This window comes from Sus scrofa, chromosome 15, assembly GCF_000003025.6.
Source record: "Sus scrofa isolate TJ Tabasco breed Duroc chromosome 15, Sscrofa11.1, whole genome shotgun sequence".
Lineage (NCBI taxonomy): Eukaryota > Metazoa > Chordata > Mammalia > Artiodactyla > Suidae > Sus > Sus scrofa.
In genome coordinates, this window is record NC_010457.5 from 1016846 (window position 1) to 1088934 (window position 72089).

Genomic DNA, 72089 nt, shown 5'->3' on the forward strand with positions numbered 1-72089 from the left:
TCAGTGGTGTTTGTCTTAACAAACTGCCTTGGATGGACTGGAATGATCCTATGTGTGAAGGATGCCTGCTGTTTGAGCTATTGTTGAAGACATCTCCATAATGCATATGGTTATAAGTTGATAAGGAGACCATATAATGAATAGGGGAGAAGCCTGGGTAAATCAATTTATATAGGAAAATAGGCAAATAATTTTGCACTAAAATTATGCATCCATTTTGAGCTTAAATCTAAAATGCATAGAAGACTGGTTTCTTAGTAATATTTGAAAACAGCTGTACCATTTCTGTTCTGCCTCTGGGGTCCTTTTATGACTGTCCCTGCAGGAAAACTTCAATAGTGAGGGAGAAAATGACAATATTTGCATTTTGAATTAAGTTTTGCCATCGGTTTCTGTCTCATTTCTTTACTCTTACTTAGACGCATTTTTTTGAAAACATTAAAGCCAGAATTGATTAGAACAAGCATTCTGTGGCCCACACAACGCAAGCTAAATGAACACTCTTGTCTAGAAGTTGGACATTTATCTTTCCAAGCCAGGCTCCCACCTAATTGTCTCCACATTGTGTGAAGTGTAAAGGCCATCATGACAATGGGGCAGAAAGTTTGGCCAATTCAATTTATTTAACACTTCATAACACTCTGCAGTTTTCTTCACTGCCCAGGCTTGTAAAATTTATTATGAACCATTAATCCCTCCTCCTGCTTTCCTTAAGAGTTTTAAAGTGAATGTAAAACAACAACAAACAGAGAGTATAAAAACATTTCCACGGCAGCAGTACGTGTAGCCTTGCACATGCTGTGACTATAGTTTTAAAAGTCTGTTCCAAATGTATTAGGCTTTTCAGGCATTCTTACAAGGACTTTGGTCTCTCATGTGAAAGATGTGAACAGTAAATCAACATTTGTATGGATTATATTTCTCATCTGTGTTTGTTTTTAAAGTATTTTTACTATAAAGATAATAGTCACACAATAAAAAATCAAACATTATTTGTACCATAAAGATAATGCATTCACATGGAAAAAATTTAAAACATTATAGAAAAGAATAAAATGAAAGGTAAAACTCTTCTGTTCATTATTTCTCCTTTTTTTCCTGGGTATTTTTTGGTCTTTCAGTGTGAGAAATGAGAATATTGACTAAGAGTGCCAGTTACTTCAAAAGATTAGCCTATATTTACAAGACCAAAGTAACTAGTCATCAGTAACCAGTTTCTGACAGCAGAACAATAGCTTAAAAAAAAAAAAAAAAAAACCCAAATCCAGGAAAATTCCTATAATGTCTCATTAGTAGATGTCATTTCCGAAGGCAAAAAATGGTGGCTTACTTCTCCTTTTATCCTAATAAAGAATTGACTGTACTTGTCATTGTTCCAAATGGGGAAAATCCTTGTTCTTGAATGACATTGGATCTTGCAAAGAGACAAAAAAAGCATAGACCAGAAGAGTCCTAGATAAACTGGGACACGTGGTCATTCTATATAGTACGTTCACTCTATTCAGCTTTAGAATCGACTGTGTGTTGCCTGGTACTGTTATTTTTAAATTTAAATTTTAATTTATTTTTATTGAAGTATAATGGATTTACAATGTTAGTTTCAGATGTACAGCAAAGTGATCTAGTTATATACATATATATACATATATATACTTTATTTTTCAGGTTCTTTTTCATTATAGGTTATTACAAGCTATTGAATGTAGCTGCCTGTGCTATATGGTAAATCCTTGTTGTTTATCTATTTTATATATAGTGGTGTATATCTGTTAATTCCGTACTCGTAATTTATCCTCCCCCTACGTTCCCCTTTGGTAACCGTAAGATTATTTTCTGTGTCTGAGTCTGCTTCTATTTTGAAAATAAGTTCATTTGCATTATTTTTTAGATTCCACATATAAGTGATATCATATGATATTTGTCTTTCTCTGTATTACATACTTCCCTTAGTGTGGTAATCTCTAGATCCGTTCATGTTGCTGCGAATTATTTCATGTCTTAGGTGAAGCCCTGATCCATGTTTTAACTCTCAGTTACTAGTTAGCAAGCACCTTGACTTATACTGTTTTTTTCTTTTCTTTATATTCCCAGGAACATCCAATAGACTGATTAGTAAGAATTGACATGTGTTAATAAGAATTAAATGATTAATAAGAGATGATAATAAGTATTCAATAAATATTTTTCTCTCTTGATTGATTAACAAAGACCTTTGACTTCCCCTGCCTCCTACCTATATTTCTGTGGGTTTTGGGGTTTCACAGCATATTTTTAAAGCCTTTGAAATTGCATTGGGACATACCCAGAAGGCCTCTCTGACTGATTCTGGGAGATCTGGACTGGCTACTAGTTCTGTGGCCCAGAATGCCCAGCAGCCTCTACCACTGAGCTAATCGGTGATCTTACCATATTTTAAAGTAGCTGGTTCTATTCCTGAGCTTCTAAAATATTTCTCTTGGGATATACTTAAAGTATCAAATGCTTGTTTGCTTGACATTTAGAAGACATTCAATCCCAAACAAATTAACAAAAAACATTTAGAAGGAGGCAGGATAAGAAGGAGCAATGAATGACTGTTGGAGAAAAAAATCTCGTTAAGAGCTTCCTTTCTGATAGCAGTGCTCTTTTTCACTGTAATTTCTTTATTTGCCTTATTAGGTTTGGAAATGACTCTGTACTCACTCTCCCATCCCCTTCAAAGATGTATAAGACAGAATCTCAGCCTGCTAGGAAGACAAATGCTTGAGCAACTGAATTACCATATAGTATTTTATAAGCAACAGTAGGCAGACTTATGATATTGCTGGAGAGTGTGACAGGCTCTGTTAGGGTGGGAGTAGTGAATGGGGTGTGATGGCAGGGTGGATCCTGAGTTGAGTTTTGAGAGATTAATAAACCCATTGTGAAGCATAGACATAAAAGGATCATGAAAGACTTGTATGAGTTAAAAAAAAAATCCCATAATTGAAGTGTTGGGTGATAGAAAGTACTGTTAAAATTGATTTGTGTAGCTAGTTAAGTTCTTTCACAGGAGTTATGAACCTGTGGGTGATCCCTTTATATACTACATGTTTGTATAAAAACGCAAATGGCATTTGAGTGATTTTATTGTCTTTTTTTTTTTTGTCTTTTCAGGGCCTCTCCTGAAGCATGTGGAGGTTCCCAGACTAGGGGTCGAATCAGAGCTATAGCTACCGGCCTACGCCACAGCTACAACAACATCAGATCTGAGCTGAGCTGCATCTGCAACCTAGGCCACAGCTCATGGCAAGGCCAGGGATTGAACCTGCAATGTCATGGTTCCTAGTCAGATTCGTTTCTGCTGCACCATGACGGGAACTCCTCTTATCTTAATAATTATAATACAGTTTAAGAAGACATATACATGTAATTAACATAATTAAAATACATGTATATAATTATACAAAGTACATATTTTTATAACCCACAATTAGATTCTTTCTCCTAGTCATCTGTTTTTTTTAAAGCTTCTGTTTCGATCTTTATACAAATGTCATATTTGCATGCTTAAATCTCCATAGAGGTGCCATATTTTGCAACAAGGAAAGGTCTTTGAGTTGCCCCAAATCCATAAACCTGTGTCTAGAGATTATAACTTCCTTTATGAACCATAAAACACATATGCTTAAGTAATTAAGGGTACTTATGGGGTTAAAACATGCTTGAAGTTCCCAAACAAATATGTAAGTACTTTTCCAGAGAACTACTTGGCCAAGGAAGGCTATGCCCTTTCTCAGCATAGCAGTGATTTGTACCACTGAACGTGGAGTACCAATGACTAGCTTTTCTCAACACATTGATTTGATTGTTTTTGTTTCTCTGTGCTGAGAATGTATTGTTGAACTTGTGACTTGTGAGTTAGTAAATGATGGAAATTTGAGTTTTAATTCTCTTAGGATTTATTTTTTTAATATATATATATATATTTATTTCCCCAATATGTTATTTTTTTTTCCTACTGTACAGCATGGTGACCCAGTTACACATACATGTATACATTCTTTTTTCTCACATTATCATGGTCCATCATAAGTGACTAGACATAGTTCCCAGTGCTACACAGCAGGATCTCATTGCTACACAGCAGGATCTCATTGCTAATCCATTCCGAAGGCAATAGTCTGTATCTATTCACCCCAAGCTCCCCATTGCTTGATGTTGCTATAACTAAATCTAGGGTATCTTCTCATAATGGTTTGATTTTGGTTTGTTCTCAATGATCTAGGTTCAGTGGTGATCTGCATGGATGATTGACAGGTATAGAAAAACCATTTTGCTTGATAGATATCATAGTTCTGGTTACATGGCAGGAAGTGACTCTGGTTACTTTGGACTAGCCCTTGGAGTAAAGGCTTATTCCCTTTGGTCAATTTTTCTAGCTTCACTGTTTATAATGACTTTTTCTCACAAGTCTACCAAGCCCTTTCCTTTCTTTAATCCTTTAGTTAAGGGAGAAGGAAGAGATGTAGTTTAGCACTACCCTGGGGGAATTGGTACTTGGAGGACAAATGTGAGAAAATTCTGGCGTTCAGGCTATAGCTATTGTTGTCAGCAATTAAGTCCTTTATCTCTGACCCAGGAATTTCATGTCTTCTGCCAGCACCTGAAACAAGTTAGGCTAAGAGCTGGGTAAAATCTGACTCTTCATAGCTCTTGATATTTCTGTTATAAGCCTTTCTATGGTTTACTTTCTTTGTCCATCCTTTAAACATGGATGTTTCTGCCTCTGGTTCACGGCTTTTTTTTTTTTCTTCCTTCATCCTTAGTCTCAATGTGTATAGTTCTAAATGATAGAGGATGCCTTCCAAATCTGCATTAGCCTCAATCTTTCCTCTGAGCTCGGGACTCATATATCCAACTCTGATGCACAGGGCACCTCAAAACTTAACATGTCCCATACTAACTACCTGTATCATAAACTCCTGCCTGGAGTTCCTGTCGTGGCACAGTGGTTAATGAATCCGACTAGGAACCATGAGGTTGCGGGTTCAATCCCTGCCCTTGCTCAGTGGGTTAAGGATCCAGCGTTGCCGTGAGCTGTGGTGTAGGTTGCAGACGCGGCTCGGATCCTGCGTTGCTGTGGCTCTGGCGTAGGCTGGCAGCTACAGCTCCGATTCGACCCCTAGCCTGGGAACCTCCATATGCCGCAGGAGCGGCCCAAGAAATAGCAGAAAAAATAAATAAAATAAAATAAAATTCTATCTTTAAAAAAATAAAAATAAAAAAAACATAAACTCCTGCCTGGACCCTCACCTCCACAGTCTCTGTCTCCATTGGTAGTGTAGTTGGTATCTGAATAGTGTCTGACATAGTGTTGCTCAATGAATGTTGACTGATAAGTCAATTGATTTTAAGTCCATAAAAACTCCACATTGGAGTGGGATGGGGGAAATAAAAGAAGAGAAAAAAATTTCAGTCCACCATGAAGTTTGAGATTCTTTTGGGAAAGTAACTTTAAACAACTTCTAAGAAAATTTAGAGCTAATTATTGAGTGATGACCATCTATAGGGTTAGAGGCTGGCAGTGACTTTCTTCATTGTTAGCATAAGACCATTTAGTTCTCTGCTGGACATCTCTGGAGGGTTTTGGTTTTAGTGCAATGATAAGCCTGAGAACGTAGGACAGGGATAAGTGACTGCTGTCACACTAACAGGTAAGATAAGCTGACACTTCAAAAGAATTATTATTAATCATTATTATTGTTATTTTTGAAAGATTTCAACTGCCAGAGAACACTATAATTAGGTTTTTTTTTTTTTTTTTTTGGAGGCTTGTACTTAATACACAGGCATTTTTGCTGCAAGGCGGTATTTAGTCTATACACCACATTCTGGGCACCTGAAACCATGGCAACCATGATTTCTGATCATTTGTAAGCAATTTAATTTGGCTTAAACATTTAGAAGCATTATTTTGCCAGTTATTTCTGGAAATGATTAAAAAAAAAACACTTCAACAGGCATACATTTTTATTTTATTTTACTGCTTTTTTCCTGAACTATTGTCTTACCTTTTTTTTTCAGGTTCCAAGGGTAGAAAGTGATTTACAGCCTTATGGGCTGTCAGTATACTCATGAACCATTTACTTAGGGTTTTTTGTTTTTGTTTTTGTTTTTTTGTCTTTTTAGGGCTGCACATGTGGCATATGGAAGTTCCTAGGCTAGGGGTTGAACCAGGGCTTCAGGTGCCAGCCTACATCACAGCCACAGCAGTGTGGGATACTTTAACTCACTCAGTGAGGCCAGGGATCGAACCTGCATCCTCATGGTACTAGTCAGGTCCGTTACACTGAACCATGACCGGAACTCCCCATTTACTTAGTTTTTGAAATAGGGCTCAAAGAATTTAGTGTAGGGCAGAGACAGGTATTATCCTTTAAAGAAAGTCATAATGTCCTTTTCTTATTTTTCTCTAAGTTAACCCTTAGAGGGAGTTCACGTAATTTTATTTATTGTTTTATTTCTTTATTTTTTGTCTTTAGGGGCGCACCAGTGGCATATGGAGTTTCCCAGGCTAGGGGTCAAATTGGAGCTGTAGCCACGAGCCTATGCCACAATCACAGCAACACCGGATCCGAGGCTTGTCTGCAACCTACACCACAGCTCACAGCAATGCCAGATCCTTAACCCACTGAACGAGGCTGGGGATCCAACCTGAGTCCTCATGGATGCTAGTCAAATTAGTTTCTGCTGAGCCATGATGGGAACCCAGGGTTCACGTAATTTAAATCCTAAAATGCAAACTGAGGTAAATAAAGATAATTATTGATGCTTTACTGTGTATGTCAGGAAGTAGGATGGTATGATTATTTTTTAGAGCTATTAATTATAGGAGGAAAATATATCTAATTCCTAACAAAAGTCTTTTTTATCCAGTCTCCCACTAGCTTTTCCATATACATTAGCTGAATCATCTGTAAATTATAAAGATTGTTACAACAAAATAGCAGGTTGAGTTTTAATCCTAAAAGCTGTATAACTCATGTTCTTCACAGGTCTCTCACAATTGAAATTTAGAAGCTTCCATTCAGAAGGACTCAAGATAAATTCCCCACATTTGTCAATATTTGTGGATATATATGGAAGTTTTTCTTCCATCCAATGGGAGGGAGACAGTTTTAGTTTTGCTCTTTCTCATAGTCAGAGGGTGGAGGAGTGCCAGAATTTCTTGTTGATAACATATTTATAGGGCAGTATTTTCAAAGTTATAATCATGATGGTAAACACATTTATACAAAATTAAATGAAGCCAAGTGAGAGTGTAGTTAAATATCTTAGAAATTTTGGCAAGTTACAGTGGAGAGAAAGATTCTAAGTCATTTAAAAATAGGATTCAGTAATTTGTTATCTTTCAGCCCTTTTGTAATTGTAATAAGGGAGCTGTACAAATAGTGCAAATATTAAGATTATTTTACGGAGATATTTGTTAGACTTGCTAGTATCTATACAGCTTCTTTTTCTTTGTTCAGATCACATAAAAGTGTTAATATTTGCATTTTGATACATAAACTGGGATTTATTAGTGGTAGAAATATTTTTATAAATAAATTAGAAGAAATTTAAAAATGTTTTATTTCTGTATGTAAGCATTTCTGGGCACAAAGAGCCCTATTTCCTCAGCAGTACTTTGGTACTAAGGTATTAAGGAATGATGTAGACAGTGCATGGAGTCTCAGTTAGGGTTCTCTTAGTCCTCCATGGGGTTGAGGCCCTTCTAAGCAAATTCTACTAAGAACTGAGAGTTTCCTTTCTCTGGTTTCCAGGTCATTCCCTACATTGTAGTAGATGCCCATTGACCTTAAATATAAAGTTGGCTGGTAGAAGTTGCTAAAAAAACTCACTTTTACTTTTGAAGCAAGATTATATGATCGACTTTTAATTGTGCATTTAAAATTTTTGCTTGGCCACTCTGGATTTTAAAAATGTAAAATTGGGCTGGCCACTCTTGATAAGTCAGACTAAACCCAGCTGCCGTGTTGCAAGGGTTGCCTGATGTTCTCTCTCTGAGCCACATCGGGCAGTAGGACACACAGCTGACCAATGCTGCTGCCTTGTTTGTACTGGGTCTGCTAATGGAGAGACTTCTTTTTAGCTGGACTAATGATAAAGAACCCAGTTTCTTGAGGTCTTATAGCTGCCAAACTGTACCTCCTTCCCAAGTCCGACTTTTCAGCCACTGTGATATCCTGCCTGGAGGGTTGTGAAAGATCTGTTCCCCCTTCCTTGGCTAGAGCTACTCCCTCTCTTTCTCACTGGATTTGAGAATCTGGGCAGAGGCATTAAACCCTGCTTGTCCTTCTTACCATGTTCAGTAAGTCCGCATTACTGTGTAAGGGTGTACTTCTCTGCTCTTGGCCTCACCTTGGACCTAGAAAATCAGTCTTGAGTCATGCTGATATCCTCTTCCCGATATGGTCATTGTGATCTCATTGTATTTATGATATAATTTTTTTTCTTAAAAATTTTTTTCATTACAGTTGATTGTAATGTCCTTTCAATTTCTACTGTACAGCAAAGTGACCCAATCATACATATACATACATTCTTTTTCTCACATTGTCTTCTATCATGTTCCATCACAAGTGACTAGATACAGTTCCCTGTGCTACGTGGCAGGATCTCATTGCTTATCATGATCCAGTTGCTCCATCCTCTTCATAATGGGTCAGCTCTCTTCTTTCTGATTTTTATGTATACATGACATCAGAAGTTATGTAAATGATTACAAATTAGGTGGGAAGAATCAAAATCCTTTATCTTTAATAGAACCTAATTCTTTTTTTAAGCCACTATTCTCACATGGCAGTGGAAAAAAGTCTTGTCACACTCATGTATTTTAGTCAACTACATTTTAAATCTTGCTTTAGTGTAAATATCCAGTCAAATTTACATGATACTATCTCTTCACATAGCCATTCATAGCTCCATCTCCCTGTCTTCTCTGACTCACAGTCCTGCTTCTGGTTCACTGGACTCAAGCTTTCATCACCTAGCAATGGAAGGAAGAGGGATTTGTTTATGGAGATGGTATATGGTGAGGCAATGTAAAGTCTGTCTGCTCCTTCATCTCATTTCTTAGATGCTAATGCTCTTGATGTCTGTAGTTGACTCTGAGGGTGTGGATCACATCCAGTACTGGCTCTTGTGTATGTTACATTCGATGATCTTTGGTGTCCTGTGGGTGGTCTTTAGAGCATATTTCAGGGGAACCTGTGGAAGCGACATTGCTTCCCCTCCCCTCCTTCTAAATTTTCTTCATCCTTCTGGCAGGTCTCATCTGGGGCTAGCAAGCTAAATCATCATGCCCGATACTTTCAAGTGCCTACTCTAAGTTCACAAGAAGCCTAGAAACCTCCACTCCACGAGACTTGCTTCCTAGGAGACCAAAGGAGATGCTGGACTAACCCAGCCTAACCGTCCTTCTCCTTCTCTGCTGCTGATGCCCTGCCAGGCATCCTCCTCTGTCTGTTGGTCACCAGGGAAGTAGTTTGCAATTATTTCTATCCAATTCTTTTACCCTCACACTTCTGGGGAGATTCTCTCTGGCACCCCCTCTTCCGTTGGGATTACAGTAGGAAGTAGGGAGGGGGTATCCCAAATATATTTTTTATTCTTTTTCTCCAGTGTTGTTTCCCCACTTGTTTTATATTTTGTCTTCTGAAAGAACACATTTTCATATCCCCTCCCAGACTGTTTTTATTTTATAGCTAGCTAGATGTACATTGAATAGTTTGTAACCTATGTCTTCGTGTGTGTGTATGTGTGTGTGTTGGGCGTTTTTCTTTTGGAAGTGAAGAGTTGTTGCAGGGAGAAGGGAAGACCTGACTTGTTTTCTCTTACCCATTTACTGCTTTCGGCATTCTGAATAATGTAGCAGAGTGGGTGAGTTCCGTATCAGAGAAGTCAGAACACTTCTGAAGTCCAAAGTTGGACAACTTTTTATTGTGAGTTTAAAATAGCAATATTTAACCAGTATAAAGCAGTGAAAGCTTCCAGATAGTTGTGGTTAGGTTTATGTATTCATTTGTTTTCCTAAACAAAAATGCAGACTTCTGGGTGTTTCCATTGTGGCTGAGTGCGTTATGAACCTGACTACTATCCACAAGGACACAGGTTCAATTCCTGGCCTTGCTCAGTGGGTTAAGGATCTGGTGTTGCTGTGAACTGTAATGTAGGTCATAGACACGGCTCAGATCTGGTGTTGCTGTGGTTGTGGTGGCCTAGGCCTGTAGCTACAGCTCTGATTTGGCCCCTAGCATGGGAACTTCCATATGCTGCAGTTGTGTCTCTAAGAAAAGAAAAAAAAAAAAAAAGCAGTCTTATCCTATAGTGACAGCTATAGGAAAGCAGTTGGAAAAGCAGACAAGGCATGGACTTCAGAGTATTAGACCAGAAGCATCTCTCTTTTGTAAGTTCTATTGTATCTTTTTTTTTTTTTGTCTTTTTGCCTTTCCTTGGGCCGCTCCCACAGCATATGGAGGTTCCCAGGCTAGGGGTCGAATTGGAGCTATAGCCACCAGCCTACGCCAAAGCCACAGCAACGCGGGATCCGAGCCGCGTCTGCGACCTACACCACAGCTCACGGCAACACCGGATCGTTAACCCACTGAGCAAGGTCAGGGATCGAACCTGCGACCTGATGGTTCCTAGTCAGATACGTTAACCACTGTGCCATGATGGGAACTCCTATTGTATGATTTTTATTAGATTCCATAAATTAGTGATCTCATATGATATTTATCTTTCTCTGTATGACTTTACTTAGTATGATAATTTCTAGGAACAGAAACAAAGATTTCAAAACAAAACTTAATATTTCTCAAAGGGGAAACACAGGGGTGCTGGTGGGAAGAATAAGGAGTTGGGATTGATGTATATATACACTGCTATATATATATAATAGATAATAAGAACCTACTGTATGGAATAGGGAAATTTACTTAGCACTGTAATAAACTATATGGGATAAGAATCTGAAAAGGAGTGGGGATATGTATACGTAAAACTGATTTTCTTTGCAGTGGACCTGAAAGTAACAAACTTCGTAAGTCAACTGTGTAAAAGACCAGTAGGGTGAAAGAACAAGATTGAGAGTGTTTTATTGAAAATTATGTTATTTCTAAGTCCAATAAGTTCTTATAACACCATTGACATTGAAGAGTATTTTTGCAACTCCCTGAGCTTGTAAATCACACAACAGTCTTTCCTATCTGAGATGAATATGATAAGCTATGTGAGTCTGTGCTTTTCTTTCCACGAGTGGAATTATACTCGTTTTACAACTGTATACAATTTAGCATAACTGGTTGTGCAGGTAACTGCTTTAAAATGCTGCTTTACAAAAATGTTTTCATTCTGATCGCAGGAAAAAGGGGTTAAGAAATCTCCTTCATGTGGAATAAACAGAGTCCTTAGTGGACTGTCTACATATATTAGGAGACAGAAATGGGTTTCTTTTAGTGAAGGGATATGTCAGGCCAACAGGGCTGGCACCAGAAGGTTAGGTAGACCCATCTGGGAAGGTCCAACAAAGAAGACTGCAGTGTTAGGAGATCTAGCAAGAAACAGAGCTGTGCAGGTGGAATGAAAGAAAATCTAGGCAGGAAGCCTGGTGGTCCTGGAGCTTGGAGACCAGAGGGGAGGGTGGATCAAAGGTAGAGGCTGCTATCAAAAGGGCCTGGCTGGCAGGACCACGTGTCCGGCAGGGCAGGCAAGCCTGGCACATCTCACAGGTGGAAACGAAATGTTGGCTAGAAGCCTAGAGAGGGGTGAGAAGTCAAGGACAAGAAGCTAGGCAAGAAATACAGTAACAGTTATGGCCATGAGAAGCAACAAATATCATGAACTCAAAACGTAGGATTCTGAGCTCAAAACTTACTGAGATAGAGACCAGACATGGTCTTAGTGTGATGGAGATAAATGGGTGCATCTGATTAACACAAGTAATGTGGGCAAGGTATTGCAAAACTCAGATCTCTAGAATGTTACATACACACACGGAGAGATAGGACTGCAAAATTACAGAGCAAAATATTTACAAAATCTCTTAGAAGTAGAAGGAGAATATGGGTGATTTCATTTTCTTTTTGCTTGTGTATGCTTTCATAATTGTTATAATGAACATGTATTATTAAAAAAATATAAAAATATTCTGTAAAAATAATCTACCCAAATGAACTCTAGTATATTTGCAGATAATTTGAGAATTTGGTATTTTACTCGTGACTGGGTGACTGATCCTACCTAAATGAGGCACAGGTCTAAGACCACATTATCACAGGACACAGATTCTCTTGGAATTGGGTAAATTTCCATGTGTAATCTGCTTGCCTTTTTTCTTCTGGTGGGAAGTTCTTGATTGACTGGTAGAACCGTCACTTTCTTCCAAAACAGTCATTTAGGCTGGGTCTATCTGGGACAAAATGAACTTAAAGTTGGAAATTGTCGAGCTGAGGTGATTAATTGGAAGAATTTGAACTGAATAAATTGCTTTTGGACCCCAATCCATGTACCCAGCTGGATACTTTTTATTGGCCGATTGAGCCCATAATGGGATAATGGAATAAGAAGAATGTTGGGCTTCATTTTTTAGTTCATTTTGCAAATGAGAAAAGCCTTAGGCAAAATTCCTTTTGTTCTTAATGCCAAAATATTTCACCATTAACCCAATACAAAATGTATTAGATAATAGTTTTTAAAAAACACTGGACCAGTCAACCTCATAAAATTTAAAAATGTTTCCTGTCCTAAGTATTTTCATTAACGCCAGTGATGTAAGTGGAGCCAAAGCTATCAATAATGATGAGATAAACAAGTTCTATTCTAAGTTAAAGCTTTTATTCATACCTCAGGAATTGAGCTATAAGAAAAGAAATGTTTGGTTACATGAATGAAATAAAATATTCAAATTTATTACACACACATACCTCTCTATTATAATTGGTTCATTGGGAAAGTGACTTTAAATAGCAGTCATGATTTTAACCTATTTTTGTTTGTGTTCATCCTCTGAATTTTGGAAAGCCACAGTGGCTTTAGGACAGAAACAGGATGGTTTGGCTGTAGACTGGATGCTAGATAACTCACATGCTGTGTCTTTAATTAATGCAAGACCAGTAATGTTTAGCAAGGGATATCAAACGGGCCATTGTCGAGTTCAGTAGGTTCATATCAGCCTTACCCATGGCTTGAGTGGATAAAGATCACAGAGGCACTCATAGGGAACCTAATGATGCTAAATGGACCCTAAATGTGCTTTTCCTTACATAAGCACCAACCGAGGTTGTAGTATGGAATTTAGCAGGACTCTGCTAATTACAAATTCTTTCTACTCTTTGCTAGAGTGGCATAATGGACCTCATTTAATATTGTCATTAACATGCTGTGAGCCCAGTGATTACAACCATACACAAGTAGTCTCAGTTACTAGAGACTCCTCGGTGGGCAGTGGACATACATGTTTTTTGATTCGACTGTTTGCTCTGTTATTAAGGCTTTGGATGAGATAATTTAGGCCGAATGGGATTTAAATGTTAGAGGACAAGTCTGGGACAATTAGGCCAAAGCAGCAGCTTTCAGTTTAATATTTCGCTATCCTTTATGCTCCACTTAACAGTATATATGTTATCTATTGATAACACCAGCCAAGGGGTACAGATGTGTCATTTTTTCTTAGTTGATCCTACCAATTGTCCTCTCCCACATATTTTCCCAGGCTTTCTTGCTTTCCACTGCTAGTGGGGAGACTGCCTTGGTCTCCCCTCTTTTATGAGTGTGCTTGGGGTTACTGAGGCCAGCCATCCCCTCTCCAGAGCAGTCTTGGCTACGCTGTTTCACCGTTACTGCACTGTTGGTACTGGCACGTTGCTTGGACCATGGTTTCTGTGCCTGGCAGAGAACTTGAAGTATTGGGATAGCTCCCCTAAACTTCCATTCAAAAGTGGGGTGTCCTTTTCTTTTCTTTTTCTTTGCAAGGAGTTAAGCTGCGCAGGCCTTAGGCTCCAGATTACATGGAATCGCACGAGGACCCTGGGCCTTTTCTGTGTCATTTAAAATTTTATGTTCTAAGCAGCTAATCAACTTGTTTCCATGCCTGCTCTATGCCCCGCCACATTGGTCCACTCAGGATCAGCTGTCAGAATCCTTGACCACCGAATGCAGAGTTGGAAAGAGATGCCCACAGCAGCTTCTTGTGAGCTGCTTTGAGCTGGTGCCAGCTAACCACAGTCTTGAGTGTCTCATGCTTTGTGTTTTGCTCCTAATTACAATCAGAAAATAAGTTAAAATTCAGTGAAGTCAACAGTATAGAGGTGTACCTTGCCTAATGCAGTAGAAATGGCCCTGAAGGTTGTACCTGAATAGAATATTTATTCATCATAAGGGAGATCATTATTTCAGTGAAAAGATAGTAAAGAGCTTAGTAAAGCAAAGATGCTGTTTTTGCAAAATAAGCTATGCCTCCTGATTTATCTGATTTAAACATTTGGGTTTTATATTTCAGATTTTCTTTATTATATGCCTATAAAACTAAAAAAACAAAAACAAACAAACAGAAAAAACCTTAACAGTTTTATGGGGGAAAGGGGCTGGAGTTTGAGCATACCTCTTTCATGATTTTCCCATTTTTTAGGTTTCCTCCTTCCCTTCAGATAGAAAAGTGACTGGTCTTTTTGCCGCTTTTGACAGGCCCTCAGGAGTCACCTGTAAGAACATATCTTCTGTGGGGGAATCTGCATATTTTAGACTTTGTATTTTTTTTCTCTGTTCCTTTGCACAGAGGCTTAAGGAGGTGGGAAAGCTAGATTTTGGTTCTGGTTCTACCTAGATGGCTGCATGATTTGAATAAATCAATTGGCCTCTTTGGGTCTCCTTTTTTCCAATCAGTAAAATGAGAAGAATAGGCTTAATGATTGCTAAATTTGCATCTGGCAGTCCAATTTAAAAAAACAAAAAAAAGTTTTAGAGTCCATCTTTGAAAACACCACCAAATCATGAATTTCTCTATTCACATTGAAATGCTAACTACCAAGGACATACGTGTTTTGCTTTTCTGAAGGCAAAAACTACACAGAACTTTTGAAAAACATATATTTAATAGAGCTAAATGGTTCATGTAGTGGCAAACCGCATTCTTGAATAATGGTGGAATGTATTTTCTCAGGTGAGAGCTTGAATTCAGTTCTACTGGGGCTTAATTAAGGAGTGCTGTCCAGAGTCATAGGCGATTCTGTGGAATGAAATCACTGAAGAAATAGAAATGCCCCAGAAAGCAACACCAGTTTTTGGCATTTGAGGCATAATCTGGTTTCGTTAGTTTGGGTTTTTAAATTTGAAGGAGATTCAAGGCTCTCTTGAATGGACTAAGGGGGAATCCCAGTGGCCTTGGCTTGTTTCAAAGAGCCAGGAAAGTTTATTTTCTGTCTGGGCTGTTTGGGTGAGTTCCCAAAACCAATTTTCTGCTGGAAACGGTGTGTATCCTTCTGGCAACAAGCTGCTTGAACAACAAACTCTCACATTTCAATGCAGAAGCCTTTTGTTTGGCACTGAGATAATTTTAGTTCTTATCCTATCAGGAATCTATTTAGAAATTCAGCATACATGCATTCAGAATACACTGTGTTCTTCACAGGGGAGCTAAGGCCCAGGGAAAAATCATAACTTGTACTTTTCCTACTTTCTCATCTTTCCCTCCTTTGGTGTGCCATGTTTTGATACAGAAAAGGAACACTGAGGGCAACCTTGAGAGGTGGTTCCCAAAGCACTGTCTGGGCGGAATGCAGGGAAATATGCATACAGCGGCATCCACTCCTCGCCTTACCAGTGGAGGTCAGAGAGCAATGTAGAAGCTGAAGCTGTCTGTCGGTAGGTAGCTGAGGTTCTGTTGGTACCTACTGGCTTTTGCACTAGATAAGTTTTATTACCCTTCTCAGCTTGAAACATCGACAGCACTGAGACAGCACTGGAAATACTGTGAAGAATGTGCTCAGATTCAGACTGCTCACAGGCCCCTGAGGGCAGACTGTCCAATCCTGTTTATCTCTAATTTTTATAGTATAAATTGTCCATTTATTCTTAAATGCTATTAGAGTGGTATTCAAGGAGATTTTCCTATTATCATTTTACGATGATTACTTAGGCAGGGAAAAACTGACATGAGGAAAAAAAAACCCGTTTTTAAGGTGGCTTAGGTGGGTGTCTTCTAATGAAGAGCTTTGTGTAAAATGGACCCTGAACAGAATCTTGTCTTCTTTCCTTTCCATGAAATTCCTGTTACTTGTTTTTATTTATGTACCAACAGAGACCAAACCGCAGCTTTCCCTGTATATTTCCTTGCTCTTTCAATAACCCCTCTGAATTCAACAGAGCATGTAATTATTGCACCATATAGAAACAGTTGGGGGAAACAAATGGCATAGTGCAAAAGGTGTAATTTATGGAGTTAAGTCATCCAGAAAAACGTGGAAAGAATGTCCAATTTATTTTAAATATCTTAATACCATGGCCTTTTCCCCCTTTCTATTGTGCACCTTAAATTCTTTGTGTGACACATGAAAAATTATTAACTCTATGCCTGTATAAAAATCTAACAGAAGTTGCTGTAAAAATTAAAATGTTCCAATTTAAATAACAATAGAAAACCAGCAGAGTTTAAGGCATTTATTTCATTGGTTGAGATGTGACTATAACTAGAGTCAGGACATTTTCATTTGTCAGCAGCTCAAATAACTGATGTTCTTCAATCTTAGAAAGCTGCAAAGGTGAGATTTCTGCCTCATAGAGCTCTAGTATGCAGTATGTGTATGTGCATGTGTGTGTATGGCGGTAGAATGGAAATACAACCGACATTTTGATGCTAATTTTACCTGAAAATCTGATGTCTAGACTATGGGAGTGTAGTGTAAAAATAATGCACTCACACAGGTATACGTTTGTGGCTATGTATGTGTACATATGTATACGTGCCTATCTTGTAAATTTATGAATAGTACACTAACATTTAATCTTGGAGTTAGGATTTTCAAAATAAGCAGAAGTAGGGTACAGGATATGGGGAAACACGTTTTGAAGTGTTTTGATCTTGGGTTTGCTGAGGGCTTTTCTGCTTCCTCATGACTGCTGTTAAAACTCAAAGCTACTGAGGACTTCCTGTTGTGGCTCAATGGGTTACAAACCCAACTAGTATACACGAGGATGTGGGTTTGATCCCTGGCCTTGCTCAGTGGGTTAAGTATCTGGCATTGCCATGAACTGTGGTGTAGGTCGCAGACGTGGCTTGGATCCCATGCTGCTGTGGCTGTGGTGTAGGCTGGCAGCTGCAGTTCCAATTAGACCCCTAGCCTGGGAACTTCCATATGCCCCAGCTGTGACCCTAAAAAACAACAAACAAACAAACACCCTCAAAGTGCTGAGATCTGCAAATCTATCACTTCAGACAAAAAGAACCAGGAAAGGTGAAACATTAGAAATGACTGAGAACAGATTGAAATGAGGTGGTTTGCAGAAGAGTATAAGCTGAGGTAGAGTCAGGAAATGAATCCAGGTCTTTTTTTCTTTTTTGGCCACACCTGCAGCATATGAAAGTTCCCAGGCCACCGATTGATTCCAGGCTGCAGCTGCGGCAATACCAGATCTTTAACTCACTGCTCTAGGCAGGGGATCGAATTTGCACCTCTGTAGACACCTGAGCTGCTGCAGTCTGATCCTTAACCTACTGCACCACAGTGGGAACTCTGAACCCAGATATTCTATACTGACATGGTTGTGAGTGAGGGCTCTAGAGTCAGCCTGCTGCTAGCTTGAGTGTGTTGGCTCCTGCATTAACTAGCTGGTTGCATGATAATGGGCACGCGGTTTATTTGTTGGCCTGGTAAATACTTTGGAACTCCTCAGTTCTTGAGCCAGTTATATTTGGGGAAGAAAAATATAGCACCAGTTGCAGTCTTATGTGACAGGTTTTAGTTACCCTCTTTTGGCCAAAGTTTTCATATCTATAAGATGGAGATAATGTTATTATGCCTACTTCATAGGTTGAATGGTTGAGAAGGTTAAATGATGTGAGAAAGGTAAAACCACTTGTGATAATATATCACACATAATATCTCCTCAAAACACAAGAACTATTATTGTTATACTACTATGTGATTTCACATCCTGCTCTCTTTCTACTGTACCATGCTACTTAGATTGTGTATATAAACTTCAATTTTAAGTTTTTTTTCTCATGCCTTGGAATATTTTACTTCTAGCAGCTGGACACTAAATCAGATTCCACACCTCGACACTTATCTGAATGATGGATTGTTCTTCCATTTTCTTTGGTAACAGTTCCTTGGATAGCTTAAGTTGCCTTTTCTTCTAAGCCAACTAGAAATGCAGAAGAACATTTTTTATTGCTTACTTTTCCTTATGTATTGGGAATAAAAAGAGGCTAAATGTAAATAGGATTACAATAAATTCGTATAAGTGCTTTGAAAATGCAGTTCTGGCTGTAATAATATCAACTGTTGTATAATGCTTACTATGTGCCAGGTATAATTTAAAATGTTTTACATAAAATGCTGAAAAAACCTTTTTGTTATTGAAAGTTCTAAGCACAAACAGGTATGCCTGTGTGTGTAGAGTATATAAACCACATACTCTTACTTTTTAACTGTTATTCCCTCATGGTCAATTTTGTTTTGTCTATAGCCCTCCAACCCCAGTATCTTAAATCTCATAAACATTTTTCTCTAAATAGTTCAGTATGCATCTCAAAAAGACAAAGACCTTAAAAAAAAAAAAAAAAGACTCTTGCAATAGGAGTTCCTGTTGTGGTGCAGCACAAGCAAATCAGGTTAGTATCCATGATAATGCAGGTTGGATCCCTGGCCTCACTTCGTGGATAAGGGATCTGGCATTGCTGTGAGCTGTGGTGTAGGCTGCAGACGCAGCTTGCATCTGGTGTTGCTGTGGCTGTGGCATAGGCCGGCAGCTGTAGCTCCGATTTGACCCCTAGCCTGGGAACTTCCATATGCCACAGGTGCAGCCCCAAAATGCAAACAACAACAACAACAACAACAAAAAACCAAAAAAAAAACAAAAAAACCCTCACAATACTGCTATCACATATAACTGTAACCCTTATAAAAACAACTTTGAATGTTGAGTAGTGTTATCTCTCTTTTACAGAAGAAGAAACCAAGACACAGACAAGTTAAGTAACCTTGCCCAAGGTCACACAGCTAGTAAGTGACAGAGATGGAATTTAAAACCAGGTGGTCTAGCTACATCGTCTGTATTCTTAACCATTTTGACATACCAGCTTGAAAAAGTGCTATTGGTGATGAAACCTTAATCAGTAGATCTAAGAAATGGAAAATTTTGTTCGATCCACATTGAGGATTATAACCTTGGAGCAGCATCTGAGAAAACTCCAACAACTGTTGTGCTTGTTAGAAGTAAGGCACAGTTATACAAGTTTTTTGAAACAGAGGGATCTACATTAAATGATGTGATATTGACAGTTTACACTGTCGAGATCTAAGTGTCTTCATGGCTCCTTACAAGATCAAGAAAGAAGGTTGTCTTTAAGGAGTTGTCTTGTTGATGCTAGGAAAATGTTGCTCTTTATGGTTGAGCAGATATTTCTGGGATGGGAGGTTGGTTGATACATAATGCAGATACACAGTGCACAGTGAAGGGAGAGAGGAGGCCAAAGCGCAGAGAAAGTTTTTTTATGTTTAAATTTTTCTTGTTTTGCCATAAAATGTGAATTTTATTTCACATTATAAACAATAATTTCTTCTCAATGCACATTAAGTTTCAGCTTTTAGTGCTCTTAATGTCCCAATTAGTTGGGTGTCCTGTTGAGCACCGAGAGTCAATGTTGCTGTCTGCAGTTGCATAAACTTAGGTTTCCTACAGACTTGAGTTTGAATCCTGGCTCCATCACTTATTAGCCATGTGACTTTGTGCCCATTGGTTATCCTCTAAAAACCACAGTTGCTTTGTTATATGAAATAACAATACCTACCTCATAGAAATCATTGTGAGTTGATAGATACAGAATGCTTTGTACCATACCTGGCGCATATTGGTACTTACACACTGTAATATGGGTACATGAATTAGGCAGCTCAGTGTTTCTAGGAAGACAGGTGTATATTTCCAAATGTTTGGGGCATTTAAGTAGTAGTTAAGTGCTAACATTCAGAAGTATAGTTTTTTTTTGTTTTTGTTTTTTTAATCTTTGAAAGGACACAGTGTACTTGATTAGATTGATTCTCATGACAGCAGCAGTTTCTTTGGTCAAGAAATGCCTTGCTGAAGGAGTTCCCGTCATGGCTCAGTGGTTAATGATTCTGACTAGGAACCATGAGGTTGTGGGTTTGATCCCTGGCCTTGCTCAGTGGGTTAGGATCCGGCATTGCCATGAGCTGTGGTGTAAGTTGCAGATGCAGCTCAGATCTGGCATTGCTGTGGCTTTGGCATAGGCCAGCAGCTTCAGCTCAGATTAGACCCCTAGCCTGGGAACCTCCATATGCCGCGGATGTGGCCCTAGAAGAAGACAAAAAAAAAAAAAAAAAAGAAATGCCTCGATGAAGAAAGACTTAGTGCAACTGATTTAGAAATGCCTCCTAAATTTACAGCTGGGAAGCTGCCAGCTTGTTAAATAGAAATAAATGTTATACTATATTAGCTTGTATGAGCAAAGGAGCAGTATTTTTAAGGAATGATGTCTCTCTCTTTGAGCTACTTTAACGTCGTTTGACAACACTCATTCTAAGAAGACAGTGAAATTCTCATGGAACACGTATGCATATCTTTTGTTGCCTGGCATCTTCCACTTCATCTGGAATGCAGACTGAACAATAGGATGGAATGTGAAGAATGTTAAGACCTAAGGAGTGTAAAGGAGTGTAAGAGTGTGTGTGTGTGTGTGTGTGTGTGTGTGTGTGTGTGACTGCCCTCTAAAATTAAATATAAATTGTTTCTTAATCACATACATTCCTATATGCTTAATTTGGATAATCAAGGGTTGATCACACATAGAATATTTTATGGTATTTTCCCTTTGTTCTGTAATATCTGATAGAAACTGTACACCATTCCAGATCTTTAATTTTGTTCCTCCTTCATTTTGGTTCTTCCCAGGATTTATCTTGAACAATTCAAAGCTTGTCAAAGAAGAATCATACTTTCTCAATATTACAGTTAATTGTGCGCCCCATTACTTCTAACCCATGTGATTTATATGCCTTGCACATTTTGTCAACAATGCCATTCCTTTTAATATCCCCACTAGGTAAGAACACCACTTTGCAGCCTTGTTCTTTCCCCTTTCTCTGCTTTGTTAGGTAAAAAGGAAAAGGTTATTTTGATTTACAAGGAGCAGCTGAGCTTGGCTCTCACCTTCAAGATATCCTTGCGCAATGACGAAACCAAATGTTATTTTACTAAATAAACATTATATTTGAGAATTTTCTTCACCTGTCTTTTAACTTCCTGCCCCTCTGTTTGGAATCTCTCCCTATATGTTTGCAAGGCATAAAAATCACATGGAAAGTGAGAACTGTAGAGGATGCTGATTCTTGGAAATTCTCATGTGAAACCAAGTGTCTTGCCTCCAGCAGTGTACATATAGGGAAAATTAGATTGCTTGCTTTTCCTATAGTTGTGTCAAGGTAATAATTCATACTGTCTGATTAAACACTTGGCAGGGCTTAGAAGACATGCCAGCTTGTTAGAGTTTTGCAGTAACGATTTCTGAATGAAATAAAAACTCCAAATTATATTCAGTTTAGGGAATTCAATCCTGGGTGTATTGTTGAAAATTTGGAATGGTTTATCACTGTCTATCTACCTATATCAGTCATCTATCTACCTACCTGTCTGTTTATAGATTTTTTTTTTACAATCACTTTTTTGAAGTATCCTTTTTAAAAAATAAAATATGTCAATTTTAAATAGAATTTGTTGACGAATGTATGTATTCAGGTAACTACTACCCTGAGTTATAGAACATTTCTGTCACCCCCGATCTTTCCTTATGCCCCGTCCAAGGTGATAAGAACACCCTTCAGAGACTGTCCTTCTTAGATGAAGACTCATCATCAAAACCTAGTTGTAACTCTGTGGCTAAGACTGGCTTTGCTTTAACAAAAGCAACATTCACTATAATTACTTTATTGTAAGTAGAAACTTGCAGGCACTGAAATAGTTCCTGCTCTTGACTGACAGCTCAGAGAAGAGGAGGGGAGGAATGGGTGGAGATGAGTGGATGCCAGGCAGCAGTTTGTACAACTACAGTCAGCTCAAGATACTGGCATTAGCCTTTGAAGGACCTGGCTTTCTGTGGCTTTAGCAGAAAGGATGAATGATGGTCAACACGTGCAATAAAGGCAGCAAGATGACCCAGACGGGGAAAATGTCAGATGTGGTCGAGCTCAGAGAGCCTTGCTGAATTGTCATTCAGAAAATGCAGGTTTGGTGATTGTCATTCAACAAATGTAGGTTTGGTGCAGAGACTAAAGGCAGCTGCCAGAGAATCAAAAGATGTTAGAGGTATGTATGTGTTCAAGAATAGAAAGTATACAGAACACACTGGTCAAGGTATTGTTCCTTTGTTAAATCAAACAGTTTCACCTGGTCAAGGCAAAGGTGGGACTTTACACTGGTTGATGTGGGTGAGACGGTGAGACAAAGGTGAGGAGTTTCCAGTTAAACAGGGTTTATTTTTTGAGGAGATAGATCTGAGTTCTCTCCCCACCGCATCTCTGTGGGCGTTTGATATTGTTCAGACAGCTCTATTATAGGATTTTGATGCCTTTAGTGGCTCAATCAATCATCTGCAGTAAGGTTTGGGTTGTTTTCATGCTGTAATGTGCTGATGAAGATGGCAGTTAGCTCTTTCATTATAAGAATGGCGGGACTGCAGCAGGGGAAACACTAAAGCTATTTCTGATTTAAATTGCCTGCACACAATTAGATCTGAAAAGAATAGTTTGAAAGATGGAATAATATAGAAGCCGCAGTTTTGCCCATATGCCAGGCATTATTTATTTCTTATTATTACATTTATGCAGCATTTAAATTGAAGTACATGCAACTTAGTCAAAAAGACATCTAACAAGTAATGACTTCTCTGGAGAGAGGATTCAGGGCAGTTAAAACAATCGCATACAGAAGCTGGGAGGAGAGTGCAGTGGTTACTCTGTTCAAATTTCATGTCCAGAAGGATTCTGGTGATGCCAGGACATTGGGCAAGGTCTCCAGCAGTAGTGGCACATGGAGTTTTCTGCCATCCTGACAAGGAAGAATGCCCAGGATTTAGTTGATCCTATGGGCTTTTCATGGGATGCCCAAATTTCCCTTTGAGATTGTATTTCACCAGAATTCAATCAGTAGATTTTTATGTTTTTATGGTGTTTCTCCAACCTTCTTAGAAATAGAGTGAGACGGACCTTACAATGCACTAAAATATTCCTTATCCATGCCACATGACTGCTTATTACTGTTTAAATAAATAATTCTTAAATAGTGTGCACTTTTTATATAGACACATGCATATTACCAACTATTTGTTGTTTTTTGTTAATTTGCAGCAAACCAGTGTGTTTGATGGTTATATTTCTCCTGTGAACAAGCCTGTTATTTCTCTTCTAGTATATGTTAATTCTCCTAAGACTAAAGTCTTCAATTCATTTCCTTGGACAGAGTAAGACAGGGTAAGAAAACCCCAAATATATCAGGATCAGAGTTATTGTAAAACTTGGGAAATTTTTGTTACAGTTTGTTTCTCCCACCAAAGGATATTTTGATTAGCCAAAAAAAAAAAAAAAAAAAAAAAAAAGTGCATGTAACCATGTAACCTTCCCCTCTAATTCTCCAAATCGCCTTTTAAATACAATCTCTCCCCCTTCCCCCAGCTATGGAGAAACTATCTTCTTCTTTCTCAGTTTTCTCTGTGTTTCAAATGTGGCTGGATAACAATGTCATTAACTTTCCATCGTACAGCTATTAAAGACCCTGACCTGTTGGTCCTAATAAAAGAGTTATGAACCATGCCCTGCTAAAATGACTCCTCTCCCCCTCTCCCCCTTCACCCCAATAAATTCCCTTGGTGGGTGATAAAATACTGGATTGAAGTGGACACATTTTGTCTCTGTTAAAGCTATTTATGGTGATTTTTCTGCTGCAAGCAGTATACTCAGGGCAACCAGATGCTCTTCTTTCAGGGTCCATCTCGTAACATATTCTCTTGGTATTCCGAGAACTCCTTTGAGACCAGCAAATTATCCCCTCTCTGCAAGTGCAGTTATATAATATAGTTCCATCCAGAGAAGCTGTGCACATGGGAGGAAAAATGGCATAGTAGAAAAGCCACCTTTAATTTTTTAAAAAATGCTTTCAGCCAAATATCATTTGCTTTTCCCTTTGTCCATATGCTTAGCTTCCTATAGTGAGGGACGTTAGGGACGGGCTGGAAGTTGCCTGAAGGCCATGAATTATTTTTGCTCTTTTTTTTTTTTTTTTTTTTGCTTTCGTTGCTGCATTCATGGCATATGGAGGTTCCTAGGCTAGGGGTCAAATCAGAGCTGCAGCAGACCTGTGCCACAGCCACAGCAATGTCGGATCTCAGCCAAGTCTGCAACCTACACCACAGCTCACGGTGGTGCCAGATCCTTAACCCGCTGAGAGAGGCCAGGGATTGAACCTGCATCCTCATGGATGCTAGTCAGATTCGTTTCCACTGAGTTACGATGGGAACTCCACTCTTTTGTTTCTGAAAGGATGCAAACTGGACAAGCCATTTTAAGCTTCAGGTAAACAGACATCCATGTCTTAGACTTTATTGTGAGACCTGGTATTCTTGGTTTTTCTAAAAAATTTGTTACACTTTTCTCCATCTTCTTTACAATTACTTTATCCATTGCAGAAACTTAAAATGCCCACGGCACCCCAGTCTTCTCCCTGGAACTTAGACCTTAATGCTGCTAGGGCTACATAAGTATCTGTTTGAAGAAGGTATTCTTGAAAATCTGTTTCTTTTATGTACATTTGTGGAAGATCCGGATGATTTGCTCTAGATTACAGTTTGTCAGATGGATGTTTGGTGTTGTGCCTTCTCCTGTAAGTTTCAGCACCATTCTTCAAGGCCTACTTTCTTTTTTTCTTTTTTTTGAGACCAACATTAACATAGCTCTAATATTTTCTTAAAACTGCAGTTTGCCTTACTTATTACAGCATAGATGAGTGCTTCTCTGTAAGCTCCCAGGAATGTGGAGCAGTTCATCTTTATTCCTCCAGGTGAGTTGCCTGGGAGCCCAGAAAAGACTGGAAGACTGTGGTAGACCAGAATCTTTTCCTCTTTGTCCTCGCCAGACACTGTTTTTTTCAGTTCTGTAAGCAAATTTCCAGGTTTAGAAAACAATCCCCACAAAGATGATCAGATTTCATGGAGCAAGGTGCTTTTCATCTACTGTTTCAAGAAAATAATTTCCTTTTAGGAGTGACAGGAAAACGGCTACCCAGAATTACATGGCAACTTTCTTCTCACAAGCTATGAAAAGTCTAGTCTGTGGAAACAGGTTTAAAAAACAATGTCTATTTCTTCAGGGGAGAAATCAGTGTGAAAAATGGATGATGCTATATCCTAAAGCCATTTGGAATCCCTAGCACAATGCTTGGCAAAAAGTAGGCATTCGGATATTTGCAGAATCAAGATTTATTTATTAGAAATATCCATGGGAGTTCCTGTCATGGCTCAGTGGAAATGAATCTGACTAGTATCCATGAGGACACAGGTTTGGTCCCTCGCCTCACTCAGTGGGTTAAGGATCCAGCATTGCCGTGAGCTGTGGTCTAGGTCACAGACACAGCTTGGATCCCGAGTTGCTGTGGCTGTGGTGTAGGCCATCAGCTACAGCTAGGATTTGACCCCTGGCCTAGGAACCTTGATATGGGTGCAGCCCTAAAAAGACCAAATGTATGTATATGAAAATAAAAAATAAAAATATCTATGAACTTGAAAAACAAAATAGCATTTTAAATATTAAGTTTCAATAGTGGTTTTTGTGGGAAGGAGACAAAATGATTAATGTGTATGCATGCATGTACATCCAGAATGTTTATGTACAGTTTGTGGTGATTTAACTTATATTCCTTTTATGCCATGATTGGATGAAATTCTCTTGTTATATATCTTGATCTTGACTGTTTCCATTGTTTACTTTGGAACGGGCTCTCAGGATCTAAATTTCCTGTATGTTAACATGCCATATTTAAAAATTGTTTTGGAAGCCCTGATGTAATCTTTTGAAATTGAATTTGCTGATGTAAAGACCGCTTTTGGCAAAAAAATCCTCCTTGGGAAGTAGGATTGTCTATGTGCAGTTGAAGCATAATTCAAACAAGGTTGTTATATTAGTTAAATTAAATTTGGAGAAATAGGCAACAGTCCGAACCTCTAATATGATTGAAAAATTATGAAGTTTGGTGAGATCTTGCTCTCAGAAAACTACATTCAGTTTGATTCAATTTTATTTAATTCAACATTTACTTTATGCCAGACATTCTGCTAAGTGCTAGAAATACAAAGATGATTTAGATATAGTTTGTACTCTCTAGGAGCTCACAGACTGGTGGAGAAGAGAAATGATTCCATTAGAATCTAACTTCCATGAGATCATAACTTTGTTTTGTTCACTTTTGCATCCCCAGTGTCTAGAGTAGTTTTTGGCACATAGTAGGTAGCTTAGTTTGCTCAGGCTGCTATAGCAAAATACTGCAGACTAGGCTTAAACCATAGAAATTGATTTCTCATAGTTTTGGAGGCTGGGAAGTACAAGATTAAGGTGCTTGTAGATTCATTGTCTGGTGAGGGCTCACTCCATAGTTTTCAGACACTTGCCTTCTCACTATGTTCTTACATGGCCTCTCCTTAGTGTGTGCTCATGGAGAGAGGTTGGGGGGGCTCTTATGTCTTTTCCTCTTCTTATTATGGCACTAATATCATCATGGAGGCTCTACCTTCATGACATAATTTAAGCCCAATTACCTCTCAAAGGCTCCACCTCCAAATACAGTCATATTTGGGGTTAGAGTTTCAACATATGAATTTGGGGGGGTACCTAAACATTCAATCCACAATAGTAGGTACTTAATTAGTAACTTCTGAATAAGAAGGAAACAGGTGGATTATTATGCTGGAGGAAGATTCTGATTATTGTGTACTTGCATGACAAATGGTCACTAGTAGGAAAATTGACTGTGCTCCCAACTAAGCCCTGTTATCATTTACAAAGGATATAAAAGTTGCCACACTTTTCAAATTCTAGATTAACCTGGTATATTTGGATGTGAACTTCACGTCACTCCCCATTATCTCAGGGCTGTCTTCCTGCATAGGACAAGCCATAACTTAATGATTTAATCCTGCAAGCATTGCACTCCCAGTTCTTTGTCTCACAAACAAGATGAAGATTCTACCTCATAGAAGCTGGCTGATATAGCACAAATTGTTTGGAAACTCTAGGTCAATGGCATCTTGACACAGGCAACAGAGGATCAAACCTGTTCCATCACTGCATCATCCAGAACCAGGTGGTTTCCTCGGCCAGGAGAGGGACCATGAAGAGCATTACAGTAGCTGACTTCCTATCTGTTGTGACTGGACCAAGGAGATGGTTTATTCATCAACAAAGTCAGCTAAAAGTGGAAAGTCATCACAATTTATTTAAATGTACTTTAAAACATGCACGTTGATTATTCAATATTTTGATATGGGTCAGGGTACTCGTTAAGTACCATTCTGCTGATTGGAATCCCTGCGTGTATCATATATATGTGTGTGTGTGTGTGTGTGTGTGTGTGTGTGTGTGTGTGTGTGTGTGTGTGTGTGTGTTCTGTATCTCCTTTATTCATCATTGGATGGGCACTTTGGTGGCTTCCATATCTTGGCTCTTGTCAATAAAGCTTCTGCGTACATACGGTTGCATATATCTTTTGGAATGTGAGATTTTCCTTCCTTCAGACAGATACCCCCACGTGTACTTCCTGCATCATATGGTCGTTGTGTATTGAAGTTTTTGAGCAACTTCCATGGTTGCCATAGTGGCTGTAACAAAGAACACTCCTGAAAAAATGCAGGAGGGTCCCTTTTGTCCACATCCTGGTCAGTATATTTCCTTTGTTGTCTCCGGACGATCGCCGTTCTTTCAGTGCAAGGTGATCATCTCCTGGTTTGGATGTACGTTTCCTTGATGACCAGTCTTACAGATCATCCTTTTACAGGCTGGTGGCCATCTGCATAAATGTTTTGGAAAAATTTTGGTATTCTGCCAATTTTTTCATTAGGTTTTTGGTTTTTCAGAGGGTTGGGTTATGTTAGTTCTTGGTCTATTTTGGATAAGAATCACTTACTAGAGATATCATTTCCAAATATTATCTCATGTTCAGTTGGGTGCCCTTTTTTCTTTTTTTGGCTTTTTAGGGCCCCACCTGCAGCATATGGAGGTTCCCAGGCTAGGGGTCAAATTAGAGCTACAGCGTCTGGCCTACACCACAGCCACAGCAACACAGGATCCGAGCCGCATCCATGACCTACACCACAGCTCATGGCAACCCTGGATACTTAGTCCACTGAGAGAGACCAGGGATTGAGCCCTTGTCCTCATGGATCCTAGTTGGGTTCGTTACTGTTGAGCCACAGCAGGAACAAAGTTGTTTTTAAGAAAATGTAAAATATAGCAGTTACCTGAGCTGGCATGACAGCGCAAGAGGAATTATTTATTTGTGCCCATAGAAACAGAATTGTTTAAAAAGTACTTGATTTGGAGCAGAAAACCCAGATCCAAGTCTTGACTCTAGTTCATCTACTCACTAGCTGAGCGAGGTTGGGCTTTACCTGAACCATCTTAATGTGTCCATCTGGGTGTCTCAGAATTGCACCCTGAATCAAGATTTGGAGTCAGCCCAAAGGGGTCCAAAATAATCACCATTATGAGAGGAGAGTTTTGAGAAGAGCATCAGTTTAGGAAATTTGTTGCCAAAGTCAGAACTCTCAATTGCAAATAATAGACATTGAATGGTTAAATAGAAAGAGTTTATCAAAAGAATACATTTATAGAATCCTTGGGAAGGCTTCAGTGCCAAGCCAGAGGCAAATCTGCCAGAATCAATATCCCAGACCTTGCAGCAGAACTGGTCTTCAGCTGCCAGCAAGACATAGATGCAAACATTTATACCACTTCTGTACCAGGAAATCGCTTTTACCACAACCAATGCGGATCTCATTGTTGTCAAGGACTCAACCTTGTAGCCACAGCATGTGTGTGTGTGTGTGTGTCAGGGAGGAGGGATGGAGGTGGGGAGTGGTGGATAGAGAGAGAGAACTCTCTGTTCTTTTCTGCTTGAATCCCTTGATTCTGAGCCCAAGTCCAGTTTGAGTGGATCTCTTTCTGATTGGTTACAAACTTGAGCCTAGTTACAGATAATGCTAAGAAAGCAAATATGTAGCATTCTTACCTTCAGATGGAAATGCATCCAACACAGAATTTAGGTTCTGAGCTGCTGAAATGAATGTCAGTTGTCTACCTAAGCACCAGACAGCTATATGAAAGCTACCATAAAGTACAGGAGTACAGGAAGCTATGCGCCTAAGTGAATGTAAAATGTTTAGAAAGAGAATCAGGAATCAAGAACACTGTCCTCATTTTGGAAGGAGGCAAGCCACTGAACCCTCCAGAGCTTGAAGGAATTCTTTCAAGGTGTCAAGTGGGAATTGCAGTTTTACATTTGTTCTCAAGGTAAAGAGAAGAATTGAGATGAGTGTCCAGGCATTAATTAGCACTTTTTAAGGGTGATAAATGAGTATTTCTTTCTGCCTGCTGGAATGGAAATAGGAATAGGACGTATCCCTAATGGGATAATGGAGCAGTGCTACAGTGCTTTAATTTCCCAATTTTAGTAGGATCTAGGCAGCTGTGATTAACCTGACAAATCAAGGAGGGGGTGGTTTAAAGGGATCCAAACAGCTGAGCCAACCTGGCACTCCTGCCTTCTGCATCCTTGAGGGTCTCATCACACAATGACTTGGCTCCACTCTCGGTGGGGATTCTCTGTTGGGCTTCCAAGGCAAGGTCCCAGGGATACTGAATGCTGAAGTCTGGGCCAAGATGCTCCTGGCTCTGTTTCTCTATGTGCCCCTAGAGGCTGTTTCTAATCCTGTTTTGGAATGGACTGCAGTAGGGAAGATCTATTCAGAGATAACCAGCCAGCAGTTATGGCACCCGAGGTGGCCTTTGGATTATCGCCCATTTATATATATAGCAAATATTTGTTGAACACCCATAGTGTTTACGATGCAGGGTTACTCCTGCAGGGGTTAGAGAGAAGAGGAACATACCACCCTGGCCTCAGGAAGTTGAAAGGAAAAAACTAACATATAGTCTGGAACTCTGGCAGGGATTCTTATATGTTAGTATAGCAGAAAATTATTTTGCATTTGGGGCTGTCCTGGACTGTAAAAATTGTCCCTCCTTAGGGAGCTGGTGCTGACTGAGTGAACTGATGAGTACTGGACCTGTTCGTCACCAGTTTTCAAGGGTAGACTAAACTCCCAAACCTCAGCTCCGCCTTCTGGAATTAGCTGCAGCCAACTCCCAAATCTTTGGGTGTAAATGCTGTATCCACATGGGACAGCCTGGTGGTGGTGGGGTTAGTTGCCAGTTTAAGTAATACTCTTTATGTTTTAACTACTGCTAGCCTTATTCCTTTTGTGACTTATTTTGCCTTGTTTGAGCACATGGAGAAATGAGCTCAGGTAGGTCAGAAGAATTTTCATGAAGTCACGTTTCTACTTGAGTTGCTTTGTATTTGAGACTCTCCCCTAAAGAGAGGAACTGTTTTCCCTGCGCCCTGCCACCTCTTTTATTATAAAAACAAGAAAGCTCATCTTCTGGTTTTCTACTCTGGAAAACAAAAGCCTTGATGCCATCGAGACTGATTCTAGACATGGGTCTTAGGAAGCGGTACAGATCCTTAAACAGGGAAAATTCTTGAGCAAAAATTTGGCCAGCTTTTATGAAAGATGTCCAGGCACAGCCTGAAGCAGAGCATGAGTACAGAGTGCTGTATATGACGAAAGTCTTAGCTTCTCCCACATGATGTTTATAAGTACCAGCTAATGCTCCTGTAGTGCTTCTCTGTCAAGCACAGTTCTAAGCGTATCCATACATTTGAAACCTGTGACAGAGTCTATGAGATCAATTCTGTTACCATCCCTCTTATATTCAGATGAAGAGACTAAGGTGCAGAGAGGTTAAGCACTTACTTGCTCAAGGTTCATGCAATTGAAGTGTACAAGCTAGGCATTTACCCCAGGACTTGTACCCTTAACCACTGTGCCAGACTGGGTGGGTTTGGAGGATAATTTTTCTTGGGAATAAAGGAGACAGCGATTAGACAGTGAATCTCTGCTGCTGTGAGCCAGGAGTGTGCGTCCATTGTGACTCAGGTGCATTGTATTTTGGTGCCTTTATACAGAGATCAGCTGCCCTATGTAGTGGGAGAAGAAATGGATGCAAAAGGAATAAGATCCAGTATGTCCTTCCCCTTCCTCCCTGCTCTGGTCATTCTCAAATGAGTCTCTAAGTTCCTTGAAGATAGGGATGATGTCTTACTTGGTTTTGCAACCCTTTATTATCCAGTACAATGCCTTGGCACACAGGGTGTCCTGGAATACTGAAATTCCCTCCCTGTGTTTCTGCCTACAGTGGGCTACTATAGAAATATTTGGTGGGCATACTTTTATTCATAGATATGTTTACAAATCTCTAGCACTTTGGACATCAGTGGTGACACTGGTATTTATGCCAATGATTTGGTGGAATTAAAAAGGGAAAAGAATACTTGCTTGCTTTCTTTATGAGTTGGTCTGGTGATTCTGTGCTTAAGTTGAAGATTCCCAGGACTGTTCTGACATCTTTTATGGTGGCCAGAGCTGAGGTCTGCGATAGCGATGCTATATTCAAGTGTAGCAGTGGAGCCTATATTGTAAATGAGCTCTCCCCTTCATATTTTCTAATGGAATGCCAATTTCATGGGGAAAGGGACAGTTACACATCCAGCTAAAATTATCACCTTTCTGAACAACTAGAGCTGGTCATTTTTCATAGCGCCAGCCAATGAAATTTAAATTGGGTTTTATGGTAGGCTTTTCAGTTTCTGATATAGATACTCTCCTTTTTTCCTTACTTTGTTATTCTTCTTGCCTGGAATAATGACATGAGGCTGAGGATGCAGCATCCATCTTTTTACAGTGAAGCAATAAGCAGGCAGACTAAATCCGACATGCAAGGGATGGGAGCAGGAAGCAAGAGTCTGGGTCATTGACAGCGTACTTGAAAAGCTGCAGCAGCCCTGGTTTGCTTCAATTCATATTTCTTATTATGTGAAAAAATAAACCCTGTGGTCAAGGCTCTTTTAAATCAAGGTTTTGTTTGTTTGTTTGTTTTTACTCTTAGATGAATGTAATCCTTACTGATCCAGGTGGCATTTTCAGACCTTGAAATTAGTAAACTGTTGAAGGTTGAAGTAGAAGCTAACAATAATCAGGGCTCAGTATGTGGAATTAACTGCCCCAAGCAGCACATTTAAGGGGTCTGTTGTAAACATGCTTTTAAAATGAGAGAATAGCATGTTTCCAAATGATTTCATTAGGAAGGCTTTAACATAAAGCACGAGTAGCATATATTAAGTTTTTGACAATTATAACATGGGCTATAGCTGTCCCATAGTTGACTGATAAAGAATTCTTAATCTAGAGAGTAAAAAAATTTGTGAATTGACCTTTGTTCCAGAGAGGATGAACTTTAGTTCTAAATACCAACACTGATTATCCAAATATATCCGTCAGTGGACAAGGGTGATTCACCCAGTACTCTTGACTGTGGACCTGGGGCTAGTGTCAGCATCACCTGGAAAGTTGTAAAAACGCAAATTCCTGGGTCCTATTACAGACCCACTGATTGGGAAATGCTACGGGTGGCGGTGAGGGGTGGGGGGAGATGCTCAGCAAATTGTGTGAAATAAGCCCTCTAGGTGTTTCTGATACAAGCTAAAGATTGAGCAATTTTCCTACTTTAATTTCTAAACATTAGTCTAACTAGGAATGTTCCCTGCCCTCCACCACATGCCCAGTTCTAGGGTCATTAACATCATTCTGATTTGTGACTTGGGTTTCCTGGTGACCATCTCCAGAGGGAATATCTTGTGATGGTAAATTAAGAAGTTGGCGTCCTGCTTTCTAAATCAATGTCATGTACAATGTAGTCCCTCTCTCCCAGGAGCCCTAAGTGAAACCTCTAATATCGTGTTTCTAAACCTGAGTTAATCTATCTTACTGAGAGGAGACTCAATCTGAAGCAGCTGACCTCCTTTTATTCATCTTTACCATGACAGGAGCACTCGAAGTCATACTGAAGTTTATTTTCTTTTAATCTAAAAGAACTTTTCAAGATGAAAAAAGGAATTTGCCACTAATAATCCACAAAGTGAACAGTTAGCTAATTGACTATTGGCTCTAAGTAAATAAGAGGAAAAGCATAGCAAATAGGTCTTTCTGGCTGGCTAAGATGATTTGCTGGCTTAAACACTTTACAAAAGGTTAACTCTTCAATTAAATTCAACACACATTCAAAAGGCAAATAATATATGTGGAGATTTGTTTGTATATTGACTTATACTAGAAGCTATCAAAATTAATGACCTATTTCTTCCTTCATAAAAAGTCCGTAAAATAAAATGTCCTTTAAAATAAGTCTGATTTGATTTATTCTGGAAGGGAATGTCTTAAATCTTTCCTTCTTCATGATGTTATAATTCTTTGTACCAAAAGATGAAAGCAGGTACATGTAAAAGAGGAATTTAATGCTAGTACAGCTTCTGTTCGAAAAGAATAAGTGCCTGAGTGAGACAGATGGTCTGTGGGAGCTGGTCAACCTTTTGACTAAGATATTTGACTTTTAGTAATAAAATTAATTTCTGGTTTTATCATGGGAAATTTTTGGGTATATATTTCTGGTATTTGTAGGTGTGGTGAGGTATGTGGGAATAATATGACTCAGCTAAAAATGGAGAATAGTGAATACTAATGAATATATATTGAATTCTTAATTATAACAATCTTCTATAACTATGTATTTAAAAAAGCATAAATCCACTTGGATCTCTAACTGTGGCATAGCTACAAATATATGAGTAAACTTTCATTTTACCCTAATTTCCTAGAATCTGTAATACTATTATGTTACTGAGGATTCAAAGTGTTTATGTCAAAGACTGCAGTAGTTTGTGTCATAAATGATAGTTTGGTATTCAGTAGGGCCATCGGCCCCCATACTGTTCCCATCATTAAATATTTTAACCATCACTCTTGAGAAAGCACAACTCTGAATAGTGTATAGCAGGGGAAGCAGGGTTAAGAAAAGCGAGTGAGGGTGATTGCTTCAGTTTGCCGCAGATCTGGAAATATTTTCACTACTGGACATGCCTTGTTAGGTCACAACATTTTGAAACTATGCTGGAAGTCCAGAATATGGAAAATGGTGTTTGGAGTAGAAAGAAAAGGAAACCATTAAATGGGGAAAAATGAGTGGAGGTTAAAAATTTAATTTAAAAAATACTAGAGAAGAGTGAAAGGCAGCAAGAATGTTCAGGGTATCAAGATAATCCCAGATGAGCATCTCCAGTTCAGATTTTACCCATGTGCTGGGCCAGATGTACCACCTGTACGTATGCCTGTTCCCAGGTGTCTCCCTTCATTGCTCTGCCTCCTCTTTTATAGAGACTTTCTGTTGGTTGGTGATATAAGGTTTTAATTCTAATAATCAAACTACCCAGCTATAAAAGAGTTTATGCTACAGGACCTGGTTCCAGTCAGGTTGACTTTGATGTTTAGGCATAAAGATACTTCTGAATTTACCTTCTTCTGACCTTAAGAAAATAACTACACAGAGAGGAAAAGCCTGAGGTGGTGATTTACTTGACCTCTGTGGACTTGTGCACAGAACGAAGACATATTAATTGGCTTTCTGACTAAGGCAGCTCTGCTAGACATCAATCCAGAACTGCTCTCTGAGCTTGGCTGAACTCTGCTGGTAGTTCTTCCTCTGCCCCCTCTCATGACTTAGAAGCCAAAGTCGAACTTCTTATTTACCAGTGTTCAATGAAAATACCACAGTTTCCTTTTTATCTTGTGTAGAGTAGGATCATTTTTCTTAGCGGAAAATTCAGATTCACAACACCAAATATATTATCCAATAGTTTTCAAACTCTGATGTGTAGGGCTTCTCTTACTGCAGCAGCTAGTGAGGTGGCTCCAGTTTGGGGACAAGGTTTGCCACTCTTTCCTTGGAGCAGTTCTGTCTTTTCTGGCTTTAAAATTTTGTTTCTAATATAATTTTGTTTGGGGACAATATTCCAGTGTTAAAAATAATGTGTGAAAATCTCTATGCAATGATTATTTGTTTTACAAAAATGCCTATAAAGTGACTTCAACAAAGGCTTCTGTGGTACTTGGAACCACTACTTTTCCCAGGTGCTTGGATTCGTCTGTGAAATCTGTTTTTGGTGATCGGGTGTTTCCTCTCATTCCCCTCCATTATTTTTTTCCTCAAGGGCTCTCCTCCATAGAGAGCCACATAATTGGACCAGCTTGAGTCCTCTTTCCAAAGTGGGCACGTGCTATGAATTTGGACCTCCAAGTGTGGCACATGCTCCATGTTCTTTACAGGAGGTTTGTGGGCTCCACACACATTAAGGGATGCGACCAGATGGAAGGTGGCGGGGGTGGCATCTAATTTCTCAAGTTGGATGTCCTTAGGCCTTAGCTCCAACTCTTCTGGGACGCACACATATGCATGTGCACCCAAACCTACTCCTGCCCCTCCCCCCACATAATCATTAGCTCCTTTGAATCGTCAAAATCTCCTCTCCGCATTATGTTTATCTCTCTTCAGCTCCCACTTTTCGACTTGTATGCGTGGTATTAGGATGGTGGTTGTTAGTACTATGTATAGATTTAGCTAAAGAGATTGATAAGCTTCTTTTTCACATAGCTCTTATGCAAAGACTTTTAAACTACTCCACCTATAGTTGATAATAGATCAACTTAGATATAAGTTGATTTACAATATCAGCTTGTAAAGCTTAGATATCCTAAACTTTCTTTTTTTTTTTTTTTCCTTTTGGCTTTTGAGGGCCACACCCATGGCACTTGGAAGTTCCCAGCTAGGGGTTGAATCGCAGCTACAGCTGGTGGTCTATGTCACAGCTACAGCAACGCAGGATCAGAGCCGTGTCTTTGGCCTACACCACAGGTCATGGGAATGCCGGCCCCTCAACCCACGGATTGAGGCCAAAGATCAAACCCATAACCTCATGATTCCTAGTTGGATTCATTTCCACCATGCCACAAGGGGAACGCCTAAGCTTTCTATTCTTATTTCGATCCATATTAATCTCCAAGCCTTTCCTTAGAAAAAAGGAAAAACTGGCTGGCTGCTACCCTTGTGCCTTTGTAGTGAGAAGCCTGTGGTGTGGTTCTTTAAATGCTGCCTCTCTTTCCACAGTCTCAGGTTGTCCACTTAAGCCAGTGTCCCCTATTGTCCTTTCTCCACATCAGAGTTCCATGTGCTAGAAAGCACAACTTCTGCTCTCTAGGACTTTGTCTTTGATTGTTACCTTATGATTGTGCCTCCCAATCCTGGCATTATGGGCAACTGTCTAGAGAGCTTTTAAAAAATATCCAGGCCTAGTTTCCCACCTCTGGGAATTCTGGTTGAACCAGTAGGGTGGGCCTAGGCATCAAAAATTTTAAGAAGCTCCCCATGTGATGCTAATATGCATCCAGAACTGAGAATCACTACTTATGGTTAGTAGAGCTTCCAGGTAATAATCACTAAAATAATGTCAGCTGAAGCTTCCTATAGTCTCTAGCACTAGAGAGAATTGTTCTCAAAGTGTGGTCCCCATTCCAGGAGCATCAGCATCATCGTGGAACTTGGTAGAAATATACATTTCTGGGCCCATCCCAAACCGACTGAATGAGAACCTCTGGGTATAGGGCACAGGGATCTGATTTAATAATTCCTCCAGGTGATTCTGGTGCAATTTACAGTTTGAGAGCCACCGCTTTAACCTGCCATTTCCCTGGCTTGATCATGTGATCATGTGGTTATGATTGATTATTGATTACATTGAGTCCCTTAGGTGCCACCAGTTCTCTGGGCCTTTCTTTGTTCACACTGAGCCCTCTGCTTCCAGGCTCCAGGTCCTTATGCTGGCTCTTTTGTTGCAACATGTTGACTTAGATGGAAATCTAAACACTTGTAAGATTCCACTTACACAAAAAGTGGAACATTGTAGACCTTACTGAAGAGAAGTAGAAAAGTGGTAAGGAGGTATTTCTACTGCATACCCCACAAGAAAAAAGTTAACAATGGCCTATTAGAAATATCTGTACTCTTTTTTCAACTGTGCTGTCCTAGGGGCAGTTCTTCTGACCCTTGCATCCTACAGTGCTCTGCTTCGTCTCTTCTCATTCACTCCTTTGGATCTTCAAAATACCATCCTTCTGTTGTGTTGATTTCTCATCAACTCCCTCTTGCCAGCTTGCGTTCACAAACCCATGAAGGCATTGGTAGAACAGAAACACTGCTCTTTAATTGGATTTACCCTGTCAGACAGCAATTATAAATCACACCTCTTTTTTCCCTGTTATTTTTTCTGTTATGTAACCTGAAGCAAGTGGACTGTCTGAGGCAGCTTCTGTTCTCACTGCCATAGAGAGCATTAAACATCATATTGGGTGGCTCTGCTCACTGTTTTGACTTGTCACTTGATCCCATGCACTAACTGGATCAAGATAGTGCCAGATAAGTGACTGAAAAAATGAAAATTCCAATCAGCTTGTTGCTTTCTCTAACTAATATCAAGCTACTAATTTGACTATTTTTCTTTTTTATATTTTTCCTTTTCTTATGCAACTGAGTTTTGGGGGTGAGGGATAGTATTATTCTTTGTCACTCTTTAAAATGATGAGCCTGGTCTACTTCATTTCCAAGTGGGTGATAAGAGGAACACAGTACTTCAAAATGAGAAAAATAAGAAAAATTCTTTAAGGGAGTAGAGCCTCCAAAGGCCAAAGGACAGCTTGAAATTTGTATTAGAGTTCTCCAGAAATAAGAACTGCTAATGAATAAATCAGCTTGGTAGTGATTCTGAATATGTCCAAGATGAGGAAGTTTTTACTTTACTTGACAGGGAAATAAAGACAGTGAATAGATTATTCAATGGACTGCTGATGTGCCTTCACACCCATTCTGGCAGGTGCACTGTGCTCAAATATACATGATAATAGTTTAAATGTAAATAAGGTTAATGAATTTTAATATTCCTCCGAATCGTGTATTCATACTTCCATTTGCATAGTGACTTATTTCTCAAGTCCTTTTGTAAATATTGTAATGAAATAAACATAAGAGGAGAGCACAAAGGGGTGCATACAATTAGCTCAGCAGACAGCCCTCCATGAAGGCAAACTGGAATCATATCACAGGATCACAGACATCAGGGATGGATGAGTCGCATAAGTAAACCAGCTGATCCTTCTTTTCTAGTGGGGAATTAATTCTGTTTGGGTGGTTTTCCGAAAAGTCACTTGGTTTAACTTTCTGTGCCTTGGGTGACAAGGTTTCTGAATGTGGCTTCAATAGAATATTTACTGTGCTTTCCTCTGAAGTGATTGTGGTCTTGGGCATGTGGTATGAGGGATGAAGGATAACAAAAGTGCCTACCTGAGCCACCTTGGGCATAAACATTGTCAGAGGGGCCAGGCAGCCTCTTGTCCCCGGGCACACTCAGGTCCCAGAGTTAATCTGGGAAGCACTGCAGCACAGAGCAAGACTCATTGTCCTTAGCACAGCTTTCACTTTTTCTATTACCAATTTTGAAAGATAATTAAAGATTACCATCCGTCTTAACCACTTGTTGTCCTTGCAAAGATGAGCCACACTGATCTTAACCTTTTTAAAAAAAATTTTTTTAAAAGTATATTGATTCACAATATTGTACCAATTTTTATCTTAACTTGCTGATTAAGAATGCTATTTAAATTTAAGGCATTAATAATGACTTCATCTTTTAGCCTTTTCTTTACCTCCAGTTATATACAATGACAACACTTAAAATTTCAGCTCTATGTTGAACTCACTGTGTTCTTTCACACCTGAGTATCTGTACCTATGTTACTGCAGGAGAGCAGCAGGGATGCTGGGACCATGGTGACAGCCCAGATGCTGGAATCAAGATACCCACATTCAACTCCTGTGTGAAGCAGTTACATTAATAGTAGCTACATCATAGATTTATTGAGTGAGTGAAATGAGTTACTACATATAAAATGCTTGGAAGCATGCCTGGCATTGCTAAGTGCTTAGAAGCTTTAGCTTTCTGTAGTTTCTCTGAAATGTCCTTTCTCCTCATCTACAAAATTTTTTTGCACATGGGGTCAAAGGTGGCTACCCTACTTCCCCAGCTTTAAAATTCAACATAGAGTTAGTTGCTTGTTCCTTTTGTTTCCTTGACACATTTCACATATTTTTTCATTGCGTGGTATTTGTCTAGGTATATTAAATTTAGTGCCCAAATATTTCTTGTGTTTCCAAGCTATACATTCCTTGATGGCTGGGTTATATTTTACTCATCTGTTTATCATCTCTTAGCACCCAGAAAAAGCCCTAGATATAGCAGGTGCTTGATATTTACTTGTTGGACTGAACATAAGCAATGCATAACCATTCGTTTTGGGGGGGATAAGTCTAGCTAAACACTTGCTGCATACCGGTAGTGCTTTGGATGTTCATGTGCATAAAGAGAATTTTTATTTCTCTCTATTCACTGTAAGAACGAGTCATTTGGGAGTGTAATTGTGCTTCAATAAAGGGGCCAAGACCGGGGTGGGGTTGGGGAGGGAGGAATGGAGTCAGAGAGTCCTGGAATTTTGCTTTTCATTTAGCAACTTAAGTCCACATTCGTGAGATCTTTGGCTGCTCATTTATTTTCGAATAGCCTTTGTGAATTTGGGGAAATGCCACATTATGAGTCTTGATGTCCTTTGCACTTAGAATCAGTATGAGATACTGAGTTTCCAATGAGACATGCTTATATATGAGGCTTCAACTTGAAAGAGCAGGAGGAAGCCAAGCAGTGCTGACTTCTGTTCTCTGGTTTGCATGGTTGTCAGGTATCTGGCTTTCAGGTACCTGGCTTTCAGGCGTGGCCTAGGTAGTCAGAAGTAGTATTTGTGCTGGAGTTGGTAGCAGGGACAGTAAAGTCATGTCCTCCTTAGACAAGTTCTGTGTCACCATTTGGGGTGTTTTTTCTGGAAACTGAGCCTCTAGTCTTTCTATGATTTTGTAATCATATCCTTTAGTAAATCTCCCTTCTGCTTACATTTGCCAGAGGGTTTTCTGTTGTTTTCCTAACAGAGCTGCTATTGAACCAATTCCTCTTATCCAGAATTTTCACAGGGTAGTGATGATAACAAATGATGTGATTTTGTTTGGAGCTGTTGACCTAAAATCAGAGCAAGAAGTCAGTAGTTTACTCCAAATGTCATATGACAATTGTTAATTATTGAAGGAAGGTTCAAATCATACAGTACAAGTTATTTTTAGTGGAGTATTTTAGAAAAATCAGTTTCTTATTTATAAAGGGCTGAAAAATGCTATCCGTGTTTGACCAAGTAACATATTCTCTTCTACCATGGTTGGAGGTTACAGAGTAGATGTGGGGGTTTAGTGCTTTGCTTTGATGGCTGCCTAGACCTTTGAAAACAAATTGGTTACAATTAGCAGAGGGAGCTAGAATCAGGAAACTAGAAGGCTTAAATGAAGTGAAGCGAGTATTTCCAGGAGGAAAATTACCCAACATAAAAGAAGGTCAGGAAGAGTTCAGTTAGGATTTTCTGAAGGAGAAAAAGATTGGGAGAAAGCAAAGAGATCAGAAAATTTTTACAAGAGTAATAATAACATTAAAAATAGGGAGGAATGAAAAGATATGATTAACAGCTGTCACTACTTCAGTTGACAAAGCTGGTTAATTGCCCGTGTAATCCTAGTATATAATTTCCCACCTAGTATACTTCACTCCTGAGAATCACAAATAAATTGCATATGTTACTTTTGTTAGGTGGCCGAGGACAGGAACACAAGCAATGGTTTTGACTTAGAAGGAGAAACAGTGATAAAAACTGGACTTGTATGTGCCTATGAGAGAGTCTCCTGTTTACAGGATGACGGCCTTTTAGAATTGGAATTGACGACAGGGATGGTCTCTTTCTCATCATCACATGGATGCAAAGCTAAGGCCCAGGTGGCTGAGCTAACGGGCCCAAGACAGGCTTCCTTGGGTGGTGTGTGTTGTGACATAAACATCAGGAAACTCAGTATGAGACTCCTTTATAGCAACTAACAACTATCATGCAGAAGTCCCACATCTAAAAAAATTCCTCCTCATTAAGTTCACGTTCACAGCCCCTCTTGCCCTTTAGTCACTAAGTTCTTGACCACTTGGAAGAAGACCGTGATCTTCAAGCATTTTCTGGTCCATGAGAAACAGAGGCAAAGCCTAAGCATATTGTAGGGATGTATTCTTATCTCCCTCTTTTGCTTTTGTCCTTCAGTCCTCGATACCTGACAGATGTCAAATGCAAAGAATGGCAGGGTGAATGTGAAAGGTTTTCTCGTTCTTTTAAAACTTGGGTGTTCTTAGATATTTTTTCAAAATGTTCTAGTTTGTAAATACTGGCAAACAAAAGCTTCTCTTCCCTTGCATTTCAAACATACAGATTTTTTTTCAAGGTCCACTAGAGTATTTTTTCCCCCTGTGACTTTGGATTTTTAAAGATTTAATATAGTCAACTTTGTCAGGCATTTGGCTGAGTCTTTGAGCCAGTGAGGAGAGCCTGTCTAATATCACCAGTTAGCAGTTTCTGTATTGTTGCGATCTATAGGACTGGAATTTCGTTTCTTATATTCTTGGTGCTAGCATTACTGTATTGTAATCCTATCACTGTCATTCGCCCACCATTTCCTTCTGTGGTTTACTTGGATAATGCTAGTGAGCCTTTGGAAATCTTAAAGGAATAGAAAGAATTATTTTAAAAAAGAAAGGCATTTGCCTTCATCATTGCTCAAGCTTTTTCCTGGCTTAAACTCTGATTTTGGCTGTGGAAATCAAAGCTTATTTATTAGCATAATATATTGTTAATCGTTGTCACATTTCTGTGCTTTTCTATTTGGGTTTCTTTTATGACCTTTAAAAAAATGAAATATGTTTTCTTGGGTTCTGTAGCAGCAGAATGCTCTTAAAAGCATTTAAGATATCATTATTTAGAAAAATATTTACTTAAGGAAATAAATCTGCTCTAAATGTGGGTAGAGTAAAAGAGATGCTTGTTCTTATGTACTAGAAGTATACTAATATGGGCGTTCCTTGGTGGCTCAGCAGGTTAAGGATCCGGTGTTGTTACTGCTGTGGTGAGGGTTTGATCCCTGGCCTGAGAAGTTCCTCATGGCTGTGGGCATGGCCAAAAAAGAAAGAAGTGTACTAATATGAAATATACCACTTATCTCCAGTGATTCCTTGAAAGTACAACCTGTACGAGAAAGAGTCGATTTGATTTAGACCCTCTAAGTTTTATTTAGTTCATCCTCTATACTTGTACCAGACATTTTTTACAGTGACCCTTTTGGAAATTCTGCAGTGTTGTTTTCTGAAAGTTAAATCTTTCTCTTCCATTTTAAGTCATCAGAGTCCTTGAATATCTTTTTAAACCCTCCCAAGAATATTTATAAACTACACTGTGAGCTTTGCATCATCATCAGATAGTCAATAGCAGTTGATCTTTGTCCTTCAAGGATTTGACATGTGCAGTTTTTAGTGATTTCTCTTGGATCTCAGGGTCCCTGATGTATTTTTTTTTGGGGGGGGGCCACTCCCATGGCATATATAGGTTCCCAGGCTAGGGGTCGAATCGGAGCTGTAGTCGCCAGCATACGCCAGAGCCACAGCAACGCGGGATCCAAGCCGCGTCTGCAACCTACGCCACAGCTCACGGCAACGCTGGATCGTTAACCCACTGAGCAAGACCAGGGATCGAACCCGCAACCTCATGGTTCCTAGTCGGATTCGTTAACCACTGCGCCACGACGGGAACTCCTCTGATGTATATTTTACTGTAATTTTTAAAAGATGTGAATTGAGATTGGGTAAAGGACAGCACAACATTTGCTATCCAGTGAGCCTAGACAGCTGCCTATATTTTAATATAATTATAAAGCCTTGTTGTTCTCTACTGATTTTCATACACAATAGTTGTGTGTATGTGAAAATGGTCATTGAGTGAGAGGGTAAAACTTGAGTGATGTGAAGATCTACCTAAAAATGTGTGGCTTTTGATGAAACATGACTTGGGAGAGAACCAGAAGGCATCAGAAACAATTCTGATTAAAAATTTGGGAATTTATGAATATCTGGGAACATGTCCTTGTGAGTGTCAAAGGGCTACTTTACGTGCATTTTAAATAAATCTAGGAATTTTTCCAAAAAAGAGTAAAGAATGTTACTTCCCTGCCAACATAGTACTCTGTGACTTACCCGAAACACCTCCCAGCTTCATTTTGAGTTATTTATTTGTATTTATGGGCTTGTTCATTTGTTTATGTAGGCTGTAACAGATATTGTAAAAGTCAAAGTATTATTAATAGCATTTTCCTTGAAACATAACCTTCATATCACACCATGCTTTATTTATAAAGAAATTTCAACTTGGGTATACAAATAGAAATTGCCAAGTCACTTTATTCAGAAGGATGAATAATATTTTTTCATAATTTTACATTTCACTTTTGAGAAATCATGAGATTCATACACACTAGTCAGGTTATGATACACATGCTGTACTTTACAGATTGTTGGCTAAGTAGTTTAATTACCCTGAAGGGAGGGACCCCTCTAAAAATAGCTGCTTATCAGGTCTGGCTGCAAAAGAATGAGAAATGTCATGAGCCTTTCCTGTCCCTCTCTGGTCTAAGGCATCTTGCTGGCCTGACTCAATTCCAGGACAAGCGTGAATCTAAATCCTGAGAGAGGAGAGGAATTGACACTATAGAGTGCTGACTGAGTTGGCCTGGCAGAAGAATCTACTACACCACAAATAATTTCTTCTACAACATAGAGGTGGAAAATCCCTAACTGTGAAATTCAATCCTTAGCACACTGGCTTCACAGGATAACAGCTCATCAGAAGCAGGGGTTGTGGTCAGCTTAGTACCTTGGTGGCTTGATCTTAAATTAACTACATATATAGGTCAGCCGAAAGCTGGCTGGCTGGCTCACAAGCACGTGTAGGATGTTTACTATTGGGAGGATGTGATGATGAAAGAGAGAAGAAAGCAATTTTTGTAGGTATGTTTTAAGAAAGGAAGCTTAAGCAAAAGTCCTGAAAGATTTTTTTTTTTTTTGGTTTGTCCTGTAATGTTTATTTGATTCAGTTACTCAGTTTAATATTATCTTGGGCCATTTGTTCATGAAAAAAATGAACATTTTATTATTTGTTGCTAAGTCAAGAAGCTGGAGAATGGGCCTCATCACCGAGTTGAAAAACCTTTAAGTGTTATGCATTTTTTGGTTTCCTTAGCCAAATCAAAAGCTCTAAGGTGCCACAGACTACATCTGACTCTTTGAATCCTCACATCATCTATTAAAGAATTCTAAAGAGATTTACACTTTAAAAATTTGTATACTTTTCTTTAATGTTCTTGCTAAGATATGAAGTTGTATTTACACTATTAGTATGGTGATGTTACAAGGTCAACACAAATGCGTAGGAGAAAATAATTTAAGAAAACACCAAAATACTAAATTGAATATATTAGGATGTAAGGGTTATGGGATTAGGATTGGGACTTTTTCTTTTGTCTTTTTCAATTTTATTATAATTTTTCATACCATCTGGTAGTGGAAAAATCAATCTATTGAAAATAAAATATGCTTTTGTTTCTGGCTATAGTGGGAAAGTTGTATCAGATCACTAAGAAGAAAATAAACACACACACACACACACACACACACACACACACACACACGCACAAATAGCTGTTGAAATCATTAGGAAACAGCCATGGCACCCAGGACTTGAAGGGCCAAGGCAAAGAAAAGGGAAACACATTGAGGTGACCCTGAAATTCTCTGCCATTTCCCCTTTCTAGGTTTTTGCTGATTTGTAAGCAGGGATGAGAGGTTGGGTAGAAAAGTCGAAACCCTAGGTTTTTGGCTTTCTCTTGGAGCCAAGGAGACCAAAAGCCCCCCCCAAACCCTTCTTCGGACTGCCAACCAAACCAACCAACTACCAGATTTCAGAAACCACCAAGAAGGAGGAGCCATGCGAAATGCCCGAGTTGAGACTGTTGAAAGACTGGACTTCAGGATAAACCAGAAGTAGACCAGCCCTCTCAAAGGCTGAAACCTAGTCTCATAGCATTTCAGAACCTAACTGGATCTGCCTTTGGTCTAATAGATTTTGGGAAGAAAACTAAATCGTTTTTGGAAGAAGCTAGGATATCTTTTTTAATTTTTCAAACACAATATATGGCAATTGAGAGTTAACCAGGATGCCAGGAGACAGGACCACATGACTAAACCAAAGGAAAAACAGATAGATCCATAGATGACCCTGATATTAGAGCTAGAAGATGCATACTCTAAAGTGGCACGATTACTATGCTTAAGAACAGGGATGACAACATAGAAAACTTCTGTAAAAAAGAATCATATAAAAAACCGAAAAAAAATGTTTTAGAGTGGACATTTCTAAGGCTCTTTGACGTCCTAAAAAGCATATTTTGCTATGGATGTTTTTTCTCTTTCCCTGCCTTCTTTTTTGTTTTCCTGGTGGTGGCCTCATGCCTTTGTAATTTTCTGCTGCTTCTTTCCGGTGAGTCATCCATATGCAGAGGCATACCTCACCTGTGAAAATTCTGGTTGTATTGAAGAAGATATTCCAGAAATTCCCCTTTCTTTCTTCCCAAGTCATTTTCTGTTCTGAGGTCTGGAACTTGGAAGGGATATGTAACACAAGTTCCATTTTATGGCTTACAAACTTGCTTCTTCATCTGTGAGGATGTCCGTTTTCAACAGAACAGACTCTGGACTTTTGAACTCTGGTTTTGGTCTCTCTGAATGATCTCGGCCAGACATGACCAAGACACCAAGTCATGTTTTCCCACTGAGCCCAGATGTAGCTTTAGAGGCTCAGCATCGCATTCAAGGCAGCTAATGCTAAACGATTGGGGTTGCCTTGAGACAGTTATTTCTAGAAATTCTTCTGGCTCTAGAATTTCACAGTTATATCCAGTAGTTGGTTTTCAGTTGCTGTTCAGTAACTCTGTGGGTAAGGAGCATGAGGGATGGGTGAACAGCAAGAAGGGCTGAACCAATTATAATTATTGATGTATTGGTTTAACCTAAAATTAGAGTCAGGACATTTTCATTTGTCAGCAGCTCAAATAATTGATGTTCTTCAATCTTAGAACGTGCAAAGGTGATATTTCTGCCTCATAGAGCTCTAGTATGAAGTGTGTGTATGTGCCTGTATGTGTATGGTGGTAGGATGGAAATACAACTGACATTTTGATGTTAATTTTACCTGAAAATCTAATGCCTAGAATATAGGGGTGCAGTAGTGTAAAAATAATGCGCTCACACAGTTATACGTTTGTGGCTATGTATGTGTACATATGTATACGTACCTATCTTGTAAATTTATGAATAGTACACTAACATGTTGATTTACATGGGGTCCTTGGAGCAATTCATCTGAGTACTGGAAGTGTCAAGGCATGGCTACCTGTATATCCAGACTCCAAAGAACAGGAGGAGAAAGGTTTTGTTCCACCAGATAGATAAAAGCCTTTTTTTTTTTTTTTTTTTTTTACTTGAAAAAACTGTAGTAAAATATATGCAACATAAAGTTTCTCATCTTAGCCATTTTAAAGTGTACAATTCAGAAAAGTATATTCACATTGTTAGGCAGCCAATATCCAGACCTCTTTTTATCTTTTAACACTAAAACTCTATACCCACTAGACAGCAAACCCAGCCTCTGGCAATTACATTCTACTTTCTCAATAAATTTGACATATAAGTGGAATCATACAGGCTGTTGATGACAATAATGATGATGAAAGGATGATGATTGTGACTGGCTTAGTTCACTTAGCATACTGTCCTCAAGATTCATTCACGCTGTAGTGTGTGTTGGAATTTCCTTCCTTTTTAAGGCTAACACTCCATTGCATGTATGTACTGCATTTTGTTTATCCATTCATCTGTCGGTGAACACTTAGGTTGCTTCCACTTTTTGGCTATTATGAATAATGCTGCTATGAACGTGAGTGTGCAAGTATCTCTTAGAGATTATTAATTGTTCTTTCAATTCTTTTGGGCATATACTACATGATCCAGCAATTATAGGATGATTCTATTCTTAATTTTTTTAAAATGACTTTGATTTTTTTCCCTTATAGCTGATTTACAGTGTTCTATCAGTTTTCTACTGTAGAGGAAGGTGACCCAGTCTCACACACACACACACACACACGCATTCATTTTCTCACATTATCATGCTCCATCATAAGTGACTAGATATAGTTCCCAGTGCTATACAGCAGGACCTCATTGCTTATCCACTCCAAATGCCATAGTTTGCATCTATTAACCACAAACTCCCAATCCATCCCACTCCCTCCCCCTCTCCCTTGGCAACCACAAATCTGTTCTCCAAGTCTATGAGTTTCTTTTCTGTGGAAACGTTCATTTGTGCCATATATTGCATTCCAGATATAAGTGGTATCATATGGTATTTGTCTTCCTTTTTCTGACATACTTCACTTAGTATGAGAGTCTCTAGTTTTATCCATATTACTGCAAATGGCATTATTTTGTTCTTGTTTATGGCCTAGTAGTATTCCATTGTGTATATGTACCATATTTTCTTAATCCATTTATCTGTCAGTGGACATTTGGGTTGTTTCCATGTCTTGGCTATTGTGAATAGAGCTGCAATGAACATACGGGTGCATGTGTGTTTTTTAAGGAAAGTTTTGTTCGGATATATGCCCAAGAGTGGGATTGCTGGGTCATATAGTAATTCTATATTTAGTTTTCTGAACTACCTCCATACTGTTTTCCATAGTGGATGTACCAGTTTACATTCTCACCAGCAGTGTAAGACAGTTCCCTTTCTTCCACACCCTCTCCAGCATTTGTTATTTGTGGACTTTATTAATGATGGCCATTCTGACTGGTCTAAGGTGGTATCTCATAGTAGTTTTGATTTGCATTTCTCTAATAATCAGGGATGTTGAGCATTTTTTCATGTGCTTGTTGGACATCTGTATATCATCTCTGGAGAAATGTCTGTTCAGGTCTTTGGCCCATTTTTCCATTGGGTTGTTGGTTTTTTTGCTGTTGAGTTGTATAAGTTGCTTGTATATTCTAGAGATTAAGCCCTTGTCTGTTGCATCATTTGAAACTATTTTCTCCCATTCTGTAAGTTGTCTTTTTGTTTTTTTTTATGGTTTCTGTTCTTTATTTTTTTTGAAGAACCATCATACTGTTTTCCAAAGTGGTTGCATCACTTTATACTCTTACCAACAATGCAGAATTGTTCCAATTTCTCCACATTGTCACCAACACTTGTTATTTTCTGTTTCTTTCTTTCTTTTTTTTTTTTTTGTAGTAGTCATCCTAATGGGTGTTAGGTGGGTGACAAAAAACCTTTTTATTGAAATAGTGTCTTCTCACATTTTAAAATTATTTTTCTGCTGTTGTTTGTAACAAATATGTAACGTAGACAACAGATGTAGCCAAACTCAATGCACTGTTGCCAGTTACCAGTCTTTAAAACCTCTGCTTTAAATAGTTTCTTTTTTAAAATTTCTTATCAGTTATCTGCTAGGTAATAATTGGCCAAGCCATGGGGGCTTAAATAAACCTAAGGACGATATTGTGTTTTTACTTAAGTTAGGGCTTCAGTGAATCGGTGAACTGTGGTGGGCAAATGGATTAGAGATCAGAGTAAAATCATTAAACTCTAATATCTACTCCAAATTCAATTGGTCATATTCAGGGAGGTGAGAGCTGTAGTATATTCTTCCAGGCTGTTTCAGAAGATATGTCTTTCTCTAACTATGAGGATAGAACTTGTCTCCACACTTGAAAAACATTCCATATGCTGAATAAACTAAAAAAGCACATCAAGAAGGTTGAATAATCGTCACACTGTAAGACATAATTTCTTGTATAAAATTATATGTCTTTTGAATTTTAGGGATTGTAGACATCTAAAAAGGGATATAAAAATGCAGCACTGACTTTTATTTGTTCAGGACTATTTTAGCACTCAAAAAAGTTTTTTTTCGATCCAAAACTCCATCATTATTTGTAAAGGATTTTAGCTATTCCTGGAGTCGTAGATTGGCTGTATTTTAGAAAGATGAGTCAGGAGGAGGGAGAAAAGGCTTTGCCACAGCTGGGCCTGTAATCAGGCCCTTTGTCCCCTTCTAGGCAGCAGGGGAGGTTGGTGCAGGTGTGCACAATGTGCCTTTACCTGCTTTCACCCCTGCTGGGAGGGGCATCGTTTCACTGTCTCCAAAAGCTGTGGTCTGTATCCTTCTTTCCCAATGTGGTGTTCTACACCGTTTGGTCTCATACCTATATAGCTTCACGACCTCAGTCAAGATAAGAAAGCTGTTAAAGTTTACCTGGGGGAATTCTGACTTCTAGTAGCTGTGTTTCTGAGCCAACTTTCAGAGGAAAGCTCAGAGTTTTAAAAATGTGAACATGGAAAAAGAGATCAAGTATCAAATGGTGTACAGGCTACTATGAAAATTGATAAGCTTCTTTTTATTCATCTCTCAGTTCAGTTTGAAAAGAAACTTCACTGTAGGTTTTTTTTTTAATTGCTGTTTAGCTCATTTATAATATTATATACTTCTCAGGTATACAACATAGTGATTCACAATTTTTATTTATTTTTTTCTTTTTAGGGCCAAATCTGTGGCATATGGAAGTTCCCAGGCTAGGGGTGGAATCAGAGCTGCAGCTACTGGCCTATGCTACAGCCACAGCAATGCCAGATCACAGCCATGTCTGCAACCTACACCCCAGCTCACAGCAATGCTAGATCAGAGCCTTGTCTGCAACCTACACCCCAGCTCACAGCAATGCTAGATCAGAGCCTTGTCTGCAACCTACGCCCCAGCTCACAGCAATGCTGGATCCTTAACCCACTGAGCAAGGCCAGGGATCGAATCCACATCCTCATGGATACTAGTCAGATTCTTAGCCCACTCAGCCACAATGGGAACTCCATAGTGATTCACAATTTTTAAAGGTTAAACTCCAATTGTAGTTATTATAAAATATTGGCTATACAATATATCATGTAGCTTTTTATTTTAGACATAGTTGTTTGTATCTCTTAATCTTCAATAAGGTTTTCTTTGTATATAGGACATTTCAAACCTGTACAATGTAAACAGTATAATGGACTTCCATATAACTACCACCCAGCTTCAACAACTGTCACCATCTGCCACTCTTGTTTCATCTATACTTCCTCCCACTTCCTGCCGCCACACAATAATTTTGACAAATGGGCAAAGTGGACATCAGTTTTTTGAAAACTTTTGGTTAGTGAAACATTGACAATTGCCATTATAGTTTGAGAAGTTTGATCTACTTTTATCTTGGCACTGTCATCTAAAACCATATGAAGGCAAACTGTTTCATATGTCATAGGTTGATATTTAAAGTAAAATAGTTAGGAGTTCCATTTGTGGCTCAGTGGTTAACGAATGAGGATGTGGGTTTAATCCCTGGCCTTGCTCAGTGGGTTGAGGATCGGGCGTTGCCGCGAGCTGTGGTATAAGTCGCAGATGTGGTTCAGATCCCGAGTTGCTGTGGTTGTGGCATGGGCCAGCAGCTATAGCTCCAATCTGACCCCTGTTTTGTTCTAAAAAAAAAAGTAAATCAATTAACCTCATAGTCCTCCATTTACTTATTTCTCTTTTTAAAAATTTATTTTTATTTTATTATTTTTTTAATAATTTTTTTTTTTTTTTTTTTTTTTTGCTTTTTAGGGCAGCATCTGCGGCATATGGAGGTTCCCAGGCTAGGGGTCCCATTGAGCTACACCTGACGGCCTATGCCACAGCCGCAACAACATCAGATCCGAGCTGGGTCTGTGACCTAACCACAGCTCACGGCAATGCCAGATCCTTAACCCACTGAATGAGGCCAGGGATTGAACCCGCAACCTCATAATTCCTAGTCAGGTTCATTTCTGCTGCACCACAATGGAAACTCCCTATTTTTATTTTTTATTATAGTTGATTTACAATGTTCTGTCAATTTCTGCTGTACAGCAAACGGCCCAGTTACACACACACACACACACACACACACACACACACATTCTTTTTCTCACATTATCCTCCATCATGTTTCATCACAAGTGACTTGATATAGTTCCCTGTGCTATACAGCAGGATCTTTTTGCTTATCCATTCCAAATGGAGTAGTTTGCATCTACTAACCTCAGACTACTAGTCCATTCCACTCCCTCCCTCTCCCCCTTGGCAACCAGAAGTCTGTTCTCCAAGTCCATGAGTATGTTTTTTTTTCATTTATTTGTTCTATAAACATTCAGTGAGAGCCTATTATGTTCCAAGGAATTTTCCAGGCACTGGGAAGACAACAGTGACAACTGCCAGCAACTCTTGCCCTGATGGGGCTTATATCCAAATGGGTGTGTGCATATGCGTGTGTTTGAGGTTGCAGTATTAAGTAGGGGTCTCAGAGAGGGTCTGTAGGGAAGATGTCACCTGAGCAGAGGGTGAGGAGCAAGCCCATGAAGAAGTAAGACTGTTACCATTTTATCAGAGGGACTATCAAGCATAGGGGCCCAGTGATGGACAGGGGCCTGGTTTGTTCTAAGAAGAGCAAGGAGATGGGATCAGAGAGGGGTTACTGTATGGGTGAATGAGGGAGAGGGAACTGGAAGGTGAGAGCTAAAAGGCAAGAAGGGGGCTGGCAAATGATTTAGGGACGTGGAGAAGACTTAGCACTTTCCAGGAGCAGCTGAGCCTGAGCAGGGGGTATAGTTGGCCAACAGAATAAGACTGAGGTGCAGAGCACTGGTCTGATCAAAACAAATGAGACCAAAGACCGTATAGTTTCCATGTAAGTTGAATTTCCTATGATAATTTGTATAGTACCAAAATTTTGTTTCCCAAATCTACAAGGAATGCTGATATTCTGGGCATGTTTATTTTTCCTATTCAAGTCTTCTTATCCAGCTGGATTGTTTGAGGTATCCCCCTTTCTTTGCAAGGTCAGCCTGATAGAACCAGGTTTCTTTAGACAAACCTAATTCCCAACTCTGCTTCTCATTAATGGGTAATATTTGCTCAGGATCTTCAGTAGGGCCTTGATGACTGAGTTATTGAGCCTGTCAGTTTTCTCACGGAGCCCTGAAAATGATCTCCTACTCTGAATGACTATGTAAGTTACCTGAATGCATTAGCTGTACTATATTTACATGGGGCCACACTGATTGCATCACCACTCTCGTACAGGAAAAATTGCTTTGGGAGGTTTCAGACATACTTTAAATGACTATATAATAGTCTTTGTTTTACCACTACATTTTCCAAAAAAAAAAAAAAAAAATCAGATTTGAAAAGCAGTTGCCTTGCTTCAAGTCAAATATCAGTGTAAAGTGATTATTGATTTCTTTAGCTGTGTCCGTTGTGGTTCGATATTGTCTGGGGGCTGACGCATTTCCTTTTGGGGCGGTAGGGTGCATTTATTACACTGCGGTTGTACAAAGAAGGGTGCAGGAGGAAGGGCTCATTATGATTCATAATTTTCAATCATTCACATCCGCTTTCAAATTCAATTCAAGCTGCTATAAGTGGGAAGTCATGGTATACGATTACATTTAAAAGAGGGGGAAAGACTGGATAGATTTCTATGAAAGGCAAAGGAATGTGATGAAAGACAAACTTATTCTTAGGTAGCTTGCATAAAACTTGCTTAGCAGGTTTTATATGTTTGCTCATAATATCAAATTTTGGAGTGTTTATTTACCTAAAATTTTGATTGACTGCCTGTTATGAACCCTTGCCTGTAGTGTGTGCTGGAAGAGACAAAAGACTTTAAACCATGGTTCTTGCCTGTGAAATGATTTTAGAACAATAGAAGACAGCTTTCATTGACTCACTATTTCTTTTTTGAGCACTCTGTGTTGTCAGGTAGTATCTGAAGAGGTAATGAAACATTCCTTTATAGGGAATATCTCTTAGTTCTTCTTTTGTATCAAATGTCTCCATGCTCAGGGAGGTGACCAAATGATAAGCACTAACTTCCGACATTCTAGTGACTGAATTACAGAATAATGCTTTTTAATAAATATGGATAAGGGCTGTCTGGGTCAGTAGGACAAAAAAGTAAACAAAAAACCAGAGACAACATCAACCTGATACCTATACCCTGGTTTTACAATTAGCATTTTTATGCAGATGAAATGACCCCAAATCAAAGGAAATTAATTATAGTCTGATATGGTCTGAGAGAGGCTATATTCTGACAGCATAGCTTGGACTTTTCAAAAGGTATGAGGAAAGGAGGATGAGTAGAATAAAAAGGGCTATGACTTCCACTTGCCACAATTAAGCTTCTCTGTTAAAAAAAATTTTAGCCAGACTTATCCCCCACCTCTTAGTATGTTCAGCCTTTAAAAATAGTCACTGACTTTGATGTTCAGATTGTGGTTAAGCTGACCTTCTTTCACTAGAAAAAGATAAAATTGAGTTTTTCTTTCATCTATTCATCCACACATCCTTTCTTAATCATTATTCAAAGAAACTGCTCATGTCACTCTCAGCTCTTGACTGACCCACAAGCCTTGCAGGTGCTAGTTGAAGATGAGCAGCCCTCCCACCACTGGTCGAGGGTTTATAAGGATGGCCTTTTAGCCCGCAGCACAGATGTGATAGAGACATGCACAGCTGAAGGTTTAGTATTCATGAGGGGAGGAAAAAGGAAAATGCATGTCACTGTGGATTTGCTGATAAACTGAGGAACACGGACAGCCTCCTCGTTTAATCCCCTCTGCCAGCTGAGTTTTGCATGCTAGCCTGCACTGAATGATGACGAGCCTCACACAGAGAGCTGTGGCAGGCCCCTCATTAGAAGTGGGAAAACCCAATGGCTGGATCAACATTGCAGTACTATATTTAGCTAGTGAGAGAAAAAATAATCACTTTCTCTTTTTACTGCCTTCTTTAGGCTTTATCCTTATTTAACTTTTTGTAGAGGATATTCTGGTTGATATAAAAATAAAATTATCAGATTTTTATTGCAAAAATTGGTATATCTTTTTCATAGATAATTAAATAAATACAGAAAAGTAGAAGGTGTTGTCCCACCACTGAAAGAAAAACTACTGTGCAATATTTTACTTTTTGCTTAGGCAGTGTTTAAGCCTGTTTGACATAGTTTGATCACATTGCATTTTCACTCAACATAAACATCCCTCCCCCCTTTTGGGCAAGAATATTTTACCTTAAATGGCTATATTCTGTTGGGAAGAGTAATTTATTTAATGGTTCTGCTAATAGTGTGTTATTCTTTATTTTGTTCATTGTACACAATTAGACCCTAAACAACAACTTTGTTCATTTTGTTGTTTCCCTTATTTAGAAGTATTTCCTTATGATAGATTTTCTTAGAATTGATCCAGTAGGAATCAAAATATTAAAAAAAAATTTCTAAGGTTCTGTTTTTTGTTTTTTGTTTTTTGTTTTTTTTTTGGTCTTTTTAGGGCCGTACTCGTGGCATATGGATGGTCCCAGGCTAGGGGTCTAATTGGAGCTGTTGCTGCTGGCCTACACCACAGCCACAGCAAAGCTAGATCCTTAACCCACTGAGCAAGGCCAGGGATTGACCCCACAACCTCATGGTTCCTAGTCGGATTCGTTTCTGCTGCGCCATGATGGGAACTCCTATTTCTAAGGTTCTTGATGATTGTCATTTTCCAAAAACGTTTTACCGATTTGCTTTCCCACCACCAGTGTGAGAGAGTATTCATTGGAAGTTTGACAGGGAGGTAAGCTTCAATCTGTCTGTGGTTTTGGACAAAGCGCCCTCAGAGGAAAAGATGGAGGAATGGGCCCATATCTGCTTGCTGTGTTTTGCTTTCCTGACTTCCACCCCATTTTTATCTGTTTTGCATTTTATACTTAGTGGCTTTAGCCTTGTTTCTCTGGGGCAGACCTGTTCTTTGGCTCTCCTGCAGCTCCTCCTTATCACTTCGACCTTTTTCCCTTGAAATTTAAAAACGTGGTTTTTTTTGTAGACTTTTGGCAAGGATTGCATATGCTGTTGCTTTTAGGCCAGCAGGAGTTCAAAAGTGTTGGTGGAGTAAGCGTTTGTTTCTTTCAGTTTTATTGAGATATACTTGACATACAGCACTGTGTACATTTAAGGTGTATAGCATAATGATTGAACTTATATAACATCATGAAATGATTACCACAGTAATCATTTAGTGAACATCCATCATCTCCTATAGACACAAAATTAAAGAAATAGAAAAAAATTTTTTCCTTATGATGAGAACTCTTAGGATTCATTCTCTTAACCTTCTTATATAACACACAGCAGTGTTAATTATATTTGTCATGTTGTACATTATACCTGGCATTTAGTTAACTTATAACTAGAAGTTTGTACATTTTGATTGCCTTCATCCAATTATACCTCTCCAACAACACTCTGTCGCTGGTAACCAAAATTCTGATCTCTTTTTCTATGAGTTTGTTTGCTTGTTTGTTTTGACATATTGTTCCTGGTATACAACATAGTGATTTGATATTTCTAAATTTTTCAAAATGACCACCATAAGTCTAGTTACCGTCATCATACAAAGATATTATATAACTGTTGACTATATTCTCCCCACTGTACATTTCATACCTATGACTCCTTTATTTTGTAACTCGAAGTTTGTACTTCTAAATTTCCCTCACCTAATTACTTCCTCCTCCCAGCCCCTTCCTTCTGGCAACTGCTTGTTTGTTCCCTATATCTATGACTCTGTTTCTGTTTTGTTATGTTTGTTCATTGTTTTGTTTTTCAGATTTCATGTATAAGTGAAATCATAAAGTATTTGTCTTTATCTAACTTATTTCACTTAGAACCATACCTTCAAGGTCCAGCCATGTTATTGCAAATGTTGAGATTTTATTCTTTTCATGGCTGAATAATATTCCAGTGTGTGTGTGTGTGTGTGTGTGTGTGTGTGTGTGTGTGTACAATGGAATATTTAAAAAAAATATATGCACAAACACACACACCACACCGTCCTTATCCATTCATCTCTATTAATGGGCACTTAGGTTGCTTCCATAACTTGGCTCTTATCAATAGAGCTGCAGTGAACAGAGGGATGTGTTTATCCCCATTATACTATTTTCTCCCACTGTAGAACTTGGCATTAGATAGTTTTATGTTGTAACCTTTGTCAACCATAAGCCATTTGCAGTTATTTCTTCTACCTTTAGAATTTATTGTAATAAAACCAAGAGCTGGTTCTTTGAAAAGGTAAACAAAATTGACAAACCTCTGACTAGACTCACCAAGAAGAGGAGAGAAAAAACTCAAATAAACAAAATCAGAAATGAAAATGGAGAAGTCACAGTGGATACTATAGAAATACAAAAAACCATGATAAAATACTGTGAACAAGTTTGCCAACAAATTTGACAACCTGGAAGAAATGGACAAGTTTCTAGAGACTTACAGCCTGCCAAAACTGAATCAAGAAGAAACAGACCAACTGAACAGACTGATCACTAGAAGTGAAATTGAATATGTCATAAAAACACTCTCTACAAATAGAAGTCCAGGATCAGTTGGCCTCATAGGTGAATTCTACCAAACATACAAAGAGGAACTTATACACATCCTCCTTAAACTTTTTCCAAAGGTTGAAGAAGAAGGAACACTCCCAAAGACATTCTATGATGCCACCATCACCCTCATTCCAAAACCAGACAGAGATGCCACCAAAAAAGAAAACTATAGGCCAATATCTTTGATGAATATAGATGCAAAAATTCTCAACAAAATTTAAGCCATCCGAATCCAACAACATATCAAAAAGATCGTACACCATGACCAGGTTGGGTTCATCCCAGGTTCACAAGGATGGTTCAACATACGCAAATCAATAAATGTCATACACCCCATTAACAAAAGTCAAAAACAACATGATCATCTCAATAGATGCAGAAAAAGCATTTGACAGAGTCCAACATCCCTTCATGATAAAAACTCTTACCAAAGTGGGTATAGAGGGTACATTCCTTAACATAATCAAAGCCATTTATGACAAACCCACGGCAAATATAATACTCAATGGAGAAAAGCTGAAAGACTTTCCACTAAAATCTGGAATAAGACAAGGATGTCCACTCTCTCCACTGTTATTCAACATAGTATTGGAAGTCCTAGCCACAGCAATCAGACAAACAAAAGAAATAAAAGGCATCCAAATAGAGAAGAGGTAAAACTGTTACTGTATGAAGATGACATGATACTATATATATAAAACCCTAAGGATTCAACCCCAAAACTACTTGAACTGATCAACAAATTCAGCAAAGTAGCAGGATATAAGATTAACATTCAGAAATCAGTCGCATTTCTGTATACTAACAATGAAATATTAGAAAAGGAGTACAAAAATATAATACCTTTTAACATCGCATGCTAAAAATCAAATACCTGGGAATACACCTGACCAAGGAGGTAAAGGTCTTATATGCCAAGAAATATAAAACATTAATCAAGGAAATTAAAGAGGATTCAAAGAAATGGAAAGATATTCCATGTTCCTGGGTTGGAAAAATTTAATATAAAAATGTCTATACTACCCAAAGCAATCTACAGATGCAATGCAATCTCTATCAAATTTCCCATGACATTTTTCACAGAATATAACAAGCAATCCAAAAATTTTTATGGAACCACAAAAGACCCAGAATTGCCAAAGCAATTCTGAGGAACAAAAACCAAGCAGGAGGCATAACTCTCCCAGACTTCAGGCAATATTACAAAGCTACAGTCATCAAGATAGTGTGGTACTGGCACCAAAACAGACAGACAGACCAATGGAACAGAGTAGAGAACCCAGAAATAAACCCAGACACCTATGGTCAATTAATCTTTGACAAAGGAGGCAAGAACATAAAATGGGAAAAAGACAGCCTTTTCAGCAAGCATTGCTAGGAAACCTGGACAGCTGCATATAAATCAATGAAACTGGAAAACACCCTCACACCATGCATCAAAATAAACTCAAAATGGCTGAAAGACTTAAATGTATGACAAGACACCGTCAAACTCCTAGAAGAGAACATAGGCAAAACATTCTCTGACATCTCTCTCAGGTCAGTCTCCCAAAGCAACAGAAATAAGAGCAAAAATAGACCAATGGGACCTAATCAAACTGACAAGCTTTGCACAGCAAAGGAAACCAAAAAGAAAACAAAAGGACAACTTACAGAATGGGAGAAAATAGTTTCAAATGGTGCAACAGACAAGGGCTTAATCTCTAGAATATACAAGCAATTTATGCAACTCAACAGCAAAAAAACCAACAACCCAATGGAAAAATGGGCAAAAGACCTGAATAGACATTTTTCCAAGGAAGATGTACAAATAGCCAATGAGCACGTAAAAAAATGTTCAACATCCCTGATTAGTAGAGAAATGCAAATCAAAACTACCATGAGATACCACTTCACACCAGTCAGAATGGCCATCATTAATAAATCCACAAATAACAAATGCTGGAGGGGGTGTGGAGAAAAGGGAACCCTCTTGCCCTGTTGGTGGGAATGTAAACTGGTACAACCACTGTGGAGAACAGTATGGAGATACCTTAGAAATCTATACATAGAAGTACCCTATGGCCCAGCAATCCCACTCTTGGGCATATATCTGGACAAAACTCTACTTAAAAGAGACACTGCACCCACATATTCACTGCAGCACTATTCACAATAGCCAAGACATGGAAACAACCCAAATGTCCATTGACAGATGATTGGATTCGGAAGAGGTGGTATATATACACAATGGAATACTACTCAGCCATGAAAAAGAATGACATAATGCCATTTGCAGCAACATGGATGGAAGTAGAGACTCTCATCCTGAGTGAGGCAAGTCAGAAAGAGACAGACAAATACCATATTATATCACTTATATCTGGAATCTAATATATGGCACAAACAAACCTTTCCACAGAAAAGAAAATCATGGACTTGGAGAATAGGCTTGTGGTTGCCAAGGGGGAGGGGGAGGGAGAGGGAGGGAGTGGTTGGGGATCTTGGGGTTAATAGATACAAACTATTGCCTTTTGAATGGATTAGCAAGGAGATCCAGCTGTGTAGCACTGGGAACTATGTCTAGTCACTTATGATGGAGCCTGATAATGTGTGAAAATAGAATGTATGTGTATGTGTAACTGGGTTACCATGCTGTACAGTAGAAAAAAATTGTATTAGGGAAATAACTATTAAAAAATAATAATGATAAAATAAATACAATTTATAGTATAAAATAAAAAAATAAAAAATAAAAAAGGAAAAAAGTTGTAAAAAAGAAAAATTCAGAAATCCGTCATGGCTCAGTGGTGGTGATGCAGGTTCAATCCCTGGCTTTACTCAGTGGGTTAAGGATCTGGCGTTGCCATGAGCTGTGGTGTAGGTCACAGACTTGGCTTGGATCCCGTGGGGCTGTGGCTGTGGTGTAGGCCACAGCTGCAGCTCTGATTCAACCCCTAGAGCGGGAACTTCTATATGTTGCAGGTATGGCCTTAAAAAGTAAAAAGAAAAAAAAATTGTTGTAGATACTAAGTCCATATTTAGATAAAATACAAAATGTTCTCTGTAGTCTTGTGTATCTGTAGCAGTCCTATCATTGAGCATGGATGGCTTTAAACTAGAAAAATGAGGAAATTTTCTAATTCCAATCAGTTTTTTGATTCACTGAATCATCTCAGTGCCAGACAATTGCAGGTTTATTTATTATAGGCAGAGACTGTGTAATTATGTTTCTCTAAATAAGCATGTAATGTGTATTGTATTTGGGATATTATACAGAATTACATTTGCTCATTCAAATGAAAGTTTGAACACTGCAAATTCAGCAGTCATTTCTGCCACTGATGAGAATATTAAAAACAAAAGTTAGAAACTGCAGCAAAGCATCCTATTAGATAGACCTTAGATTGTTTTCCCAAATGTTATAGTATTTATGTTGTGTTGCTAAATGAACGTATGTAACGCTGGGGTAATAGGTTTTTTGCAAAGCATATTAATCCAAAGTTAAATAAGATGGTTAAATGAGTATAATATAAAATATATATTTGAAATGTAAGCATAGTGTAATCCTCCTAAATCTAAAGGTATGCTTCATTTAGGATTCACCGCAGTTAATTTTCTATATAGATGGAGAAGAATGATAGGAATAATACCCTAAGTCATTTTTAAATGCACATTATCTGAAAATAGTTTTTACTTGACTTTGGAAGGTATTATGAGATTTTTATTTTGGTTGCAGATATATCCTCATAATTGTGTTCTTAAAAGTCAATATTAAATTTAGATTTGATTCAGAGAGCATTTAGCAATTGATGAGAAGGTTTTAGTGTTTACCTAAAATGAGTTTGATTCAGCAGATCGCCCTTTCAAAAACCATCAGATACATTTCTTCCAGACTGCCTGTGTTTATTTTTACCTTATGTAAACAGAAGAGCTCTTATAGCAAACTTGTGTAAAACTCTGAGCAATTTTTTTTTTTTGTCTTTTGAGCTTCTAGGGCCGCACCTGCGGCATATGGAGGTTCCCAGGCTAGGGGTCTAATCGAAGTCGTTGCTACCGGCCTATGCCAGAGACACAGCAATGCCAGATCTGAGCCGTGTCTGTGACCTACACAGCTCACAGCAATGCCGGATCCTTAACCCACTGAGCGAGGCCAGGGATCGAACTCACAACCTCATGGTTCCTGGTCGTATTCGTTTCCACTGTGCCACGACGGGAACTCCATGAGCAAATTTTTAAGCACTTAAAATCAGTTTATCTAAAAATGGCAATAATAATGCTGACATTTCTGCAAGAAATCAATAAAATAACGTGTTTAGCACAAGACCTGGTATAGAGAAAGTACTCAGAAGTTGCAGGTGATTGTTGGAGATGCTTGACAAATGTTGGTTTCCTTTCCTTCCCCTCTTCTGTATCTTTAACTTTGTTTATCTGAACTCTTTGGATTCTTTATGATCCACTTTAAATCCAGCCTCCTTTATGGATGCTTCCTTGGTCAATTTTTAAAACTCTTTTCTTAAATATTTAAAGATAACGTTGAAATAAACTGTAACAAATAGTACAGAGTATTTATAACAAATAGCAAGAATCTTCTGCCTCCCTAAGCTTCTTCTGACTCTGTCTCACCACTCTAGGGTGGGGAAATCATGCTCAAAATCCAAGTGGCAATGTTGCTGAAAGGCAGCAGGACAGAGGATGGGATAGGGAACAGAGCAAAGGACACAGTCTGCTTTCTCTGAAAGGAGTGTCTTAGAGCTGCTGCGTTTTATTTCTGTTTACAGCCCCTTGGCCAGAATTTAGTCACATGGCCACACCAGCTGCAAGGAGTCTGGGAATTATCTTTATTATGGGAGATCTTATGCCCAGCTAAAAATTCAACTTTGAAGGAAAAAGGAAGCACGTATATTAGAGCCAAAATTGGCAGTCTTTGAAAGAGCTGGGCATCTAGGAATCTTTTCTTTCCCAGATACCTATCTCTTTTCCTTCCCTCATGGCCTTTGATAGTTTTTCAACTATCTTGGCTCTCTTTGCGGATTCAGTACCGTAAGATTTCTAAATCCTTCTGTGTGGCTCATCAGAAAAAGACATGAAAACTTAATTTTGCTTAGGTAGCTACCGTTCATTGAAAGCTTTGGAATATTATTGTGCAGTTTTTTTTTTTTTTCTTTTAACAAATACTTACTCTTCCCTAGGGAAGAATTATACTTCCCTGCCCCTATTGACTGTCCTTATGAGTTGCTTCATCCAATACAATTGAAATAAAGGTATTTCACTTAAGCAGAAGCTTTAGGAGCCAGTTTGTGCTTTAACCACTTTCTTTTCTCTGCAACATCATTTTAGAAGGTGCTGCTTTTTCAGCCTGCATGCCAGAAAATGACATGGATCCGAGCCTCTTCCAAATGTCTATGGAGACATAGCATGAGTAGGGAATAAACCTTTGTAGTTCTGAGGCTATGTAAAATTTTTTACATAATTTCCTTTTTACCTAAGTCATCTCTCCTCCCACCCAGGAAGCACTGAGGAGGTAAGGCAAGAAGGGAATGAAAAGAAAAGAAAAGCCCATTCTACCACATTAAGACTATAATGTCACCAGCTGCCTCTTTTACATTCTAATTTCCAAAATATACTTGACATTTTGTTTTAGCATTTCCAATCATACGTAAGCAAAATGTTAAGTGAGGTGATTATGGCAGCAAAAAATGTCCCTTAAATAAATCTATTTATATCTAATTTATTATTGAAAATACCTATTTGTCTAGGACAATGACAGAATAATGTCTTTAGAAGGAAAAAACTAGTACATTTCTTAATTACGTTTGTATTTATGTGTTTAATTCTCCAACTAATTGTTTGTTTGAGAGATTTCTTTTTTTTTCATTTTTTAAAGTTTTATTGAAGTGTAGTTAATATACAAGTTTGTGATAATTTCTGCTGTACAACAGTGATTCAGTTATATATATATATATATATACACACATCCATTTTTTTTCATATTCTTTTCCCATATAGATTATCACAGAATATTGGGTAGAGTTCCAAGTGCTATCCAGCAGGTCCCCACTGGCCAACCATTCTGTATACCTCAGTGTGCATATGCCAATCCCAAACCCTCAGTCCATTCTCTCCCTACCCTGTCTTTGGTAACCATAAGTTCTTCAGAGTCTGTGAGTCTTTTTCTGTTCTGCAAATAAGATCATTTGTATCATTTTTAAAGATTCCACATATAAGTGATAGCATATGGTGCTTGTCTTTCACTGTCTGACTAACTTCACTTAGTATGATAATCTCTAGGTCCATCCATATTGCTGCAGATGGCATTATTTCATTCTTTTTTATGGCTGACTAATATCCCATTGTATATACATATACCACATCTTCTTTATCCATCCCTCTTTCACTGGACATTTAGGTTGCTTCCATGTCTTGGCTAGTATAAATAGTGCTTCAATTTACACTGGGGTGCATGTATCTTTTCGAATTATGGTTTTCTCCAGATAGATGCCCAGGAGTGGGTATGCTGGATCATATGGTAGTTCTATTTTTAATTTTTTGAGGAACCTCCAGGCTCTTTTCCATAGTGGTTGCTCCAATTTACATTCCCACCAAGAGTGTAAGAGGGTGCCTTTTTCTCTGTACCCTCTCCAGCATTTATTGAGAGACTGTCTTGAATATATCTGTAAGTATATAAGGCCATATGCTCATTAGTAAGTAAAAATGTTGTTTTATTTCACAAATGAATGAGAACTTCCATGTTGTACATTTTGTACAAAGAAGCTAAATTTATCAGAATTTGCATATTCAGTTTCAGGGTTCTGGCTGTTTGGATTTTGGCCATCATTGCCACTGTCTTGCCCCTTCTTAAAGGTTTGTTAGCATTTCCAGCAGTGAACTCTGGGCATAGAATTATGAGGCCTTTCTTTATATAATCCTCTTCAAAATTTACCATACCAGTATTTCTCACGCATCCACACTACTTATAAGTTGTCAGCCTCTTTCTCTCAGCCCTCATCTCTGCCTGTAGGCAATGACATTTAGGTGAAGCACAGAATCATTTTTCACCAACAAGATTTAGAAGCTTCAGGTAAAGAAGCTAATAATTGGTTTTGAGAGTAGATATGCTGATAGGTTGCCATGGAACCAGCAGGGTAATAGTTTGATGGAATATATTTACCACTCCATCTCTAACATCCTGAACAGTATTTGGCACGTAGTAGATGTTCAAAGAATCTTTGCTGAGGGAAAGAATTGTAGATCCTTTGGAGCTTAGAACCAAGACTTCCAAGTGACACGTGGCCTTTTGATACTCTCGTTAGTAAAACGATAGATCTATTTTCTCATTTATATTCCCATCAATATAGACTCTTAATGTTACAAGGTATATCCAGTAAGTAATGAGGTATACTTTTAAAACAATGGCATCAGTACACCCAGAAGAGGTTTGACCTTCAGATTCCTCACCCTGGGAACTTCAATGACATTGCCATTGCTCAAAGCACTTCATGAGCCCCACTTCTGCCCCAGCAGATGATTCCTCTGTAGGGCTGGTGTGTTCATATTACAGGTGTTACCAGTTACAAGCTGCTGTGCCTGAATAAGAGTCTGGAACCTGCAGTGCCCCTTCTGTTTATCTGACTCTTACCCTAAGGCAGTGATAGTTGGTAGATAGAGTAATTGTTAATGAGTCTAATTTTTCCCAGTGTCTGGTTTTTTTTCTAGTTGTAACATATGCAAACAAATGTATTTAAACTTATTTAAATGGTGACTTTTTTTTTCTGTGTTGGGGAGGCATAGGCAGTAGAGAAGCAACTTGAGCACTGGGGAGAAATTGGGTCATTATAATAGAAACTTCTGTAGTTGTTTCTTTCTTTTTTAAAGGTTAATATTTTATATCAGCTTTCAATGGATTCTTGAGTTAGAAAATCATGGTGTATAGGTGAAAAACATGGGCTCTGGGGTCAGACAGCCTGGCTTCAAATTACAATTTGTTGGTAATGTGTTCTTGAGTAAGTAGCATTTTTTCCTAGATCTCAGTTTCCTTATGTGGAGACGGGAATGGTGATAGTGTCTACCTCATAGGGGTTTAAGAACTTAAACTAGTAGACATGATGGCAGTAAGCATGAAAGGGACTTTTGGGGTACTGAACATTTTCTCTTTCTTCTTTGAGCTGGTTATACAGACATACTCAGTTTGCGAAAATTCATCAAAACGTGTACCATATGTACGTTTCTCACTATATACAATTTAACAAAAATTGAAAAAAGAATCTTAATCTTAGGGCCAGGAAATTTCTGCCATATGATCTCAGTCTTTTTTTCACTTAGCAGAATTTCTTGCTCTTTGGCAGGTAAATAAATGGCAAACCTCAAGTTATTTTATTTGATAAATTTTATAGACATATTACTATTTTCATAAAATACATTTATGTTGTATAGATTTATTTTGGCCTAGTTGTCTCAAAAGGATTCATTGCTGTTTGAACTAACTGAGACTTCTTTGGGTCAACTTTCAGTTGTACAAAATTGATGTGTCTAGGCGTGTCCTAGACTGGAATTTAAAAACATGGTTTGACTGCAGCTGTGTCTGCTGTGGATGAATATTGAAGATCTCAAGGTACTTTGTGAAAGGATATTTTGCTCCAGTGGTGTGGACCAAAATTTTCGCTGTCAGACAGTGGAGAAATAGTTTAGGCTCCTGGAATGATTGTGTTTATCTGCTCGGGGCCAGGTAAAGACCAGGTGAAGACCTCTGGGCCTCTTTGTTTTCCTTGTCACATCTCTCTAACCTGATTTAAGGGAAAAAAAACAGAGGCAGACTTAATAGGACAGAGAGAATCTACTAGGACTAAAAACATTTAAAGTGGTTTTTACATGGAGTTGGTCAACTTTGCATATTTTCAGAGCACCTATAGCTTTAGAAAATTTTATTTCTTAGGATAAGTAGCTTTTTTTTTTTGCTTTTTAGGGTTGTACCCATGGCATATGGAGGATCTCAGGCTAGGGGTCAAATCAGAGCTTTAGCTGCTGGCCTGTGCCACAGCCACAGCAATAAGGGATCCGAACTGTGTCTATGACCTACACCACAGCTCACGGCAACACCAGATCCTTAACCCACTGAGCAAGGCCAGGGATCAAACCTGCATCCTCATGGATGCTAGTCAAATTTGTTAACCACTGAGCCACGACAGGAACTTCAGGATAAGTAGCTATTAAATAAAATGAATACCACCAACCTGTTCAGATGAAACCCAATCAGTTTAGTGAGAACAAAAATTAGAGCCTACAGACAACACAACAAACTCATCAATTCACTCTTCATTTAGCTTTTGGTCACATCATGGTGATTGAGCCTTAAAATCACATGCTTGGAATTCCTGTTGTGGCGCAGTGGAAATGAATCCAACTAGGAACCAGGAGGTTGTGGGTTTGATCCCTGGCCTCACTTAGTGGGTTAAGGATCTGGCATTGCCATGAGCTGTGGTATAGTTTGCAGACATGGCTCAGATCCCTTGTTGCTGTGGCTGTGGCTGTGGCCAGCAGCTGTAGCTCCAATTGGACCACTAGCCTGGGAACCTCCATATGCTGCAAGTGTGGCCCTAAAAGCCAAAAAAAAAAAAAAAAAAGAAAAAAAAGAAAAAAAATCACATGCTTAATATACATACTTCATTAAACACAGATGCACATTTTGCACTTCAGGTTAGGCTTCTCCCTTCAGGTCTATCACTTATGCCAAACAAAGCAAAACACCTTATATACTAAGTAGTTCTTGTTCCTTAAATTTCTCCTATTCCATGACCCCACAAGTTAATTATGGAAGAACTATATATTTGGAAAAGATCTCTTATGCTCAGTAGTATTATAATTACTTAGAGTTACAAATTATCAATGACCTGTTATAAATGTACTTTTCTTTTCTTTTGCATTTTTAGGGCCATATTTGTGGCATATGGAGATTCCCAGGCTAGGGGTCCAATTGGAACTATAGCTGCCAGCCAGCCCACATCCTTATCCCACTGAGTGGAGCCAGCGATCGAAACTGCGTCCTCATGTATGCTAGTTAGATTTGTTAACCGGTGAGCCATGATGGGAACTCCATTTTTAAAAAAATGTTCTTCTCAAAATGCTATCTACTTTTTTTTTTTTTTAAACTCTTTGCTATAATAGTTCTGCAAAACGGTGGCTCTCTTGGGAGGTGGGGTAGGTCTCGGTTATGCAACAGATTCAAACTGCATGGGTTAATACCCTTCTGACTGACTGGCACAAATTCACCCAGGAATGTGGTGCTAATATTTTTAGGTTCCTATAAAAGTGGGTAGTTATATCAACCTACTTTATGGGACTGTTGGGAGAGATAAATTGTTAAGATAAAGTATAATGACAACAATATGTATGTGTCAATCTCCTGAGGCATAGGAGTCTAAATGCATCTACAAATCAGGTATATAACTGGTTATTCAGCAATGTAAGCAAAGAAAGCAAATGTCCACTTGAATTAAAGATAATGAGATTAACATATGCATTAGACAAACATGCCAATCAGGTAGGTAGGATTTGCTTTCCTATATTTGAAAACGTTAGCAGGAAATGTTAAATATGTAATTGAATGTATTATGGCAGAAATGAGGTATATAATGCTATTATAATTGATTATAAAACATCCATAGGTAGAAATATGTAAAGTTGTTCACATGTGGCTTTTCAATCTGTACCAGAAAGCTTTATGATAATTTATTAAGAGAAAAACCTGTGGTCATTGCTTATTAATAATGCATTTGAAATGTTTTTCTTAAGTATTTTCCTGTTATGTGTCTGTTAATGTAAATGCAGCTGATGAAAATACATCTGAGAAAAATTGGCATGAGGCCAATATTGAGGGAGCAGTTAATAGTGACTACAGGTCAACAGCCTGAAGGACTTAAACTGTACCCTGGTTATGAGAAAAGCCCCAAATTATATAACTGTTTTCTTCCCAATAGATCTTCTTTTAAACTAAACAAAAGAATTTGGAAAGAGCTGTGCAATTCAAATATTCCTTCCTAAACCCCGTATTTGGAAAAGGAATACAGCATTCATGTCTTTGTCTTGAGACTAGAGTAGCATCCCAATCCACTTAATAGTTGACAAATTTTAATTTTCCTTGGAAATAGGAAATCTGCAAAACTCAGAGAAGAGAATCCCTCCAAAAATTGAGGATAGGATGTTGATACCTCTGACGCCTAGTCCTATTACTTGGTGCTAAGTGAAACCATTTGTAGAGCAGGTTAGCTCAGTCCCTCACAGTGGGTGCTGGCTGGTCAGGTCAGAGTGGTGTGTTGGAGACCCAGAGGACAACCTTTCCTAGTTCCATGTGACTATAGATATTCTAAGCAAGAGGTGCGGATGAATGAAATCTAGCAAAGCAGAGAACAGTATAGTTTTGTAGTTTTTAGTGTACCAACCTTACAAACCTTTTTTCAAAATTATCCTTAAATATTTTCTTTTTTGTGTTGCTGTTAAGAATATTACAATTTTTAATTTCTGATTGTTTCTGATAGTATGTAGAAATGCAGTTCATTTTTATACACTGATCTTGTATCTTTGTTTTGGCCGTGCTCATGGCATGTGGAATTTCCACGTGATCTTGTATTTTTCAATCTCGCTAAACTCACTTATAGTTCAAGTAGCTTTTTGGTAAATCTTGTAGAATCTTCTTAGTAGGTAATTAGTTATATTGTCTGTAAACAAATACTACCTTTCCAGTCTGGATGCCATATATTTATGTATGCCATTTATTGTATGTGTGTATGTGTGTGTGTGTGTGTATTTTTTTTAGCTTTTTAGGACTGCATCCGCAACACATGGAAGTTCCCAGGCTAGGTGTTAAATCAGAGCTCTAGCTGCTGGCCTATACCACAGCCACAGCAATGCCAGATCTGAGCTATGTCTGCAACCTATGCCACAGCTCATGGCAATGCTGGATCCTTAACCCACTGAGCAGGGCCAGTGATTGAATCTGCATCCTCATGGATACTAGTTGGGTTCATTACCGGTGAGCCATGATGGGAGGGGAACTCCCTATATTTTTGACTTACAAGGATTCTCTGGAACTTTCACTACAATGCTGATTGGAAATTGATATTCTTGCTCCTAATCTTTACTAGGATTTTAGCTGTAGATTTTTCATAGATATCTTTAATTAGGTTGAGAATATTCCCTTCAATTCACTGTTTCCTGAGAATTTTTATCAAGAATGGATGTTGGATTTTATCAAATGCTTTTTATGCATCAATTGAGATGATCATATATATGGTTTTCCTTTATCAGTTGGTTGATATGGTTAATTATAATCATTAATTTCTGAATGTTAAACCAACTTTGTATTCTTGGGATAAATATCACTTGGTAATGATATGTAATCCTTTTAATATATTTCTTGAGAATTTTTACATCCATGTTTATGAAGGATATTGGAATGTAATTTTCTTTTATTATAAAGTCTTTTTCTGGTTTTGGTATCAGAATAAAGTTGGCTTTATAGAATTAACCAGGAAGTATTCCATCTTTAATTTTCTAGAAAAGTTTGTGTAGAATTAGTGTTATTTATTCCTTAAATGCTTGCTTAGAATTCCTCAGTGAAATTATCTGGGCCAGGAGGTTTTTTCTTTTTTTTTTGAGAAAGAACTAAAAAAATAAAAAGATTTTTATTATGGAAATATTTGGAACATACGAAAAAGAGGACAAAAGAAAATAAAAGTCACTTGTAATCTCCAGCTTATTTTAGAGATTACTACTGTTGATATTTAGAACGTATCAGTCAATGTTTTTCTATACTTTAGCTACTCTTGATTAAAAATAGTGGTCCAGGAGTATTTTTATGAAAAGTTTTTTTAAAATTATGAATTCAATTTCTTCAATAGATAAAGGACTATTTAAATTATAATCTTCTGCTTGAGTAAGCTTTGGTAGTTTGAGAATATCAAGGAATTTGCCCATTTAAGTTCGCCAAAATTATTGGCCTAAATTTAGTCATAATATTCCCTTATTTTCCTTGTAATGTATGTAGAATTTATAGTGATCCCCATTCTCACTTTTGGTATTAATATTTTTCTTCTCTTCTTTTTTTTTGCTAATCAGCCTAGATAGAGGTTTATCAATTTTGTTGATGTTCTCAAATAATAAGCTTTTGGCTTCATAGATTTTTCTCTATTGTTACTCTGTCTTGATTTCATTGATTTCTTTTAGTATTTCCTTTTTCCTGGTTAATTTGTATTTAATTATTTTTCTAGTTTCTAAGGTAGAAGTGGAGGTCATTGATTTGAGAACTTTTCCCCTTAATATAGACATTTTGAACTATACATATCTCTCCAAATATTGCTTTAGCTGTAGCCCATGAATGTTAATATTTTGTGTTTTTGTTTTCATTTAGCTTTAAATATTTTCTAAATTCCATCTTAATATTTTTACTTGACCTCTGGTTTATACAAAAGTTTTTCACTAAGTTTCCAAATATGTGGAAATATTTTCTAGACAGTATTTTCTTATTTATTTCGAATTGAATTTTGCCATTGTCAGAGAACCTACTTCGTAAGATTTAAAATCTTTTAAATTTATTAAGACTTGTTTTATGGCCAAGAAAGTAGTCTATCTTGGTGTGTGTTCCATGTACCCTAGAAAAGAATATGAGGAGATGGTAAAATCTCTAACCCAAATTGTAGATTTACTTATTTCTCCTTGCAGTTTTATTAGTTTTGCCTCATGCATTTTTAAGAGCCATTATTTGGTGCTCAAACCTTTGGGATACTTATTCTTCATGATAAATTGAACTTTTTATCATTATGAGATAACCCTCTTAACCTTGGTAATAGACTTTGCTCTGAAATTTACTTTGATATTAATATAGCTGCTTCAGCTTTCTTTTAATTAGTGTTAGTGTGGTCAATCTTTATTCATCATTTTACTTTTAACATATATATATGTATTTAAAGTTTATTTCTTATAGATAGCATACAGTTGGGTCTTTATTTTTTTAATGCAGTCTGACAATTTCTGCCTTTTAATTGCAGCATTTATATCTAATATGATTGTTGAATTGGTTGGTTTTAAATTTATTTATATAGATTCTTTATATCTAATATGATTGTTGAATTGGTTGGTTTTAAGTCCATTCTCCTATTATTAGTATTTTTTCTTCTGTTTTTATGATTTTTTTCAGATTTCATTTTTTAATTTATCTGCTTATTATGTAGAGTGTGTGTAAGTGTGTGTGTGTGTGTTTACATTGGGGTTAAGGGCTTAATATATAAAAGTGTTATATTTCAAGTAATATAACATTTAATATAACAGTTACTGTACAGTAAAAGATCCTTTAATATTATACTTCCATAGTCTTCCTCCCAGCCTTTATTTGTGTTATTTTACATCTTCACATATATAAACCCCATAGTACAAGGTTATATTTTTCTTAATGTATCAAGTACCATTTTTCTGTTTTTCCTTTTTAGGGCTGCACTGAAGGCATATGGAAGTGCCCAGGCTAAGGGTCAAATTGGAGCTGCAGTTGCCAGCCTGTGCCACAGCTGCAGCAACTCAGGATCTAAGCTGTGTCTGTGATCTACATCAGAGCTCACAGCAATACGAGATCCTGGGTGACTGAATGAGGCCAGGGATTGAACCCACATCTTCATGGATACTAGTTGGATTCATTTCTGCTGCACCACAGTGGGAAATCCTCAACTGCCTTTTTTTTTTTGGTCTTTTTAGGGCTGCACCCATGGTATATGGAGGTTCCCAGGCTAGGGGTCCAATCTGAGCTGTAGCTGCTGACCTATGCCACAGCCACAGAAATGCAGGATCCAGACTGTGTCTGTGACCTACACCACAACTTACAGCAATGCCAGATCCTTAACCTACTGAGTGAAGCGAGGGATCAAACCCTCTTCCTCATGGATGCTAGTCGGGTTCATTAACTTCTGAGCCATGACAGGAACTCCCTCAACTACCTTTTAAAGAAATAAAAAAATATTGTCT